Here is a 72,089-nt window from a genome sequence, read left to right on the forward strand (position 1 = left end):
GAGATATTGAGTATGCAATCTAGTATATATTTATTTTTGGCATTGTTTTAAAATATTGATGAATGAATGAACTCTCATTTAAAAAGTCAAAAAAGTATCTAACTAACCATTCTCTCAGCCTACCCCTGGGGGAAATCGGCGTGATTGAAGTAGATAGAGTTAGATAGTACATAGTAGTAGTAGTGTAATGTATATATAGAGTGAGACATATACAGAGTGAGATATTGAGTAGTGAATGATTTGTTTTATTTCATTTATTTTTAAAATGCGAAATATTGGTGTTTTTATTATTCACAGAATTACTTCAATTTCATACTTTTTCCATGAGAAATTGTGGTAGAGTGGGTTCGAACCAAAAACCTCTGAGTCAAAAGTCCGCGACACTAACCACGGGATCACATCCAGACAAGAATTTTATTTTGGTGTTTCACATTTATGTCGGTAGAATATTGACTTGCTTCTTAAGCTTTGGTTCAACTTAGTAGTACTGCGTGATGATGGTTTACAACTTTAATTGATGACTTGTCTAATAGATTCCTTTATTTAAATGTAGGCAATGCTTTTAGAAAATACGTTTACATACGTAATTTAATAATTTACATTAACGCATTCCTATATTAATTTTAAAGCTTTTATGCAATCGAGTATATATTTATTTATGATATTGTATTAAAATATTGATGTATGAATGAACTCTTATTTAAAAAGTCAAATAAGTATCTAACTAACCATCCTCTCAGCCTACCCGGCGTGAATTGAAGTAGTTGGAGTTAATATAATATACATACATACATATATATATATATATATATATATATATATATATATATATATATATATATATATATATATATATATATATATATATATATATATATATATATATATATATATATATATATATATATATATATATATATTTATAAAAAAAAATATATATATATATATATATATATATATATATATATATATATATATATATACATTTATATACGTAAATAAAGAGAGAGACAAAGAAAGAGAGAGAGCGATGGGTGAATTTACAAAAATATTTTTATCAAACTTTGAAACTATCAGACATAAACTAGTCAACACATTTTTTTTATGGAATACGCTTAAAAGCGTCTACTATTGCAGTTACTTGTGATTAGTATGCGACCCTAATTTGTGTACTAATCAAGGTAGGGGTTGATTAAAAAAAACTCTGACAAATATATCTGTTTACGTGGAGTATGAAAAAGTTTTAGAAGAAAAGTAAGAGAATTAATAACATGTTAAGAAAGAAAAAGAGATTAGCTTTATCCAAACAAAGCGAGACAGAGGTGGAAATATGAATACGAACAATACTTCAAATATTTGTTAATGTTTGTATTTTCTGAGCTAAGTACCCATTACTTTGAGCAAATATTCTAACCGGCTGAGCTTCGCATCGACGGTAAACTTTATTTGTATTTGCAAAGCCCCGGCAGGTAGGCAGTGTGTACTTTACTTCACATTTTCTCTGATTTCATTTTTCAATAACCCATAAAATTGTTCTCATAACCTCATAAGACGATAGTGAAAACTGATAAAATGACCAGGTGTCTAAACAAATTATAAGAATTAACTGATTGCCCAGTAGAATTAACTAAGCGAATTGTTATTTCCATCAATTGGTCTGAGAATAAACCTAAAGACAGGCACCGTGGCGTAGTTGGGTAGACGCTGAAATGCGAAACTGGCGTCGCGGGTTCGATTCCTGCCAATTGCAAAATGAATTCAAGAAAGATTAATTTTCAATTGGTCTGGGTGTTTGTGGTGTATTTTTCACATTTACCTTCCCCATCCTTACTATCCTACCTGCAGACAAGCCTCCAAAAGTAGAGGCTTTATGGGTTATTCCTTTAAAATAAAATTTTAAAAAATATATATTAATATGCTTCATTTTATTAGCATTGTTGTAAAAGATAGTTTATTTCATGAATTTATTGTATTTAAAATAAATTATTGTAAAATAAAACATTTGTTTTCAAAACAAGCCATGTTAATATTGATTAACTGAAAAATGATATACCTGTATACGAATGTTTAATTGTTTATTTAAATCATTTATTTAACAAAGTCAATACTAACTCCAATAATTAAAACCGATGATTACATTTTTTAACATCTCAGCAAAGTCAAAGAAGAATATGGAGTTCTGGGCATTTACAGGGCCTGTCATAGGCTGGTTAAATGATCACTTTACATACGTGTAATATTCACTATTCTACCAATGATTGTAAACCACGCTACTCCAATTTTGGAAGTCATACGTAAGTATATAATGAATCTCATGACGTTCTGTGAATAAGTTTACCTAAGTTAAAGTCTTATATTATTATTTTTCATAAAAGAGGTTTATATTGTTAGTCATATGTGATTGAAATTATTAGTAATATGTGATTTATTAATAATTTTATGAGAAAAAAAGTATTGAAGAAAAGAGATTGAAGTAATTTAATACCACAATACTAACAACAACAAAAAAATTATTTTAATAATGTTTTTCCTTTTTTTATTATGTATTTTTTTTAAATCGAGATCCCATCAAGCCTTCTTACGTGTCTTGTCTGTGGAGTTATTTAAACATACGTTTTTTATTTGTTATTTTTATCTATTTCAACAAAACATACACAAAAAAATCACAAATAACAGCTATTACGACATTGCTTAACTAGGGTACTTACATTCTAAGTCAGTTTATATCTGTATTTTATTCATGAACCTTTTCACTTGTAAGAACCTTCAAAAGTTGTTCACCCAAGGTACAAGTCGATGATATAATATTCTAGATTAGACCTACATCAAATTATAATGAATACAAAACATTGAGTTCGGATGGGAGATACATGTATGAAGCTAAGTCTTGTACCACTTTCTCCGATGACGAACTCTGTGTTTTATCAGGCTAATGAAGTGTTAAATAACTGTTCATTTCATCTCAATACTTGAAATTCTTAGCGTATGATAGCTACTTCAAGATTGGTCATTTTTGGTGCTGATACCCATAGGTGTTTATGTATTTAGGTTATGTTCATGCATGCAAATATGATATATACGTATATATGGTATGTTTACATTACCGTGTTAATTTTCCATCGATGTTCATAAATGATTTTTGGAATTTCTAAATTCGATCACATTAACCCATTATTTTACGAACTGCACTGGTTACGCGTTCCCGAAAGGATAGAGTATTAAATCTGTCTACTCATGTATAAAACAATAAATAATATGACTCCAGAGTATCTAAAAGAGCATTCCTAACAAATTGGGTGATAGACGTTTATAAAAACTGCTTATAGTCTTTACCACTTTTGATCATACCAGCTTGCAACTAGGTCACTAAATCTGGCGATCGTGTCTTTACTGTTGCGATATTGATGGCTTTTCTACCCGTAGTTAGAAACAGTGAGAGTGTGATAATTTTAAGAAAAAAACTCAATATAAATTATTTCCACAATCTCTTTTTCCTCAATTGATTCACGGTGAATCGTCCTTAGGGTAGTATTTTACGAAAATAACGCTATATAAATTATCGAACTTATTTGTATCATAACAAGAAACTTTGTTGGTTTCAATTTTATTAATAAAACACAAATTGTTTCGACAATTACAAATATTTTCATTAAATAGTGTAAATATAAAAGAAGTTTATTTTGTATGATTTTACCTGTTAATGAAAACATTTATATTTTCTTGAATGTTTTCGCAGATACTTTGTTGCACATTTTATAAACTTAATAAAATGAAACAACTTTATTCTAACCACTTTTTAGCTCACATGTTGTAATTCGGAGTTGACATATTCGCTACGCAATGCACAATAAAAACATTTAGGAGTTTTTTAAATTAATTTTCATACGGTGTACGGTGTGTGTGGAAGTTTTTGGTAAGGGAAGGGTAATTAACTATGAGTATTTTAATGTTTTAAAATTTAGTACATAAACCCTGATGATGACAAGGTTCTTGTCGAAACCGGTTGGATAAAGTGTACCAACAAAAAGTGGTTAAAACAAAGTTGTTTTATTTTATAAAACATTTCTAATTCTCGAAACTAGTTATGTTTACATTTATAATCTCGAAAAAAGTCTTGTAAAAGTAACATAAGTGTTTACTTTTTATACAATATTTTAATACAATTATCTATTTTCTGATATTTTTATACAATCATTCTTTTGATTATATCAATCAAGAGTAAGTAATTCAATGTTGTAATTTAGTAAAACTAAAATTATTAGCGCTATTCTATATTTGCTGATTTACTGCATAAGTATTACATCAATTTGTTTTTTTATGCATCTTCAAGTGGAATGAAAAGTAAAATGACCGCATAGCAATGAAAAAAAACCACTTAAAACGTTTTTAAGAGTAAATAATTTTTAAATTGTTGTCTCATGACATGTGTTTTTCTTCCTTCCATTAACACTTTCTCCTGTTTAAAGATCGGATGTTTCTTCTTAATATTTTACCATGAATTTTCCTGTTTGAGTGTTCCATATAAATCGAACTAAATATAAGCATCAATATTTTTTTAATCGATATAAGTATCTCGAAAATATTAAGAAACATATAAAAGTCTGGGGATTTACAGAGCTTAAAATCTGTCAAAGGATGGTTTAAGTGATGGTATAACTTCGCACGCAAATTGTATATATATTTTTATTTTATTTATTAAAAAAATATATATAAATATGCGATCTCTTAGACGAATGTGCGGCAAAATTATATATTGTAGGTGTTTAAATGAAGAATGATGAAAGAATGCGAGGCTGAGGTAAGGGATACGAATGGGTAAAGTAAAATAAATAAGAGGCGAGTTATGTTGGAAATAGGGCCAGAAGAAAACGATGAAAACTTGGCATGATCGAAGTAGTTGTAAGTGATCAAGTCAGAAGTTGGAGTAATCCGTGGATATATACGAAGAGATGTATAAATAAGGAAGAGGCGAAGGATGATAGCAAAGACAGATCGATATCGAGTTTTATTCTCTCTGTTACTACAAAAACATACAAATTGATTTTTTATAGTGTTTCAACATAAATGAGAAGAAATAAGAATGATGTATGAATATTCATGACTTTAAACAGTTGCTAAAATTGTTGTCAAATAACACAAAAGTACCACAGAGCGTAGGTGTTAATTCGTTTGTCAACAATGTAAAAACTTTTCATTAGGTTTTCATATATTTATTTATATTTCAATATCTAGAAAAGGAAAAAAAAACATTCTTTAGTTTCTTCCGCCGACTCCTAGCTTCAATCCATGCTTCAGAGTTGGTACCAGGACTCCATTGGGTACTACTGGCTTAGCTTTTACTGTTGGCATATATTTTCTTTAACCGATTACAGTGTAACGTCAGATTTTTTTTATTCTTATATTTATTTAAAATTTCCCTAGATTGATACCTGAATTGGAGAGCTGATCACCTTTCCTTCGTGTTTTAATGATAATGATAACACTGCGTTTATATCAGGAGCGGATGAGGGCTTTAAGATTTCAGTATACCAATCACTATCCTATCAATATCTTGTTCAATTTTTATCATTACATAAAAATTATTTTGTATTTTTTTTATAATCAGATCGAAAGAGCAGTATTCAATTGAGTAACGTGAACCCGATATGACATTTGAGTTCTGAAGTCAAATCCTTACTGACAGTCGACAGCAACTCAAGATAAGAATTAAAGTCCTCTTTTGCTCATATTTCTTCTACAGATCTCTTTTCAGTCTTTATCCTGTACCTAGATACTTAAAGTGATCGCCATACTCCATGTTTCCACTTCTCATTCTCAATTTCTCAGTATCTTAATACTTTCCACATTAAACAATGACTAAAAAGCTTCCTTTCTTACAATTTTTCTGTAATATATATGGATAAGAGCTTTTTTACTTCTGTTTTATCTTACCAGATTTTGTCATAATCTACGTCAAATAAAAAATAAGCTATTTAATTTATTCTTAATTTTTATTAAATAATATTCCAAAAAATATATATATACAAAGAAAAAAGAGTAATTTGATTTTATTTTGCAAATGCTAAATCCATATTGTATCATATAACCTATTTCTCGTTATAAAAGATTATTATGATAAAAAAAAAGTTTATCAGAAAAAAATTAACAACGATCTCTTTATATTTTTTTTGCACTCTTATCCGTATCTAGCATACGGTAGTACATAGTTATGAAGTAGCATTATCTTTTTTGTTAATAACATGATGGTAAAATGATTAGTCCTGTGCTTCAGGTATCAATAAGAAAGGCTTTCAAATAAATATTACATCAAAAATTCACTAATAATGATTTCGACTTCTTTGGGAAACGAATCCAGGACCAGTACAACAGCCAAGCCAATTGCTCTAATCACTATACTAAGGAGACGAAAATATATTTCACTTTTACATTAAATCTTGTATTGTTTCGTTGAGCTTTCGCAATATATGAAGATCTTTTGACTTCTCAGTAATCTATGATATTTATTGCATTCTTATTATAATGGGCAGAGACGCGTTTGTGAGATTTCGGTGTACACGTTTCGGATTTCGGATGTACCGTTTATGACATGATTCCGACTTGTAAATGGATAACTTTCATTGCCTGTCAGAGTGTAGTCTTCAGGAATGTAAAAAGATTCGCAAAGCGTACGGGAGGCTGCAGAATGGGAACACTTCCTGTGCCATGCATAGCCTTCGGGCGCTTTTAGTTTGTTATTTTACAAAGAAGTAAGATCGGCGCTAGGCATGAAACATAATTATATACTGGCAACTACTGTGTATTAAGCCTAAGTAATTTTCGCTTTGGTTAAAGTTATACTTAAACATCTTCCAAATAATACATCGTGGGTATACTGGCAAAAAACGTTAACTCTATGATCCCTGTTATTTAAAGCTTTTAGCCTCAATAAAATAGCCGCAATTAAACTTAAATGTAGAATTTACTTTTAAAACCACATATATCGCTCACTCCTTTCAAGAACGTTATAAATCAAAAATCGTCAATTTTCAGTTGTACATGTTTTCAGAATGACCACAAAATTTACTATATCCCAGCAAAAGAGGCATGTTTTTAACTTAATATTTACCCGCTACAGGTCAGAAAGTGTTGTTTTTGCATTTTGAAGAAAATGTATTGTTTAATTATTTTTTCAAATTTACTAAATATTTTTCAAATGGAGAAAAAACCTTCAGGTTTTACCTAAAAAGATCTGCTGCACAGCAAAAAGTTCAGTAAGTTGCTTGATATTTATTTTTAATACATTGTATTATATTTTTAAACTTTAAAAACGTTCTCCTGAAAAATCAATTTTTTTGATTTATGACGTTCTTGAAAGGAGTGAGCGATATATGATATTTCAAACAACTTATTGTATTTTGCCAGTTTATAGAACGTTGAAAACTTTATAATATGCATCTTTAGGTCAAAATTGCATATTTTCAGGTTTACTTTTTTTGCCAGTAGATCCACGATATTCAAAGTATAATTCAAAGTCGAAAATAAAAATATATGAGTTGATCGTGTTACAAAAACAGGCGAAAAATTTAACAACAATAAAACGATCGAAAAATGAGATGTTTTATTTAAACTATTTGAAAATTATACAAGTTGAAAATTACACATATCCACACCACACACACATTTTTATGTACTTATATTTATATTTTAATCAGGGACATAAATATATGTGTCTTCAACTACGTATAAAAATCACTCGCTTATCAATCACGGGTCCCCAATTTATGAGATTCCTTATTAATATTTTTCCTTCATTATTTTATTCACATATCAGTAACGCCTGTTTTCGTTTATTACAATATATATTTCACTCATATATATGTACATGAATTTGAAGTGCAGGTCAGACCACCTTGTTGACAATTTATAATCAAGTGAATACCGCATGGATGCTACTCAATGCCTTATTGTATAACTGAATAGAGATAGGGATCAGAAAAATATAATTATAAAAAGGAAATTTTCTTTTTCAACATATAAACAAATTTTGCTTTAAATCCTTGCGGTAAAACTTATCCCGCCGTAGTGGATTTTATTAAATTACATTTTTTTGTAAATATGTGTGTGTGTGTCTGTGTGAGATAGAGAGTATATAGTTTGAGAGTGTGTGTGATCAAGAAGAGAAAGAGGTTCCCGCATTTTTAAGGATAATATTAGGTATCATATAAATATCAATTCTTATAAAACTTGTTCTAAAGCTCATTAAATAGATATTCCCATAAGATTTAAGCATCGTGTTTATGTGTGTTATGTGGTTACATTTCCAGTTATAAGCTCGCCCTAAAAGCTCGTATACAGAACCTTTTCCTTTGGTTCAACTCGTGTTCCGGATATATAGCTCAAGGTCGATCCTACACGGGTTAAGTACGTCCAAACACGTGACCACGTAGGCCCACGACACAATAAGAAATAGTGAAGGAATCTTATCTCTGAATAAATTACCTAGCCAAGAGAATGCATCGCTAGACGATAATAATATACTATGTATTACGACATACACGTAACTGTGATGTCGATTTTATTGACTGTAACTAGTAAGTTATGATGCTCAAACACTTTAAAATATACATAAATAAGCTTTTGTTTAATATTATTTGTTATCTTTGAAGAATAATTGTTCACTCCAGTCACTAAAAAGGTCTCAAAGGTGCCTTTTACATATAACCTTAATTAATGTTTTGACAGATTATTTTTTTTAATGTGGTTTATACTGGAATAAAATTAGTATTTATATATTTTTACTTATGGTTTATACTCGTTTATCGATTAAATATTTTTCAATCGATTTTTTGTTCTTCTGGAACTATGATGATCTTTGCCGCACATTAAGTTGTCTATTCAGTTATTTTATAATGTTTTATTATATTTTAAATATTTTTTTCAAGTAAAAATTTTACTACACTAATTTTCATGTAATACTAGTACATTTTTACAAATATTTCTTAAAAACTAATGTGACACATTCCGCATTATTTTCAAACACCGTATGATGATGTGAAATGCATGAAAACACGTGTCACGTTAGATTTTAATAAATAGCTGTATTTATTATGTAATATTAAAATTGAAAATTGATTAATATCACCACAAAGTTAGTAACGAATCGATTAATGAAATTTTTAATATCCGTATCGAAGGATCTTATATTGATGATTAAGTTACCTCAATAAATTTTCTGTATTATTTACAAAGAAAAAAATATATACATCAACTATCCTGTTTAATTTTAAAGATTTAATAATAGGTGATTGTCTTAATTTTTAGAGAAAAGTTCTACAAAAATACATTATTAAACGTATAATTATAAACGAGGATAATATACTCGTATATTATACTCGTTAATATTATAATAAATATATTAAAACATTTTATTATTTCAAATTGACCATTGATATGTATGATATATTATGTGTATGTTAATTATTAACAGTTCTTATTTGCCGTATTTAAGTATGAAATTTTTTTTTTATTTATTGCGTAAACTTCCATAAAAATAGTATTCAACTGTTGAAAAAAAGTATTCAACGCAATTTTGGTGTATTCATTACAAGTAAAATGACAGTAATTTTTTTAACGAAAAAATTGTATGAAATATTTTTTGTATTACATAAAACACTAGTTATTTTTATTAATAATGTAATCTGATCAAAATGTATCAACGCCAAAAAAGTGCAATGTAATGAAGGTTTTGGTTAAAAAAATATCAAAACACTGTTAACAAATTTAGAATTTATTCAATCACAACTAAAGGTTACATTAAATTCACATGTACAAAATTCACTAAAAATCACAAAAATAACCAAAACATTATTACTTATAACTGTTAATAAACTTGTATAATTTAAAAGTTAAATGTTGCATTATAATATTTTCAGCTGCAGACTTGAACACTTGCAGCCACCGCGAGAATCCGGCGGCAAATATTACCGATTCAGAACTTTCTGCACTTCCGTTTTGGTGAATATTTAGGATGTAGAACTAAGGCGTGACACCTCGTCTTTAGTTCCTGTTGGCGGTACTCTGTTGCGCCGTTTGCTTTGTGACTTACGCGTGTGTGATTGAGAAACCGGCAGAATGTTACTACAGGGCGACAAGAAACTGTCGAAGAAAATTTTGTTTTACATTTACGTAACTTTAAAAAAAATTGCTTTGCAAGAGAAGGTCTGTGAGGAAGCCTAGATGCTTCTGTATCAGATCTGGAAATGCGGTGAGACAGCTTTCGATGAACTTAACTTATGTTTACAACTTTAATTAACTTATGTTTGATCCGTAGTGTAGTGGTCAGCGCGTTTGGCTACCATGCTGGAGGTCCCGGGTTCGATTCCCAGGGGGATCAAAATAAATATGGGTAATTTTCACTCTCATATTAATTTAGTTCAGCCGTACCCTGGACTGGTACTACACGAAGCGCACGGCTGGTCACCTTGCCTTCATGCAATTAACGATCAAGATAACACGGCATTGCTACGATGCAGTGCCTTATACACCATCGGGTGCAGATACGGGTTACAAAAAATGTTTGATCAAAGGTACTGCATCGTAAGGGCGTTTGTGCACTACACGGAATTTTAATGTCCGACAGCAGCGCACAAGCGCTCTTGGGGTGTTATCATAGTGTAAGGTACTGAATGTGTTGTTGCTGTTTTTCTGTGTCGTTGTAAGGACTTTGTGATAGGTGGTGAGCAGTGTCTTGCACAGAGAATTGATTAGGGTAAGCAGTAGGAGTAGGTTGTATGGTAAGCTTGGTACCACTTACTAGGGTAGGCAGTAGAGGTAGATAGTGAGGTTATCTAGGTATTAGTTACTAGAGAAGGCAGTAGAGGTAGGTAGTAAGGTAATCTTGGTACTACTTAGTAAGGTAAGGTAGGTACTGGTTGCATTTTTATACGTCACGCAGGTAAGTTATGATAGACACTGCTTCTTTGCTCATATGGAGTGCATGCCAATGGTTCTGGTTATCTTTTTTTCTGTCCATCGTTTGTTAGGATTATAAAAGGTAAGTGTCAAGAAAAAAATCCTTATTTGTTAAAGAGGTCCATAATAGAGTGTCGATGAATAATGATTGATTGGGAAATGCGCATGACTGATGGTTTTCCGTTAATATCTTTGCACTCATCCGTGACTGTCTGCTGTGCTGGTCGGGGTTGTGAAGACGTCTGTGTATTGACCAACGTCGGATTGGAATCGGATCTAGCTGACTAACTGAAATAACTAATCAATTATTTATTTGTTAAACCATATCCGCTCCCTATGTGGAGCAAATGAAGGCCACTAATCATCTCCATGCTTTTATATGAATGTTAAGACATTTTTTTCCCCGTCAAAAATATCTGCTTGTATCTCTTAAGGTATCAATAAAAAATCTATCAAGCAACTTTGTGTCTGCTTACTTCTCTATTTTAGTTTGTTTATAATTATTAAAAATATACAAAATACAATACCAAATGAAATAATAAGCACTCGTTTACGAAAAAAATGCAAACAAACTTACATACCATATAAGTTCGTTAGTGTGTATTTTCTATGAGAACATCAAACATTAAACATTAAATTAAGCCATCTTATTATTTAAATCATATTTTATCAAACAAGCAATAAATATAAATAATTTATATTTGAAATTTAAATAGGGTTCATATAAAATAATTTACTTACAGAATAATTAAATGCGAATAATCAAAGATTTACTAAAAAAACCAAAGTGATTTCGGAAAATGTAAAAAATAAAAATAAAATATTTTAAAGAAAGTGTTATAAGCTTTCGAGTAATCCTGTGAATAAATATTTAAAAAGCTTTCTTCAGTAATTCCAGTGATAATTTGATACCCATTCAGTAAGCATGTTTTATGTATTGAGGTACACCCCTCCACTGTGTCGATACCGTGATGTGTTCATCCGTGTATTCCTTACACCACTATCGTATTCACCTACTCATCCTTTGGTTGACTGTACGGTCAAGATATATGGTAGAAAAGTAACTAAGAATGCGAATAAATTAATATTTACGTCTCCAATAAATAATTGAGTTGAAATATTTGAATGCCTACGTGCTATCTAATGACAATTTTTTTTATTATATATACGTAACTAAAAAAAACAATAAAATAGGATAGATCTATGTATTTTATTTTTTAATGTATTTGATGTATTTTTAAATAACCTATTTTATCTTTTAAAATTTTTCTGTTTACTTCTTCCAAATTTCAATGTTGAATTAACTTTGTGGAATTACAAATAGATTTTTTTCAAATAATCAACATGTTATTTACACTATCAACCTCCACATATACCGATATATTATTTTCTCATTAATTCTACTTTTCACTTGAAGATGAAAACATCTATAGTTTTCGAAACTAGTTATGTGTAATGAAATGAGGCTCATGAAGTGGTATTATACAAGTGTTAAATGATTTTTTTTAAATAATTATCAGTATCTTTTATACACCCAAATATATGATCAGTTGTTTTTATCTGTTATCCAATCAAATAGTAAAATATTTAACATTTTGGAATTTTAATCAAATGATTTTTGAATTTGTTTGCACACAGGCAAAAATATTTTTTTGCATATAATTGTTGCATATCTATTAATGTAACAAATCTGAAATTGTAACAAATAGTATTTTTTTCATATATGTTCACACTTTATAACAAGGATCTATTTTTAAACCAAAGAATGATAAAATAAAAATCTAAATGTTTTTAATATACAAAGTTCGTGACAGTAAAAATAAATTTAACTATAATGGAGGTTAATAAATAATAATAATAAAACCCTAATCCTCACCCCAATGGTGCGTAGGGCACTGCGTCATATAAACGCAGTGTAATCTTGATCGTTTACACATGAAGGAAAGGTGATCAGCCCTCCGCTTCAAGTACCAGTCCAGGGTAATATTGAATAAATATTACAGTGAAAAAATCACTCGTATTTATTCTTACCCCTCTGGGAATCAAACCCGGGTCCTCCAGAACGCTAGCCGAGCGTGCTGACCATTACACTACGGAGGCGGACAATGGAGGTTAAAATAATAAAATGATCATTAAATGTTGTTTTTTACAATAATGATTATTTTTAAAATATCCAAAATTATATATTTTATTATTTAATTAGTTAAATTTTCATAACTTTAGCCACAAAGCAAATGTTTGTAAAACGTTTAAGTTTATAAAACTCAAAGCTTAAAATTTGAAAAATCCATCTTAAAAAAATCCTTAGTAAATATTATTATCTTATTTGAAGAAATGTATCATTATAAAGATTCATTAAAAAAAACATAGCCCTTTTCAGAAATAACTTCAATTGTTTTCTCAAAATATTCTCTAAATAATTGAAATTAAAATATAATGAGGTGAATTTCTTTTATTTACAATGCATATTTTAATGTTCCATTGTCTTAGGTCTTTGAAATAATAAAAGTAAGATGTTTTAAAATGATGAGTGATTTTAACACCTTGAGAAATTTTACAATAATTTCTTTTAGTTTTTAAATAAATATTAATTTTTATCATGAAAACTAGCTTTGAGAACACCGTAATTGGTGTTTTAACTGCATGACATATTTTAGAAAATTATAATTTAAAATTTCATAAATGAAATAATAGTTTCTTGTCAGTCAAATAAAAAAATATATTGATTTCTTGTTGAATTTACTGTATTGAAAATTCAACATCTTTTCTTTATTCTTAAGGATTCTTTAAAATAATTTACGGGTACAAAAATAAGTAAATCAATCTTTGCAAACCAAATAAAAAAATTAAAATAGGAGTCCCGCACTTTTTTTTAATTAATATTAATTTTACATAGTTAATACCTTTTTTATTATTAAAACGTAAATTTGTTTAAAAATCACTATTATTTAAAGTGATTTTAAAACAAAGTAACATTTTTATTATAAAAACGGAAAATCACAAAGTTAGTGCTTCAAATATAAATTATAAAACTTTTTTTAAATCCACGTGACACGTGTTTCAACGTATTCCACACCATTATTAAACACATTCCATAAAAGGTTATAAGAAATAGTGGTATTTAATAAATAAAATTTAAACTAAAAATGCATACATGACGTTTTGATTTTTTTAAATTTCCTCATAATCATTTTTCGTATTATAGAACATGATAATAATAATAATAATTGAGTAAGGGGTGGGCACAATACTAAATCAGCTGTATTTTGTCTGTAAAATGTAGTATTTTAAGTAGGTACCATAAAAATACATGACGAAAAGAAATAAAAGAGCAATAAATGGAAAAAACAAACCGTAGGAAGTTAATACATAGAAAAATAAAATAAAATAAAAACCTCAATAATTTTAAAATGAGGAAAACATTAATTAATTAAGAATACCCGGCAGTAAATAAATATAAAGAAAAAATAAATATATTTTTTTAATATAATAAATACACCTCATTATATTTTTACTCAATGATTTTTGTATTGCTCGCGTTTGTATGAACACACGTCGAAAGAGAATTTCAAACATCCAAAGTCACGCACAAATGTGTGAATAAATTTATCATTAACCTCATAGTGTACATTTTAAATTCACTTTGACCTTATTGGCTGAAATTTGAGGTTCACCTAGCAACGGGTTGCATCTTCCGCCTCCGGTTCTCCGAAGCTCGGTGGGCTCCACCGGAAGGGTGAAGGAAGGGGGGCGGGGTCAAACGAAGCCCCCACCCCGGAGCTTTCGAATGAGCATAAAACCGTGTCGCATGGTTGGAATAATCACAGTTCGCTGATTGACTCCAACACAAGCAGTTTCAAGGGATTACTGTCGAGTTATCGAGATATTATCACGATGAGGTGCCTTGCGTTAGCTTTCTTGCTCGTGGCGGCGGCTTCGGCCATGCCGACTGATAACAGTGACGGAGTTATGGCTTCGGCTTTCAAGTTTGTGAAGGAGTGCGGCGAAAGTGATCTTTCCCTGTGCTTTAAGGTATTATTCTCACATGGACCATACTACAACCCTAAAAAAACAATAGATTTTCCCTTTTAACGTTTCATTTTGAGTCACAATAAAAATATTCCCGTTAACGTATAAAAAACAAAATAATTAAAAAAAAAACTTATCGTATTAGTAAACGCATATAACTAGATGAAAAACTTAATTTAAAATTTATATATGTAACACATTTAAAAAAATCCAAAACATTTGATTCCAAAATTTCAAATGATAAAAAAATAACCACTTCATAGTTTTTTTTCCACATAAAGATGTTATTTCTTTATATAAAATGCAGTTCCACCAAGATATTTCAGTAAAAAAAAGTTGTATCTGATTTTTTTTTAAAAACATAAAAAACCATTATCAATGTAAGAAAAAAGCTTAGCATTTGCGTATAAATTTTAGAAACATCTTTAAACGCTTTTTTCTGAAATAACTTCAGATTTGGACCTCGAAAATATATTTAATAATCATTAATTATCCTATCATTGTGTTTTTTTCAACTTGTCAAGTTGTAAAATATTATTTTAATGCCACTAATCAAATCGATGCCTCTTTTTTGTCACAGGAAAGGGCTCTCAGGTTCGTAGATAACCTGAATGGCGATGTCGAAGTATCCGAAGGCATCTCCCTTGTGGCCTCTCCCGAAAGCTCCAGGCAGCAAGGCGCAAGGTCCCTCGAGGAGCCTCTCTCCGAAGACGTTGCTGTCAGAGAAAACCAAGTCGAGGGCCGTCTGGTCGACAGGGTAGCCAGATTTCTGGAAGGACACACCCTCCAGTTCAAGGTTCCCAAGGACTCCATCGATGAGATGAAGAGGTCCATGGAAGAAGGTAATAAAAAAAACTTATAATCAATCATTCACTAATTTTGATCACTCGTTTTTCAACTGGACAAAAATGCATTTCAATTCAGACTGAAAAATATTACTCAAATAGTTTGTGCATACAAGCAAAAAATACTGATTTCTTTAAAATGTGATAATCATTACATTTTTGGGAAAACCTTATTTTCTTATATTTTTTTTATAACATGTATTTGAATACATGATTTGAACGTATTTTTTTTATCCTTACTACATTTTTTACCTGCATTTAAATCTCTGAAATAGAAACTTTACGAATAATTATTTTTAACTCAGTTATGATAATAAACCATAAAAATAAGTATCACGTAAAGTTAAGTCATTATATAAAAAAAATAAACCTAGATCGTTTGTTGGGATGCATTTCTTATTATATCTAACAAAAAAGCCTTATTTTTTCCACATAATAGAGACTAAGTGGACATTTTTTGGACAAAATTACTAAATGAATCCGGTATATAATAAAGTCGGTATAAATATAAGAATATGATAAAATCATAAGCTTTAATAATTTATTTCAATCAGTTTCTTTCATAATAAATAAAAGAGAGCCTAGTTTCTCAGCTGAAGCAAGAAATTTTAAGACTTTAAAATATTACCTTTATCTCCGTAAGATATTATATCATCTCAAATACACCTTAATACAACTTATTACAGTCCAGTGAATCACTTTCTTTGGTGTTTGGTTCTTCCTTTTTTCATTACGTGCTTAAATCCATTACGCGAATAGCACCATAAAAAAACCTCATTCGCGGCTTCATCTCGCGATTCATTCAATTCTACAAAACGTAAAATAAAAGTAATACCACGCTGTTTCTGTACTAGACAAAATAAAAGCACGGAGAATGGCTCAGACTGAACGTAACAGGGGTCATTGTCACGAACACGTTATAGGATCAGTTGTATCACTTTCTCTAGCTTATTCGGCTTTAAATGATTTTGTTTTAATTTGCTTACATAATGTTATTTCACTGAGCTTGCTCATACATACACCTGCAAAGACGTGAATATGACAATTTATGTATGGAAATATTTCCTTCAAAATTTTACTTATAATTTTTTTAACAAAATATATTCATGAGACATGGGACTAGGGAAAGACTTTTAGTAAAACATTATTTTTTGAAGAAAGTTTCATGAGATTAACTTTATTTATAAAATCATTATGAACAGTTTAAAAAGTACATATTGATTAAACAAACTTTTCTATTAAAAAGCAGATTTTTTCTTGGTCAAGATGAACGATGACATAGGTGCATACGTCATTATTACGAGAAACTCATTTTCTACTTCACTTTATCAGGTCACAAATACCGAGTTTATAACTAACCTACTTGTGTGTAAAATAAATGTCTTTCTTTTTCGAAAATGTCGTTTGTTGGGGATAACTGAAGAGCGTCTAGCTTGAAAAACACAATTGGAAATTGTCACCATATGCACTTTCTAAACGACTTGGCGACGCGAGTCCAAACTATACATGGGTGTAATGAGATGTCTCTCCCATAATGCCTTTTCAATAGTTTACAAAGGTATAAAAAAGATTAGTATAAAACGTGAGACGAGTAAGATTTTAGATTTAAATAAATGAGAAAATAAAACGGTTTCTGTCAAGTTAAATATCAGTATAATAATGGTAGGATCTTCAATTTAAATTGATATCGGAGGCATCTTTGTAAACCGACGTAATTCGTTACAGGCCGTTATCGAAAATAATACCACCCGGAATGAATTAACGGTCAAAGACGCCCGAGGTACATGATACGTATTGTGAACACGAATAAATTTGATCCTCGGAATGAGTGACCCACAAAAATAATGCCCACGCATGCGTCCATTACCGAGAAATTCAACTTTCTCCTAAAGACTGTATCGAAAATACTTTGTTCATCCGCCTGATTACCATACGACGATGAGTCGAATTAAAAATCGACATCTTACGTATGGCTCGTTTCCACGTATCTAAAAAAAATGTCGATTCGGGTTTCGTTCGAAAGCCCCGCGCGTTGATGTCTCTCCGGTAATGTTGTAGGCTGTGTGGCGCGCAGGCCACCGGTTTCCGGATGCGGAAGTAGGTCAGGAGAAAGTGTATCTCCCGCTCGGCAGATGGCATCCAATGCACCTTGGGCGAGTCTCGGGGTTTCGGCTTTCGGGGATAAGTGTTCACGAACGATTACGTTCCTCGTCCGCTCCCAAGGAACCGGTTCTGGGAGGACGCGTAAGGCATTTCATCGCCTTGAAAAAGACGATTACATTTCACCTACTTTTTTGAGGATGCGCCGAGATCGAACTCATTTGAATAATTTATTCAAATTTATTCAGACAGCGAGCGTTTCCGTGATTTCTTATTATTAAGCATTTAGTGCGGACACTTGTTCCAATACAAAGGGAACGTGACTCAATTACCGGTTATAGATCAATCGTGACTGAAGCGAACAATGGCAACAATCAAATTTTACTCCACTCTAATGTTATATCTTCAAAAGTCGCACAATACTTTTGAACCAATTAACCATTGATATTTGTATAATTCAACCCCATTCACATACTGATAATATTCACATTAATAAAATAAATTGACTGCAATAAACGCAACAAAAAGGGGAGTTCTCACAATGCGAGACTAATGCCAAGTTCACACAATAAAACCATCATTCTAGGCGCTGTATTCTCGATCTTGAATTCAGTCAAGGTTTTATTTAATAGCCAATGTCGTATTCACAATATCGGCTGACCTACTGAATGCGTGTCGTCTCTTATTTATGGATATTTACTGGCATAGTTTTAAGGCACCCACTATGCGCACCCATTGAATACTTCTCAAATTGATTACTCATTTTACATTGCAGTGATGATGTTTCGGTTTTGCGTATCCTACATACGTTATTATACGTAATTGCCAACTTTCTTTATTTTTACCGTTATTTACGGCAAAACTGATACGCAGTTTAAAGATAATTCGTTTAAGAAATATGCAAATTTGTTAATAAAAAAAAAACCATTAGGCACACATATTATCGTTATTCTGCATGGTATACTAATCGCTTCACAATTTAATGAATGATAAACTATCTGAGGAGAATTTCTAGAAATACGTTTTAGGTTGTTAGAGTGTGATAAGGAAAATCGCATTAATTAAAAAGAAACACGGATTTTTAATTTATCTTTAACTAGGTAAATGCCACTTTTTATTAAAATATGTTGTAACACATGTTTTGATGCATTTGACATTATTATCGAAGGCATTGTTTTTGCAACAGGCTCGAGAGAATCTAGTTTATTTTAAGCTTAGTAATAACGTGGAATGCATCAAAACACGTGTCACAATAGATTTCAATAAAAAGTGCTACTTATTACTCCAAAGCTACGTTCAAATAATGTTTGTTTTTTTTTATAGTTAATATTTTTAACATTTAAAGCATTTACCTTGTAGTAAGTCATTATTACATTTATATAAAAAAAGTTACTTTTTACATGTCAAATATTTGTATTGTTAGTAAATTACCACTCAACGAGATTTTTGTCGACCGGTCTCGAAATGTACGCATCTCTTCGTCAGGATAATTACTATATCAGTATGCAAAAATATTACACGTCACTACAATTTGCTATGTTTAATTGTTCAGGTCGCAAGAAGAAGAAGAACAAGATGCTCATGCCCCTCCTGCTTCTGCTGAAGTTGAAGGCTGCTGCCCTCATTCCTCTGGTTCTCGGCTTCATCGCCCTGATCGCCTTCAAGGCCCTGATCATCGGCAAGCTGGCCCTCCTCATCTCCGGAGTCATCGGCGTCAAGAAACTGCTCGACTCCAAGGGTGGCCATGAGGTCCATGACGTGCACCCCCACTACGCTGAAGAGCACCACGCCCCAGTCCATGGTTGGGGAAGAAACTCACAGGACCTGGCCTACAACGCCTACAAACCTGAATAAATCAAAAATTTTCTCCACCCTAACTAACAGGCCGCTGTTCTTTGTAACGGACTCGAGTTAATCTAGTTCATTTTAAGCTTAACACGTCGAAACGTGATGTTACATTAAGGTGTACCACCACCCTTTCGACGGGATGTTCATGTCCCGAGTGAATTTTCGAAACCATAATAGTCATACTTGATCCAATCCGTTATTTAAGGTGCTAGCACCCTCGAACACATTATTTATTAATTAATTTATTCTAATTTATTAAACTGTTATTAAATTAAATAATACGTTAGTTTGATTGTTTGTTTTTTTGACTTTCCACGTGCTTGACGGAACATTAGACTATTCATTTCTTTCGTTGTATTAGAGAGACTTATTATACAAGAATGACATTTACTTCACGCGACTTTCTGAATTATATCAAAGACTTATTTTAATGTAATTATTATTTAATTTTATGATTTTTCTTTAAAAAAACTTTGTAAATACTTTCCTTCGCTCAAAACTACTTTTTATACTCTATTTTAACTTTTCTTTTTTTTTAATATACATGACAATACTCGATCAATACTTAGAAATAATTGATTTATGATACTCAATTGACTTTATACGAATCATGTCTATTTTAATTTTATTGTTTTATTATTTTTGTTTATTTTTAGTTAATTTTAACATCGATGTACATTTCTTTTAATATACTTAGTTAGTACTCTTAATACTTGCTATATTAATGTGCCTACATACATACCTGTCAATATTATAATTTTATTATTTGATTACCAATCGTACCTTATTGTACATATATACGATCTTAGTTAATTTTCGTTTTTAATATTATTTTGTTTGTTTAAGTTTCGTTCTACTTGTTTATATTTTGTGTTTTTTTGTTTGTTTTTGTTTTACCGACTTTACAGTACAATTTATTAATGTTCGTGTCGTCAGCGTAATTGTAATTAAGTTTACTGTTATATTAAATGCAATCGATCGAAAGAATAAATAATAATAAAAAACGTTTATAAAATAAAAATGACTTTCAATTTATTTATTAATTTTTACATTTTACAACTTAACAGAAAATGTTTTAAATATATACATATTGTATATTGAATCGAACTTGGGAACACTACCACGGTAGCCAAGCGCGGTTATCAATACCAAACAAATTTATAACATAAAAATACTGGTTCAGTATTAAGTTATAATAATTTCAAAGAAACATTTTTATATATTTTTTTAAAAGTTAAATTAAAAAAATGAAAATTTCTTTGAATCATGAATGAGAAAAATATATCGTCATACTTAACGCGCATACAGAAAACATAATTTTTTTTTCCAAATAAACTTCATCTCTCCATATGGTTTTCCATAAACTCCTCTTCAGAGATAAATGACAAAAAAACTGAAGGGTAGAAAAGTTATGTTCAAATCATTTTGTTAAAAAAGTTTTAAAGACGATTCATTGAAAAGGGTTTATTAATATGTACGAATAGCCAATATAAATAATCGGACATAAATGTTCACAACGTTTTCTGTGTGTCCAAATCATTGTTCGAAAATCTAAGTTTTTCTACTTATGAGTTATTTTTACATTTTGACATCTCAACATAGATGAAGAAGAATATGGGTCTGGGTATTTACAGGGCTTGTGTTAAAGGCTGGAAAAATCACTCAACATACGTGTAACATCCACCATAATTGACAACCACACTACTCAAATTTTCGGACAACAACAATTCATAAATATAATAATAATATTATATTCACAATTAACAATATGAGAATTACAAAAACCTACTCCTATTGTTCATATTCTCGGTGTTAAGAAATGAGGATCAAACATCTCTCCAAATTTTTCAACGTTCCAAGGACTCAACTCTAAAATTTAGACTAATTTTCACAAATCACGTTTCATAATTTACTGATTTCATCGAAACACGTGTCACAAATTCATATTGTAAATAAAGTGATTATATATTTATACCGTCCGCCTCCGTAGTGTAATGGTCAGCACGCTCGGCTACCGTTCTGGAGGTCCCGGGTTCGATTCCCAAGGGGGGTAAAATAAATAAAAGTGATTTTTTCACTGTAATATTTGTTCAATATTACCCTGGACTGGTACCTGAAGCGGAGGGCTGATCACCCTTCCTTCATGTGTAAATGATAAAGATAACACTGCGTTTATATGACACAGTGCCCTATGCACCATTGGGGTGCGGATAAGGGTTTTATTATTATTATTATTATATATTTATAACTCAACACGCATTTTCGTGAATTTTTTGTATCTTTGCACGCATTTTCATGTTCCTCCTGATAAAAAATAAGAAACATATCGTAGTCGCAGAGGAGAAAGTGACCAACTAACAAAACGTAAAATGTTCAGTCACTTAAGTCATTTTTGCTTAGCAAGAAAATAAAAGTCAATGCAATTAGTCATTTTTAACAAGTCAATATATTATCCTTCCAAGTTTAAAATCCCTTTGGCATTTTTTCAGGGCAATATTCAGTTAGTAAGATACCAAATACTCAATGATCACGTTTTTGTAAAAAAAATGCACTTGGTCACTTTCTCCTGTAGGACTACGATATACTCTTTCTTAACCTTTAACGTCCCAAATACTCAACTCTTTTATTTAGGTTTAAATTCATTGTGTTCATATCTTCCTTTTCTTCTTAAAGTATCGAGTTGGGTTCCCCAGACGTTGACTATCATTGTGAGAAAATGTTCTTATTTTGGGCAGTCCAAAATAGCTCCTCGACGTTCCGTACTCTTGTCCATTCGTGTACATTATAGAGCCACAAGATCCGCCTTCTTCCGACACCTCTTCGACTCTTGTTCTCATCCTTGATGATCAGTTTCAGTAGCTTAATATCTATCCACATTATAAAATAAAACAACTTTGTTTTCACCACATTTTTTATTAATACAATTTAACCTACCGGTGTCGACAAAAACCTTGTCATCATCAGGGTTTATTTTTATTTTAAAACATTAAAATACTCTCACCAAAAACTACCACACACTCCGTAAAAATCTTAAATGTTAAATGTTATATATTAAAAATGAATATTTAGGATTTTTACGGAGTATGTGAAAGTTTTTGGTGGGAGTATTTTAATGTTTTCAATGTTTTAAAATTAAAATAAACCCTGATGATGAAAGGGTTCTTGTCGAAACCGGTAGCTTAAATTTTATTAATAAAAAAAGAATCTCCGGAAAACATAATATGTATTCATTTTTATTTAGAGGTATTTTCCATGTTTAATTTTTAATGCATGAAATTTTGGAAATCTGTGTAATGTTGAGTTACGGAAAATATATTATTTTATAAGCCTTTCCTAATTTGGAAGCGCTTGATAGTGTGCGGAATACTCTTTCATGTCTTCTTACTCTTATCCGCAACCATTGGTGCATAGGGCACTGCATCATATTGACGCAGTGTTATTTTAATTGTTACTTACATGAAGGCGAGGTGATCACTCCAGCACTTCAGGGATCAGTCCAGGGTAAAATCAAATAAATATAATCACTCATATATATATATATATATATAAATATATATATATATATATATATATATATATATATATATATATATATATATATATATATATATATATATATATATATATATATATATATATATATATATATATATATATATATATATATATATATATATATATATATATATACATATATATATATATATATATATATATATATATATATATATATATATATATATATATATATATATATATATATATATATATATATATATATATATATATATATATATATATATATATATATATATATATATATATATATATTTATATAAATATATTTATATATATATTTATATATATATATATATATATATATATATATATATATATATATATATATATATATATATATATATATATATATATATATATATATATATATATATATATATATATATATATATATATATATATATATATATATATATATATATAAATATATATATATATATAAATATATATATATATATATATATATATATATATATATATATATATATATATATATATATATATATATATATATATATATATATATATATATATATATATATATTTATATATATATAGATATATATATATATATATATATATATATATATATATATATATATATATATATATATATATATATATATATATATATATATATACACCCCTGGACAAAAAAATTTACGAGTCCTCAAAAAAACTAAAATTGACACATAATGAATTATTCTTGATATTTAATTAGTTTTTTTTGTATTGTTTAACATATGTGATGACTACTCGTTACTTCAAGGTTAAAATGAAAGATCTTACTCATGAATTGTACTTAGAAATTGCCATTATATACCAGGTATCAGATTATCCGAACCTAAGAGACCCATAACGGTTCATTTATGGTCGAGTGTTTGTGATGGAGTAATAAAAGACATGTAATTTTTTTATTCATATTTAAGAAGAAGGTTCTAATCGCTTTATTTTAAATTAAGGTATTTTACATTTAAACATATTTATAACATTTAAAAATGTTTAATACTTAGTGAATTCACCTTTATTTTTTATAACATGTAAAATTCTATTATTTAACGAAGCGTAAAGCGAATCTTAAATTTCTGATGTTATTTCTTCTTCCTAAACTTGAATCAAGTTTTTTTTTAATTCCTCAATGTTTTTTTATTTTTTTTTCCCAACTTTTTTTTTCATAATCGCCCATAAATTTTCTATCGGGTTCAAATCAGGACTATTCCCGGGCCACGTCAACGATTTTAAGCCAATTTTATCTTTGTATTCAATGATCTGTAAGAAAAAAAATAAATTATTTATCAAGTGGTCTACAAAGTGCATTAAAAAATAAATATTTGTACTCACAGTGCGGGCTCTATGGCACGGCGCCAAATCGTCCTGAAAAATCGGGTCCGCGGTATACTGCGTAATGTCCTCGATTGTTGGAATAAGATGGTTTTTCAGCACTTTTTTGTACTGGATGGCATTCATCGTACCCTGTATAAAATTTAAAGGTCCCAAACCGTACGCTGTCATGCACCCCCAAATCATGACGTAGGGTGAATGTTTAACGGTTCGAGGGACGCACGACGGATGGTATTTTTCCCCAAGTTTTCGTCGAACTATCTTTATGCCGTCTGGACCAAAAAGGTTGAATTTTAATTCATCGGAGAAAATAACATTTTGCCAATCCTCCAAGGTCCAATTCTGGTGCTCCTTCGCCCAATCCAGTCTAGCCTTCTGCATTTTGTTCGTCAGTAATGGTTTCTTTGCGGGACTTCGTGCTTGGAAACCATGCTCCAACTGCCGCCTGAACACTGTTTTTACTGAAAATGTTGATTAGCTAGTAGACTGCACCTCTGCGTGTATTTTAAGTGCCGTTAAAAATCGATCGCGCATAACAATTTTTTTTATTAATCGATCATCTCGGGCAGATGTCGCGCGCCCCCATCCGCTTCCTTTTTTCCGTTCTATGGAGTCAGTTTGTTGGAATTTTTTAAATAAAAACCTCACTGCACCTTCTGAATACCCAACTCGACGAGATATTTTACAATTAGATATGTTTTGTTGCGACAGTGTGATTATTTTGGATTTTATCGCTATCGACATTTGCTTTGCACTTTCCATGATTGTTGTGTTATGTTCCCTCAAACGCGGGTAAAACAAAATTGTTGAGACATTTTAAAATGTAAATATTGTAGAAAGGTGACACAAAGTGTCTTCAATTTATTGAACAAAAGAAAGAGGTATCAATAAAGGATTTCTTAGAAAAAGAGTTCAGTAAAGTCAAGGCGTGCGGTAGCAAGTAAACTCGTAAATTTTTTTGTCCTGCGGTGTATATATATATATATATATATATATATATATATATATATATATATATATATATATATATATATATATATATATATATATATATATATATATATATATATATATATATATATATATATATATATATAAATATATATATACATATATATATATATATATATATATATACATATATTTATATTTATATATATATATATATATATATATATATATATATATATATATATATATATATATATATATATATATATATATATATATATATATATATATATATATATTATATATATATATATATATATATATATATATATATATATATTTATATATATATATTTATATATATATATTTATATATATATATTTATATATATATATTTATATATATGTGTATTTTCACCCCCCTTGGACCTCCAGCATGGTAGCTAAACACACGAACCATTACAAAATGGAGGCAAACATATAATGTCACACCAAATAAATATTGTACTGTTAAGTCAAGGCGTGCGGTAGCAAGTAAACTCGTAAATTTTTTTGTCCTGCGGTGTATATATATATTTATATATATATATATATATATATATATATATATATATATATATATATATATATATATATATATATATATATATATATATATATATATATATATATATATATATATAAATATATATATACATATATATATATATATATATATATATACATATATTTATATTATATATATATATATATATATATATATATATATATATATATATATATATATATATATATATATATATATATATATATATATATATATATATATATATATATATATATATATATATATATATATATATATATATATATATATATATATATATATATATATATTTATATATATATATTTATATATATATATTTATATATATATATTTATATATATGTGTATTTTCACCCCCCTTGGACCTCCAGCATGGTAGCTAAACACACGAACCATTACAAAATGGAGGCAAACATATGATGTCACACCAAATAAATATTGTACTGTCAGTTCGATCTCAAAATCTTTAATTTGTACCCAAAATTGTACTACAAATCAAGCTGTGACACCATGAATAGTAATATTTTTTAGATTTATATTTATATGTTTATATTTTGAGTATGTGGGTTAGATACAATATATTAAATCGAATAAATTAGAATTCTTAAAGTTAAGATGTATCACATATGATTTAGATTCCGTTAGTCAAACTGCTTAGCGATTCAGAGGCGTGGAGGTGTATTCTTTATACTAATTTATATGACCGGGTCAAGTGACGCACCCATGCACTATGTAGGTCCAAGTTAGTTCTTTCAAATAGCTAGATAACATTATGGTATTGTTAAAAATAATGTGTCTCGTTTAAACATAACAGCAACAACAAAACAATTGTGACATATCGCTTACTCCTTTCAAGAATCGTCAATTTTCAGTTTTGCATGTTTTCGGAATGCCCAGAAAATGTACTATATCCCAGAAAAAGAGGCATATTTTCAACTTAATATTTACCCGCTACAGGGCAGAAAGTGTTGTATTGGCATTTTGAAGAAAAGGTATCGTTTAATTATTATTTTTTTAAATATACTTAATATTTTTCAAATGGAGAAAAAATCTTCAGGTTTTACCTAAAAAGATCTGTTGCACAGTAAAAAGTTCAGTAAGTGGCTTGATATTAATTTTAAATACATTATATTATATTTTTAAACTTTAAAATCGTTCTTCTGAAAAATCAAGTTTTCTGACTTTTGACGTTCATGAAAGGAGTGAGCGATATTCTTTCCCATGTTAGCTCTTGGCACCGTCTATGGTTGAGTTAATTTTTTTTATTTATTTTTTATTTAGCAGATACCAATATAAAATGTATGTTAGATTCTTCCCGAATCATTTTACATATTCAATTTAATTCAATTCCATTTATTCAATTAAAATTAACACATACATTACAAACTGATTTAAAGCGAACTAAGGTAAGCAAGGCCACTCTTGTTAAAGATGTAGAAAAATCCTACTTCAAAATACCCTCTCAGATCCATAGGACAGACCAATATCCGGATATTAGGATAAACTTTATATTATCAGATGCCGTCGATATATCAGGGGATGCTTAAAAACATGATTTAAAATTTTTCTTAAACTTATATTTGGACCAGTATTTTTTTAACCATAAATTTGATTATTGCGGCTGTTAATCATGGGAAGGAGAGTGAATTCTATACATAAATAAAAAATCACTTAAACTGATGATAGATCGCTAACCCTGTAAATGCCCAAAATTTCAGATTCATTTACACCAATTTGAGTGTGTCTAAATACTTGTTCACAAATATGGGTTATCTCCAATTACAGGAGGTATTTTTCATGTTATTTTTTGACATCTCATCAAAGATGAAGATACGGAAGTCGGGGCATTTACGGGGCTGACGACCGTACACGTGTGTAAGTGATCAATAAAACCAGCCTATTCTTCTTCATCTTTGATGAGATTTCAAAAAATAATATTTCATATTCTCCTTCATACACGTTGAGATAAACTCTATAAGCACTTGATATGTTTTGTGTTTTTTTTAATGTCACGTATGTATTTAAATGACAATAATTATTTTAATTATTTCAGCTAGGGATTAGAACCATCTCATGCTGTTGAAGGTACTGTGACCTGTATATATCTATTGTGCTGGGAAGATGGGTATTTCTTTTAACTCTCAAGGTGTTAAATAAAGTAGTAAAATATCAAGGTGTAAGAATTAATATTTAATTTTGGTGTTAAAATCTAGATGTTTTTTCATCTTCTACTACTACTACCATCACGCCGTTTCCCCGACGGCGTAGGCAGAAAGGATGGAACGCCACAGTCTTCTGTCCTGTCATACACTCCTCGCTTCCTTCACATCCATGCATCTAATAATTAATTTTTTTATTCGGGATTTAATCATACCGATTACGCACACTTTTGACAACAGATTTTAGGTTTTGATTGATCTGGATTCGCCAAGTCTTTTTCGGTCATCTTCGTTCTGCTTCCCCGCTTACATTCGCTACATATATTTTCTTAGTCATTTTCTCGTTATCCGTTCGCTCCATGTATTTTATAGATGTATAAAATTGCAAAAACGTTGATATAACATTTGTATAACGATTTTCTCTATAATCAACGTAGACCCATGTCGATAAGATAAATGTGACAATGGACAATATTTTATAAAGTGACGTATTTTGACGCAGTTTTTAAATACAATAAAAAAAATAAAACTTTCATATTCAAATACTAAAGCATTCATCCTAGCGTCGCCTAACGAGGAAAGCAGTAACAAAACCAGACAAAATGGTTTTGTTTTGTGGAAAGTCTTTCTGTTGGAGCTATTACTTTCCTAATCACTCGTTAGATGGCGAACGTAACAAATTCAATAAAAATATTTGAAAATATTTTAATCTTTAAGAGAAACAATAATTTAAACATTTTGATAAATACCATAAATAAAAATGTATTATTTAAAAACATCCTGGTAATAATAATATTGTATTTTTTATCAAAATGTTTTGTTGATTAATATATGATTTTCATTGAATGTAATTAACAATTGTGCTACACAAATATTTAAAATATGTATGGACATTTGTATCTTAATTAGAATTTTTTTTTTTTTTGATAAATACCATAAATAAAAATGTTTTTTATGATCAAATGTTATGATGTTTAATTTACGTTTAATATTTCATTAAATTCAAGTAACAATTGTACACAGAATTAAAAAACAAAAATCATAAAAAACTATACGTTCGTTCTATATAAAATATAACCCCAATGAAAACGTAAATTTTCTTTATTAAAATAAAACACTTGAATAATTCACTTTATTGAGTTTTATTTTTATTTACGATTAGTTTCGAAAACGACCATTGTTTTCATCTTCTGGTACAAATTAAAACTAAAGAACAAAAATATATTTAGGTGTATATATAGGATAATAAATATGGGTAGGGGGGGTTAAAAATAACATTTTTTGTAAAAGAAATCATTGATAATAATGATGACTTGATTGAATTATTAAGTATATTATAAATTTTCTATTAACTCATAGATATTGCACTAAGCTTCTTGACCTCTCCTAAATATTTTTTTTTAAATCAAAGTGTTTTGTTTTAAACTTTAGTGATTTTTTTAGTGTACACATTATTCTTTACTTTCATGATCATTCCATTCCTTGGGATCGTGACATAAGCGAGACAGACTACGTTCGTAGGGGCAAATCACGCGTTAGAATGGTGAAGAAAATACGTATTCGTGTATTGCCAAAGCATGCGTAAAAATGCTTTGGCGACAAGTCACTTTACATACGTTACAAATTGTAGTTATATCAACTTGGTATAAAACATCTGTCGTACCTCTTTATATGAAAGAAAATGGAAGGTTGAGCACCCCAGGGTTTTCGACCTGGAATTTGTCTGGCCCTAATATCGCAAGTCCTAGGATGCTCAGACTTACATCTTCTTTAATGTAAGGAGGTATGGAAGATACAGGTTTCATATCAAGTCGTGACTATTTATTTACTCGTATTATTAATATTTAAAGCATTTACTTTTAGTTTTGAATATTGAAAGCATTAACTTTGTGGATCAATATTATTTTGAGACATAAAAATACTTTGTTTTTTGTTCCACTTTTTATTAACAACCAACTTGTTTCGGTTGTTGCCGAACAACAGGTTGTTGCCGAAACTAGTTGATTGTCAAAAAAAATGTAAGTGGATCAAATAAAAGTATTTCTATTTTTCAAAATAATACATTTACGTTATAGTTAGTCATTTTTACATTAATATTTTTTCAAAAATGTTGGTAATGTTAGTATATAACCACTCACCGAGATTTTTTTGTCTACCGGTTTCGAGCCGTACCCGTCTCTTCGTCTGGGCAACTACTACATGCTGTGGTAGTGATTGTCCTGTGGTAGTGATTTGCATGCTGTGTGAGTGATTGTCCTGACGTAGAGACGGGTACGTCTCGAAACCGGTAGACATAAAAATCTCGGTGATCGGTTATATACTATGTTACTTACATTTTTTAAAAAAATATAAAAGAACTTATATATTGATATCTCATCCTTAGAGTAAAGTATACAGTGTCTGATATAAAAAAAATATATACTTTAATATTCCGGGTAATACAATCTGTGATGCGTTAGCTATGCATTATAGAATTAAATAAAAGAAATGACTAGGTTTAACCATTTAAATTATTTTTTGGCATATCAACATGGATGAAGAAGAATATGGAAGTCTAAATATTTACGTGGCATACTAAATTATTTTCTCATGTATGTGATTTTAATCCAGGATTCGGACGTCACATACAAATATAAGAGTTTCTACTCAATAAAAAGCTTCTTTGTCTCACCAACAGAAAATTTGTCACTAGTGAAAATTCTAATTAATCTTGTTTAATGATTTTAAATTGGATCATATGTTTAGAACTTCCAAGAATTTGAGTAGTGTGGTTGTCAATGACGGGTAAAATTGTTGAATGTTACACGTATGTAAATTGATCTTTTAAACCAGTTTATGACAGTCGTAAGCCCCGTAAATCCCCAGACTTCCATATTCTTATTCATCATTGTTGAGATGTCAAAAAATGATGAAATAAATAACTCCTATAATTTGAGATAATCCAGATTTGTGAAGAAGTTTTTGGACACACTCAAAATGTTGTTTAAAAAGTTAATTTAAATTAAACTTTTCTACATAGTTTTCTTTTAATGAAACTCGTCTCTCAAAAGCAAACCCCAATTATTGTACTGTGGATACTTTGGCTCTTTAAAATTTAAAAAATATTTTACCATTGAACTTAACTCAAGATATAGTGAAGCGGTCAAAATACCTCCGCCTCCATAATGTAATGGTCAGCACGCTCCGTTACCTTGCTAGAGGTCCCGGGTTTGATTCCCAGGGGGGGTCAGATTAATATAAGTGATTTTTTCACACTTAATATTTATTCAATACTACCCTTGACTGATACCTGAAGCGGAGGGCTGATCACCTTTCCTTCATGTGTTAACGATCAAGATAACACTGCGTTTATATGATGCAGTGCCCTATGCACCATCGGGTGCGGATGAGGGTTAAAAGAAAAAAATGGCATGTGTCTTGTAGACATACCGCGCCAAAGAGAGGGTTAATTTGATCGTGAAAAAATAATTGTCTTTGTAAAAAAATATTACTATTTCGTTCACCTTTCTTTACGCTTGAAGCGTATACTTTCACGACATCCGTTGTGCTCAGAGTAGTTAAGAAGTACGGACCTTGACAATTTAATCATTCAAAGTGAAATTGTATTGTTTGGTTACTTACGACATTTTTAACCGTGAAAAATTTGACATATAATAAGGCAGGAGCGTAATGATACACGTGTCGCATTGACATTGTGACGGTTTATAAACATTGTCAATAGTAAACAGGGCTAATAATTCATTATATTTTTTTTTCAGAGAAACGACACCATTTTAGTTATCAATTACTTTTTGTTGTCGCTGTTTTGAAAGTGGTACTAAAAATAAATTTGAGCACAAGTTTATAGGATTCATATTTTATTTGAACAACTAACGTTTTTTTAACTTAGTACCTACTTAGCTTAATATAATAAATACGCGTTATTGAGTAAGCTTACATTTGATATTTTTAATGAATTATTCATCTTTACTCGGACATTAAAAGTAAAGTCTTGAAATATGATAAAAGGGGTGGAGGTGAACTTTTAATATTTCGTTTGTTGCGGTCTTAAAGTCTCTTTGAGAGCTTATAATAAGCTTGATTAATGATTTATTTAAACGGTGTCTGTCTCTGTAGTAAAGTTCAATTGCATAGGGATCACCACAAAGTTTCTACCGTGTAGGAAGTGAAAAAGGTTAGCAGTGGATTCGTGGTTAAAATATGATACTAAAAATATCGTTATATTGCTTCATAATTTTGTGGACCATTAATAATAACTTTAATAAAGGAATCTATTACCAAGTCTCGCATACAATATATACATGGCTTTTTTTCCATGTAACGTGGAAGAACGACGTTTCGGTACCTTTTTCCACGAATAATTATATTAATTTTTTTTAATTTACAAAATCATTTAATCGAAACAATGTTTGCGCTTACGTAATTACAATATTTATTTGAAAAATTCGTCATTATGATAAAATATGATATGGTTATGAATTAGGTCTTTTATATTCCAAAGCCTACAGACATCTTAGTAAGGAAGTACCATAAAATTCAACTGAAAATAACACCTTTTCCGCGCGTTTAATCGTAAGGTAAAAAAGCGTGCTAAATGGAGAGAGGAAAGGTCTTCCGGACATTGATTGCAGACTTTCACATTATACAGGATTTCCTCAGGTAAATAAAAAAATATTGACCTTTGTGGGGATACATTCTTTGATATTTGTCATTAAAACTATTGCGATGTAATATAACTGTAATATTAAAACCTTTAGCAACATATTATTTTTTTTATTATTACTCATATAACATATAAATATCTTAACGTTATGAATACTTTTTTTTAATGAATGTTTTACTTGGTAAATAAGACATTTTCTTAAAATCTATTGTGTACGTATTTCGAAGCATTCAGCATCATTTTCAAAAACTGTACAAAAATGATTTTAAGAAAAACGTTGTATATGCCAATTAAAACTTAAATTAAAAATAAATAGATATTAACACAAAGTGCCTGCCGAATCGATTGAGAATTTTTTAAACTACAATAAAACCAGCCAAATGACAGGTAGTAAGTCTTGGAATACTCGGTTTTCCATATTTTATACGTATAAAATAAAAGATATTTCGTTTTAGTAGAGGCATCTAGAATTTAAACCAAAGAAATGTAAATTTTACTTTTTTGTAAAAAAAATCCTTATACTATATACTGGCAATTAAATGAAAATTAAACATCAACAAAAAAAAAATGGAAAATGTAATACAGTAAAATTTTATAGGTATCTAATGATGATTGGATTTTTCTCACAGTCGGCTCATGGAACCAACATTTGATAATAAAAATAATTAAGCACACTCCTTTAAAACAATGGAGAGACCATTTCGCGGTACTTAATGTAAATCTTTCGCAAAACTCTGTATCTTAACATCATCTCTTCCTTTACATAATCAAAAATGAGATAATTCTTCTTAGTACATCTGACGTCGCACTAAATTTTCTCTCACTTTCTTCCCAGACAGACAATAGCCTATGTTCAGCAGAACGAGACCAAGGAAATTATATATATGAGACGGAAATTCGCGAAAACTGGTCACTGCTAAAAAAATCACCAAACTGACTTCATGTTTTCCTGGTACTTCTAAAGCAATTAAAACTTAATAATAACTCCTTTGAAAAGTGTTTGATTACAACAAGTGTTTAAATTAATAATAGAAAAATGGGTGCAAACAATAAATATTTATTAAACAAACTAACCCCTATTATAATAACAATATTTTTAGTGTCATATACCAAGGAGGTTCAGCTTATAAATGATTTACCGACGAATACAATATCTAAATCGAGTGAATTGAATGTGTGCTTAAAACCTGACAGGCCTTCGGGTAGTTTGATTTCGTGCTTTGGACAACAAGCTTTGAGAAAGCTTCAAGATTTGGAAGAAAGGGATGAATTCAGCATTGCAGACGGTGTGCAATTGAAAAGGGATGACGCAGGACCGAGGGATATAAGTAACTTTTTGGATAGAGACCCAATGGATTTAAAGTAAGTAAATTGTTTCAAATTGTTTTTTAGTAACAAGAAGTGAAACTTCGTGAAAGATTATTGTGTATTATCTTCTTCTCCGTGTTGGTCCTCATAACTGAGGGTTGTGACCCTTGTCGAAGCTTTGACTCTTCTCCAGTTTTACCTTGACTGAGTTGCACGTGGCGCTCCAACCACCTAGGTGTCCGCTACTGTCTTAAGTACTAGTAATCAACCGCAATATATCATATAAAATAAGATTAATCTTCATATTTTCTAATATTTCTAACCCTTACCCTTCCTAATGCTGAGTAGGTCATTGCAACGCATCGAAGCAATGTTATTTTAATTGTTAAATACTTGAAAGGAAAATGTTAAGTGCGCTGCTAGAGGGTTTGTTTTGATCCCTCGGTGAGTTGAACCTGAAACATTTGGCCCGAAATTCAAGCGAGCTACATCACATAAGGCAACTTCAATTAGGAAGTTGATTTGACTTTTAAGTTAATATTTTTTAATTTGGTATATTCATAAAAATGATAGAAAACATATTATAGCTATCGGCATTGCGTCGTTTATTTTAAGGGAACTTCAAACGTAGAGTAATTTATATATCATGTATATAACTGATGAATGCAACGTCAGTAATGCAAATAAATATTTTCCAAAAATTAATTCAATATGAACGTTCAATAATAGGCAGAGTGATGAATGTTGCACAAGCGTAAAATGCACAGGATCCCAAACATTTTTGTCTGGCGCCCTCTATCAAAATTTCTCATCAATGAGGAAAATAAAATCGCCCAAACGTCCCATCATAGAATGAGGGAAGGAATAAAAATATATATCTTACTTCTTAGCTCTTCTATCTGCCTTTTTGGGCTTCTTGACCCTATAAAAGTCTACTAGAATGCCCATAAGGGGGCGGTTTCGCCCACTTTAAGAAACACTGATATAATGTGACAAATTAAGGTAGCCAAATGGTAGGTCGTAAGCCCTGAAATGCTTAGATATCCATCTTTGTATAAAATTAAAAGATATTATGGTTCAAGTTCGGACAACTTTAATATCAATTTATATATCATCCGTAGAGTAAGCAATCCAATGTCTGAAAGTAAATTGATTCCTTATTAACCCTTAAATATAAGGATGAACACATATTTTACGAGATTTTAGTAAGTTTTATTCTCAAAAATACTTTAATCGAGAATTTTGAAACATTTTTTTCCCTACTTAGGTACATAAGAGCTTTTATATTGTAATGTATAATTACTCAACGATTATTTACATTTCAAAAACATTTTTTTAAACCTAGGTTTATTAATATTATTCGAATAACATTATTGAGATAGATGATGTTATTCGAATGTTTTGAAATTGAATCATATACAAAGAACTTCCAAGACTTTGAGTAGTGTGGTTGTCAATCATGGGTAGAATTGGTGAATTTTACACGTGTGTAAAGTTATCACTTAAACCAGCATATGACGGTCATAATCCCCGTAAATGTCCAGACTTCCATAAACTTTATCTTCTTTATTGAGATGTCAAAAAGAAATATGAAAAATAACTCCCATAATTGGAGATATTTCAAATTTGTGAACAAGTATTTGGACATTCTCAAATTGTATATCGAGATGTTGAGATTGAGATGTTTCATAGTTGAAAATTGCAATAAGAGGAATATTAAAAGCTGTCCCACCGCATGCCCAGATCTGATACAGAAGCATCTAGGCTTCCTGACAGATCTGCTCATGCTAAGCATTTTTTTAAACTAAGTTGCGAAATTTATTGAAAATGTGAATAAAAATAATAATAATAAAACCCTTACCCGCACCCCAATGGTGCATAGGGCACTGTGTCATATAAACGCAGTGTTATCTTGATCGTTTACACACGAAGGAAGGGTGATCAGCCCTCCGCTTCAGGTACCAGTCCATGGTAATTTTGAATAAATATTACAGTGAATAAATCACTTATATTTATTTTACCCCCCTTGGGAATCGAACCCGGGACCTCCAGAACGGTAGCCGAGCGTGCTGACCATTACACTACGGAGGCGGACAATATAAAATTGTATCCCGATTTTACTGCGAATTAACATTTAAAAGCTTTAAATATACCTGTCACTGCCAATGTAAATAAATACAAAATTGTAAGTCCATCACCAAATATTCTAGAAGTACCCCAGTGTGAGAATAAGAGGAAAAAATCGTTATATTTCAGGTCCATCGTTGAAGGTGCCAGTACTCTGATGAGCAGACGAGCAATGCAATGGGATATGAGCTATATCCAGCCTGGTCTGCTGATGAGAATCGGGCCTACCCTGACAGCCAACAGCGTCCTGGAGTTTGTCATCGATCCGAGAATCAGAGACAGGGAGAGTCATGATCACGAACCCAGCACAGGTGATAATATGACTAACCAGTTTTATTAGATTTCAGTTTTGTATTGACATTTATTGGTAGAACTGCATTTTATAGAATAAAATAACAACTGTGTATTTTTTCACGTGAATTTTATTTTACCAGCAACTGTTTTATTTTTTGTTAAAAAAAACTGGTTTTGTCGTAACCGACATCTTCAGACTAGTCTGATGTCGAGATGATGTGTGATGATGAAAAAAATGCATATCAAGTGGAATTTTTTTTAAAATTGTTATTTTATTCCATAACCACTTTTTTACTTTTATCTGAATTTTTGTATGCAATAAGAAAAAATCAGATTTTTTTAAATATCCATAAAATATTAGATTAAAATTTTGACAGCCCTTAAATTATTTCAAAGATTTTTTATTATTTTTTTATAGATTCACTAATTAAGTGTACCAATTACATATTCATTATGTACAAACTCTGATATTAATAGGTTGCATACAATTGGTTATGCGTACGAGTATGTCCATAAAATCGACATATTAAACATTATTTTTCTTCTTCTAACCCTTATGGGCACAAAATGTTGCATAAGGCGCTGCATGGTTTTGAAGCAGTGTTTTCTTGATCGTTACTCACATGAGGTCTAGGGTAAAATTAAATAAATATTACAGTGAAATATTTGTTACACCCCCCCCCCCCCTGGGAATCGAACTCAGGACAACTAGCATACTACGGAGGCGGAAATTTAAAATTTGCCATAGAGTATAAAAGTTGTTGTTTATTTACTATTTTAGAGTCCTTCAGAACGATATAATTCCATATGGTATACTTTAAAATTAATTTCCTCTTTTTCATATTCTATTTTAAGATGTTTACTACTTGCAGTTTTATTTTCTCCATACTAAAATATATAAAATGATGAAAAAAATTTTTGAGCTCCCAGTTGAATTCAACGTTGACTTAAGTTTTTAATTTAAGCTTTATTTACAAAAGACCCTTGGTCAAATGTATGAAGTTTCTTGACCGATTTTTTTAAACATACTGCAAGATGCCTGAAAATATAATTTTATTTTTTAAAATGAATTAATTATGTAAAAAGTGATCATTAACTGGCCTTTATATATAAAGAACAAAGATCTTGTAAATACCCAGAATTCCATAATCTTCTTTATCTTTATAGAGATGTTAGAAAATTAAAATAACTCCTGATTGGATTAATCCAGACTTGCGAAAAAGAGTTAGGACATACCCTGAATATTGTGAATTAATAGTAATATTTACAAGTTCGCATGTTTTGTTTAAAAAACTTTGTGAAACCAATTTGGTAATTTTTTGAGCAAAATCTTGTTAAACTCATCAAATAAGAGAAATTTCTTAATTCACTCTCACTGCTGCATTGTAATCTAATTTATTGTACAATACAATGGAACCGATAGCATCTAATTTTGGTAATCCATACAATAAAACTTGCGAACTCGCCAAATTGGTTTTCCCACCGGATGCCGTAACCAGTATACATTTTCCCACAGGCTTTGTCTATCGTTTCAGAATTTGCGAAGCCTTAACAAACGCGTTTCCGGATAACACCGCCATCTGTTGGCACTTTCCAAAATCTTTCTAGCCTTTCTCTGCCGGATGAAGAAACGGTTGTGAGAGAACAATAGTTTTATGTTTGATCGCATTACATCTCCGAAGCTATAAAGTAAATAATTATTGAAAGAAAATGTCAGTGACGTTTATTTTCAGCGAAAGCGTATTATATGACAACAATTTTTTTTTTGACATCTTAACGAAGATGAAGACAAATATGGAAGTCTGGGCATTTATGGGGCCTACGAACGTGATAGGCTGGTTTAAGTGATCACTTTACATACGTGTAACATTCAAAAATTCTACCCACTCAATAATTTTCATTAATTGATTCGACATAGTCACTTTTTGCTAAAATCTATACAATTTTAATAGAAATTTTAGTTAGTTAAAACCACTATTTCAATTAAACTGTGAACGTGGAAGTTCCTTCATTGGTATGACTATCAGAAAATTCAAAACAAGAATCAGGGAACAAGAATTATGCTTAACAAATTTAACAGCAATAACGTAGAAATCCTTAAAATGATTAACATGAAAATTCGTAAGCTGCAATATTTTGAATCAATAGAAATTCATAAAAATGTAAATAATAATTAGCCTGTTAATAATTATATGTCTATGACTTTAGCCTTCTCCCTATTTTCTACGTTCCTATTGGTAAGAAATTAAAATTTAATAATAACTATAATAATTAATTAATTAATTAAAATAAGAAACAGCTCCTACACCCTCTTTAACCTTCAACATCTCAAGAAACATAAAAGTAAGAATTAGTTTCACATACGGTGTTTAAAAATGATACGAAATGCATCAAAACAGTTGTCATAATAGATTTCAACAGTAGTGGTTAAGTTTTACTCAGTAAATAATTTTAAAAATATTTATAGGGAATATGAAATCTATATTTAAAATGGTCCAACTGCACTATTGAGGCAAAAAATTTAATTAAATATAAGAACTGAATTTTACATAGTAAAATAACGATCATTTAGTTTTATCCACATAAATTTTATTCGACCAGGGCAGTGACTAGTTTTTGTCGTAACTGACATCAGTTGTAGGTCACATCCTCAGGTTGTAGGTTCTTCTGTCATAGGCAACGTCACCTAGGCATGCCTTCGAATCAATTTTTTTTCTGCAGCATTCATGAATTCTCTGATCGTCCTCTAGATATCCTTGAAAGAAGATCCATGGCTATCCAAATATGTACATATATTTACAAAATACCAACATTCATTTTTGTATCTTAAAATAATTTCAATTCATTATTTTCAGCTCGACTTTTCGCAAAAAACCTGCTAGTACCATTCCTTCTGGGCTTCAAATTCCAATTGTCTACACTTCTCCCCATTCTGTTTGGAGTGATTGTCCTGGTCGCCAAGAAGGCTTTGATCTTGTCTAAGATCGCTGTTGTGGCAGCAAGCGTATTTGGGGTTCAATCGCTCAATGGAGGCTCTCACGGAGGATATGGGGGTTATGGCGGTTATGGCGGACAAGGTAAGAAACAATTTTTAATAACTAAATATTTTCATATTATTTTTTGACATCTCATCAAAGATGAAGAAGAATATGGAAGTCTGGGCATTTACGGGGCTTACGACCGTCATAGGCTGGTTTGAGTGATCACTTTACACACGTGTAACATTCACCAATTCTACCCATTATTGACAACCACACTACTTAAATTCTTGGAAGTTCTATATATATGAACCAATTTAGAAACCTTGTTCATGAATCACTAAAACTTCACTAGAGACATCTATTGGTGAGATGTAAAGAAGCTTTTTACTAAGCAGAAACTCTTATATTAGTATGTGAGATTAAAAGCTTAATAATAAAAATGAAAATGGTATTTTCTGGCGTTTCTCATGTGTGTGATTATAATCCGGGATTCGGATCTCACATACTAATAAAAGAGTTTCTGCTTAGTAAAAAGCTTCTTTACATCTCACCAATAGATGTCTCTAGTGAAGTTTTAGTGATTCATGAACAAGGTTTCTAAATTGGTTCATATATATAGAACTTCCAAGAATTTGAGTAGTGTGGTTGTCAATAATGGGTAGAATTGGTGAATGTTACACGTGTGTAAAGTGATCACTCAAACCAGCCTATGACGGTCGTAAGCCCCGTAAATGCCCAGACTTCCATATTCTTCTTCATCTTTGATGAGATTTCAAAAAATAATATGAAAATAACTCCTGTAATTGGAGATAATCCAGATTTTGTGAACAAGTATTTGGACACACTCAAAATGTTGTAACTAAATATTTTATTAAATTAATTGGGCAGTCGCTATTTGGTTATTTATATCCAACTTCAATTCGAGTTTCACTAGTTTTACTTTACTATACTTAGTTAAGACTGGTTATTTTACACTTCTAACAATTGCTAATGGACAAGGTTGTTAGCCCTGTCTATTACCAGACTTTCATTTATTCTTCTCATAAAAAGATGCATTGATCTGTGTTCAGTTATAAAAAAATATTTATATTTTAGTTTAACTTGGTATATACCAGTATTTGTTAAAATCTATTGTGACACGTGTTTAGATACATTCCGCATCATTTTTAAATACCGTAATGATGTTTGATAATGTGTTTTATTTATTGTTTCGGCATTTACTTGGTGGTAAGACATTTTAAAGTTATTATGGAAAACACTTGTTTTTATACCACCTGAGTATACTTAAGTGGTATAAAAACAAGTGGTGAAAAAACAATTGGTATAAAAACATGTGTTCTCTATAATAATTTTGAAAATGTGAATGTCAAAATGAAAAATGAATCGAAAGACGTGTGTGTCATAACAGATTTTGAGAAATATTGGTATAAACCAAGTAAAACAAATACCAAAAACTCATAGATATTACCACAAAGTGATCGCTGAGTCAACTAATGAAATAATTATTTTTTTTTAAATTTAATAATCCCTAGAGCGCAAGTTCTCAGACTTGTGTGAGTGCTCTGCCACAAGCAGCACAATACTTCAAACTACATTTATTTATCTTCTACGAAACCTAAAATTTGATAGTCGGTCAAAAAAAAACTTCATACCACCCATTGGACTTCATTCCCCAAATGGAAAAACATACTTTCGTAAATTATTATTATTTATAATGAGCATTGTTAACTTTGTGGTATGGTAAAATAATACTCCATTCTCCAGTGATCATTCATTATTCACTTTGTGGAATAACACTAAAGAAACATTACTTTAAAGTATTTTTAAAGTAATCGTAGAATTGCACAAAGTCGGGTGACATTTTAATATAATACTTATCTTTACTTGCCTATCTTTTTAACATATGAAGGTGTTTGGATGTCTGAACCTAACCGGCTTTACAACCTGGTATTTGGCTGGGTTAAGTGATAACTTTACCCAACAAAGCATTTTTCACCTCAAGTTGAGGCACTTTTTATACAATTTTATCAATTGATTTTATTACTTTATTGTATGTTGCTGCGGCGATTTGGTGCAGTACCCTATGCTCTATCGGAAAAAAAGTTAGAATAGAGATAAAAATGTGTTAAAAAACAAGTGTATGATGAAGTTATGCAGAGAATCGATTCATGTTGCAACATTTTTTATTTGTTAAAAAATACACACATTTGCGAGTAAACTCTTAAAGTATTCTATCCGGAAAGTATCACTATTAAAGTGTTGATATTTTAAAAATAATGCACAATCGTTTTTCAGGTCTTTCGGTGTATGGTAATCGTTATCAATCTGACTTCTACAAGAACGCTGAGCAACAGAATGCTGAGGATTCCGTAGACCCTTATTATTCCCAGGCTTCCGCATATTCTGGTCAGCCAACCAACCCCGAGGATCTAAGGGATAGACTGGAAAAACTCTTTGTGACCAAAAGGAATCACGACAGGAACGGAGCAAGCATCAGGAATTTCTCATGGGATGATCGACACTGATTAAAAAAAAAATCTGGATTTTGCTCATCAAAAAATGAAAGAGCATTCTTTAGATTGTGAATATAGGCAAAATAATATATTTATTTTGAATTCAAAATATTTTTTAAATTCATGATAATATTTTTTTATTTTAAAAGGGTATTTTTTTGTAAAGATTGTGAAAATTTATAAAACTTCTTTTATCCGAAAAAAATATTACACATATGTGTGGGTGTTATTTATCTTTATTTATTCAATCAATGTTAACTTAATATATTAAAAATAATTTACATTTTTAGTAACAGTTTAATAAAAATAAAAATGAATTCAAAGATTGTACTTTTCTGAATTTTCCTTATTAAAATATTTAGACAGCGTTCTTAAAATTAAATACGTAGGCATTTATAATAATATTAAAAATTTTGCAAAAAATTAGAATTATATTTTATATGATAAATAAAAAAAGTTTAATTTTATAAGGATTGCAAACGTTCATGAAAATCACAATATATATTTATTACTTATAATAATTAAATTTTATCATAGGCTTAATTTATATATTATTTATTAAATTAGAACTGATAACGAAAATTAAGGATTATGAGTGATAATTAAATCATAATTTTAAGAAATTAAAGTGTGGATGAAATTTTATTTTGTTAGTATGTAGATCTGTAATTTATGATTATTAAATATATATTACATAGATATGTTAGTATAAATGCTTGCAAACAACGAATAAAAACGTAGTTTTACGTAACTATTCAAAAATAAATGGATTCAAAATATGTTTAATGATATTTGTTTAAATGTAAATAAAATAATTTTAAAATAATAAATAAAAGTTAATTTTTACGAGCTTTTAAATATCGTATTTTTTTAAAATAAAGTACCCAAAATACAAGTTACATTTTTTCTGGTTTTTTATAATTATTTTAAAAATAATCAAACTAAAATACCGCTTTGTATACTTACTTTTGGTACCTATATGCGAATTTTATTCAAATACTTTTTATTTGAAATTGGACTTTTCACAAAATACGGGATACATTCATATACTCAGACAAATAAGTTTTGTAGAAGGCAATGTTGAAGTTAGGGTATTTTCTGAGCTTAATTTGTAATTAAATGGACTAAAGTGATAGTTTTTATACGATCTGTTATATTCTACATTATTTTCCGACACACATTCATGTTCTTCCGTTTTAAAACATCTGTATCCAGAATTTTATGTGACAAGAAACAAATCACACAAGCTACAACCGCTATCTTTTGAAATGAAATTTTGTTTTTACCTTTAAACATTACGTAAAGTAAATATTTTATCCGTGTTTAAACATGGAATTGTCAAAAAATGTTTCTACTACATTTTTTTATTAAATGTGGTGCACGATCAGGTATATCAAATACTTGAAAGTGTTCAGGTCAGGAGTTGAAATAATCGGCGGGTATGTATGAGGAGGTGCATGAACGTGGTAAAAGCGAAGAATGTTTGCAAAGACAGAGTAGTGTGTCGTTCTATTCTCTCTGCCTACCCCTGCTGGGAAGTGGCGTGATGGTTAGTTACTATGTTAATTAGATGTGAAATAAAATTAATATTAAAAAAATCGGTAACTTACTATCGTCAATACATTTCATGAAGGTTTCTGCTTATTATAAACAAAAACATCCGTAGATGTCGCCGAAGTAGTTTAATTTAAAATTGAAGGATAAATACAACTTCCGAAACGTGAGAAGTGTGGTTGTCAGTTTTGAGTAAATTGGTTATTTATATATTACAAGTATTACATAATAGAATGTTATACTTGCAACATATAAATAGATCACCTAAATTAGCCTATGACAAGTCGAAAACCATATAAATGCCCAGACATTAAAATTCTTTTTCATCTTTATTGAGATATGAATAAAAAAAATTTACATAGATATTGTAATTAATATTTCACCATCACACTTGATAATATAATAATATAACAAACCCTAATTAATAGCTCTGAAACTCAAATATTTACTGACTGTAATTATTTAATAAAAATTAATTAAATTTGATAAGTTAAATGCTAACTGGATAAACGATATAATCTTAGTATGGTGCGTTTTTAACTGTAATGTGAACTAAAAATTATGTATGTGGAACTTTTGCATAACAAGTATGGAACAACCATTTGTAATCTTGTAGTTTATACAATTATAAAGGCTAATACATCACCACTTATAGAAATTTGATGTTTTTACTTTTAAAAAAGTAGAAAGTTGACTTAATCACATATTTTTTCTGCATTTTGGAGTGGTCTTAATAATTTTTGATTCATCGTAATATTATGAGGGCTGTTTTTACATGTTAAGAAATAATAATAAAAAACGTCCATTTTGTTGAAAATTTAAATTAGATACCAACTATTAACACAGCCTCTCAATCCTATCATGAATATTTATTTTTTAAATTCATTAATTTCGCTAAAGTTTTTTCTTCTTCTCTGTTTTCATACTAAATCTATATCTTCTTTAATATATATCATTGCCTTCTGTACGTCAGTGTTGGCACTTACGCTCTATTGTGAACTGAGAACTTGGCTTCTATTGTCATATATTTATTTTCATTCACTTCTTCACTTCACTTCTGAGTACTATTTATTAAATCATTATTTGTTTCAATATTGACATAAATCCACTTTTTTCACATTGAAATGAAAACTGTAAATTTTTTTCTACAGTTATTTTATTTGACAAGTGACCGGGTTTCATCGTTACAGACATTATCACATTAGTTTGATGTTGTCGGTTATAATGAAACCCGATCACTAGTCAAACAAAATAAATGTGGAAAAAAACAAACAGTTATTATTTTATTATATAAAATGCAGTTGCTGCCAAGAAATGCGAGAACAAACATAGGTCAAATTATAAGCTTAATAATAAAAATGAAAATGGTATTTTCTGGCGTTTCTCATGTGTGTGATTATAATCCAGGATTCGGATCTCACATACTAATATAAGAGTTTCTGCTTAATAAAAAGCTTCTTTACATCTCACCAATAGATGTCTCTAGTGAAGTTCTAGTGATTCATGAACAAGGTTTCTAAATTGGTTCATATATATAGAACTTCCAAGAATTTGAGTAGTGTGGTTGTCGATAATGGGTAGAATTGGTGAATGTTACACGTGTGTAAAGTGATCACTTAAACCAGCCTATGACGGTCGTAAGCCCCGTAAATGCCCAGACTTCCATATTCTTCTTCATCTTTGATGAGATGTCAAAAAATAATATAAAAATAAAACACTTTTCCTCTTTAAAAAATATACTTCCCACGTATAAAATCTTTTCAATATTTTCGAACATTTATTATGTTTGTAAATTTTACGATTTTACTATTTTCTGTCTTAAAAAATACCACATGCTGTAACTTAATTTATTGCAAGCTCATTTTGTCAATTGAGTAGAATTTTACTGCAAATTTCTACGAAATCTATATTGCCTATTAATGTCCTATATTAAGAATTCTTTAAAATTATTTTTAAAAAAAAATTAGGTTATTTTTTAATTATAATTGATGCATGAGAAAGCGAAGTTTAAATATATAACAAGGTGCGTAAAGATGGTCATAGATTCTAAAATCACATTTTTTACGCTTCCGTTATCTTACGTGTTTACTTAATGTATACTTCATTATCCCAACTTATACCCAAATAATTGTACTCCGAATTTACTTTGTCACGCTCTGATCTTCACAAAAATGTTGGTATATAAACAAATAGTCAACTAAAAAAACTAGCAGTGTATCATAGGCCATCAAAAAACGCACAAGTTTTAAAATAACTATTTTCAAAAATGACTTTATTTAAGTTATCGATACTTTTGTGTATTTTTTGCATTTCTGCGTCTTACGCAGAAGAGTCTAAACCCTCTTTTAATAATTATTTCGATATGAGCATTATCAAGTCCTTGAGGGATTGTTTTATGCAAAAGGATAAAGTTAGTTGTTTGACCAAAAAAGTGACTGATAAATTGGACGAAGAAATGAAAAGTAACAGAAGTTTTGAAATTGCTGAAGGGTTATATCTCAAAAAGGATCCCAATTGGGATGAAAATAGTGTACTGAGTTCTAAAAGAAGCTTACAAGGTCTAAGTACTTTTGAGGTCCTAACTACGAAATTAAATGATTATCTATCATCCAAAGTACTACAATTTAAACTCAGTGAAGATAACGAGGTTGAATGTGAGTATTTAAAAAATATTTTAAACGATTTCGTAGCACATCGTTCAGTTGTTAAATTACTCCAATCCCTTGAAAACTATTTTCATTTAATCTAGTACAATTTATCATGTTTGTAGATTTTAAAAAAAATGTTTTATTTTAAACTATGCAGCAATAGTGATTTTCTCGATTCATTTTGGATGCACTCGTTTAAAAAGATGATAAACGAGTATATATAATGTTTAGTTAAAAAAAGTCGATTAACATCTAAACAACTAAAGCTACTCTTTTATAATATAAAAAATAAATTTAAGAGTTATAAGAGCATTTATAGCAATATTTCATTCAGAGTTATATGGTCTAAAAAATACGATAACTTAAATAATATTCGAACTATACGAACGAATAAAAAAAAAGATCTGTTTAGTTTCTTTCTGTCTTAAAATTAATTAAGAAGGTAATATTTTCGATGCATCATTGGAATAACTGTAAGATATTAAAAATCTAATAAAAAAGTTTTTTATCACGAAACACTGTAGCTAGATTTAGAATAAAATCACATCTTCACACGTTAAAATATTATTTGTCTTTGACTTATTATATATAAAAAGAAAAACATTTATTTTCTTCAATTTATTACGTATATTTCTGAAATTTTTGAGAAAAATGGGGGAGGGTGTAACTCTTATTTCAAATAAAAAAATGAGAAATTCAAACATTGGTTCATTTATTGATGCACATACACCTGTTTATATTTATAAACCTTTTTACACATCATAATCTTTTATTTTAAATATTTTTTTAGCGAGAAAAAGGAAGCATAAGCATACACAAACCCTATTATATGGAGCAGTCGCCATATTTGGAGTCCTGGCGCAAGTTTTTATTGGCAAATTGGCGATTATATCCGGTGCTGCATTAATGTTCTCCAAAATCGCCCTCGTCCTAGCGCTGCTGGTAAGGTATAGGGTCGAATCGGCCCTAAGAACTCCCCTACCCTTCTATGGACTGCATGACATCTCTGCTAAACCTTATCTCTACTATATTCTACCTCTGCTTTTAAAGTCAAGCGTGAGATATTTTGCCTGCTCTCAAATCTCTGCATTCAACCCTGCTTTCAACCTTTTCTGGTAAGAATAAATAGAAAAAAAACATATCTAGACACTAACACTATCAGTTATTTTTGAAGAAAAAAAAACAGAATGGGATTAATATTGATCGTATAAAAATAATTGATTTTTGTGATGAAACATTTCTTTTCTTTAATGTTTTTCGCAGATACTTTGTAGCACATTTTATAAACTTTAAAAATAAAACAACTTTGGTACGTTTTCATATGGTGTATGGAGTGCGTGGAAGTTTTTGGTATCGTAAGGGAAGTGTAATTAATTATTACCTAACTATGAGTATTTAATGTTTTAGAATAAGTACATAAACTCTGATGATGATAAGGTTCTTGTCGAAACCGGTTGAAATAAAACAAAGTTGTTTTATTTTTATTAAGTCAATATATTTCTACTTATCATTACAAATATCTAACATTTATTGAAATGTTATGAAATTTATTTATCAAATAAAACGTTGTGGTGTTCAATATTAATCCCACTTTATTTATAAGTTTTTTTTTTATTTATATTTCCCTTGGTAGATACAACTTTTTCTAAAAATCTGTTATAACACGTGTCCCGTCGCATTCTGCCCTATGTTCAAACACCGTTTGTTACTGCTAATTCTAAATTGTAGAGTTGTGTCCTTGGAACGTTGATAAACAACACAAATAATACAAAAGGATAATTCATGCCTGAAAAAATAACACAGTAAATATGAATGAACAATTCATTTTTATGACTAAACCTGGATGTTTTCATAATAAAAACATCACCGAAACTAATCAATAATAAAAAAATTGAATAAAACATACTTAGGTAAAATTTACTTTAATTCAAACAATGAGATTAGAGATTGCTCAATATATCTAGGAGTTCCAAAAATTTGAGTAGTGTGGTTGTCGATCATCGATAGAATTAGTGAATGTTACAAGTGTTTAAAAGTATCACTCAGCCAAGCCTATTACAGTTTGTAATCCCTGTAAATGCACAGACTTCCATATTCTTCCTCTTATTTTTGAGGTGTCAAAATTGTATTTACATTTCATTTTTAAGTTTGTCAAAATAACAGAAAAATATTTTTTGTACATATCAAAATTTGGTTTGAGGCAAAAAAAAAATAAAGATTTCATTTAATTGTATTATTTATTGATTCGGCATTAACTTTGTGGAATGACATGTTGATTATTTTTCAAAGTGAAACACTTGAATATACCACTTAAATGAGTTTTATTTATACATACGACTAGTTTTGAAAACTTACAGATGTTTTGAAAACTTACACATCTTCTGGTAAAAATTAAAACTAAATTAAGTTTTTTACCAAAAGATAATAACATCCGTAAGTTTTCTAAACTAGTCGTATGTATAAATAAAACTTATTTAAGTGGTATATTCAATTGTTTTTTTTTTTAATATTTAGTCAATTGCATTATGTTTCATTTAGATATATTTTTGCTAATCAAAAATTCATTAAAAATTAAAAATTTCTATTACAATTTGTCATGTCCAGAAAATAAATGTCAAAATCTTAGTAATTAACTACGCTCTTATTCATTTCTACCATTGTAATAATAAATTTTATTCTTTCAGTCGGGGTTGAAAAAAATCGCAGGTGGCGGAACTAGTGAGAATCACATAGTTTACACCCAAGAGCACGGCGGTGGTCAACACGGAGGCTGGTCCAGGTCGGCAGCAGCTCAAGACATGGCCTTCAGGAGCCAAAGGCCGAGACCTTTGGTGGACATGGGACCTGCCTATGGGTACGCCGTGTACGAGGACTCTATGAAGGGAGAAATGGACGCATCTGGAAAGTAAAGATCCTTGAAAACTTAAATTGTTGAAATACCTTATTTAAAAATGTGTACAAAATATAATATTTATTGAATGATGGAGTAATTTTTGAAAACGGACCAATCCGTTTATGAAAAATTAGAGAATATTTATTTTATTTTAAAGAAGATTCATATTTGTACTTATTTGATAATACACGATATCATCAAAGAATAACTAATTAATAGTTAATTTTTTTCTGGGATTTTTCTGCTTTTAATTTTTGACATTTTTGTGAGACACATAAAAATATTTACTTTTTCTGATTTACATTCATCACGAAAGAAGAATTAAATTAATGTATGAATTTTTCTATGATTTCTCCGTATTACAATTTTTTGCATTTTTTGTTAGACAAATAACAATTAAAATATTTACTTATTTCTGAATTTTTCTGAATCACGATATAAGAACTAAATTCAATTGTTTTTTTCTGTGACAAATAATACAATATTAACTTTTTCTCTTTTACCTGAATCTTACCTTTACCCGAAAATATAAAGGGTTTGAAGTTAATCGACTCAATTTTCACTTAATCAATAATTTTACTATGGTAATGTCATAAATACTGCGCTTCAGGTACAAGTCCAGGATGTTGTTAAATAAATATATTAGTTAAAAATCTCTTATATTTATGTTTAGCCAGCCTGGGAGTTGAATCTTAGGCCTTGAGAGTGGTTGTCAAATGTACTAACCACTTTAATATCAACTTATTAAAATTGATTAGATAATATAATTAAAATAAATAAATCCTAGATATTTTTGATAATTAACTCCTAAAATATAAACAGAAATAAATATTTTTGATAAGGCTAATAAATCGATGTTTAAAGTTAACACATAAGTATATATTTTTTATACAAAATACACAAAAATTAAAACGTTACACTAAACAGAAAATAAAACATGGTTTTTTGAATTTATCTGTTTTACAGTTATTATATTTTAATTAGTTTTTTTGTTAAAATTGCAGGTGTTAGCCTCCTAAGCCAATTTATCAAGCAAAATAATATTTTCTGCGACAACTAAAATGTACACATCTATGTAAAAAAAACATAAAGGATAATTTTGAGTATAATTAAATCTTTTGTATAACGTATTTATGAATGTACAGAAAATTGAATAAAACACTATTTAATATAAGAAAGGCTTTCTTCTTCATAGTGATAAATGATTCAGTTCTTAAAATCAAATATGAATGTATTTATTAAGTGAGTATTCAAAATTATCATGTATTTTAATACGTAATTGTAACTATTTTTCTTTGTTTTATTATTTGAGATTTTAATTGTAATGTAAATATTTCCACAAAAATTTCTTACCTAATATGTCATATGTCATATGTTTTATATTTTCTTCATAAAAGTTAATCACTTTTATCTAACCATTTATGCCTTTCCTTGACTTTTTGACGACAACTAAATAAGTATTATTCTAGTTTTTACTTGGTTAATACCATAATTTTTAAAATTTATTTTAACACATATTTTGATTTATTTACACCGCATAATAAAAATGACGGATAATATATCAAAACAAGTGTCACAATAAAATTTAAGAAAAAAGTGGTATAAACCAAGTAAAATTAAAATTAGAATTAATAGAAATTACCGCAAAGTGACTGCTGAATCAATTAAAGAAATAAACATTATTCTCTTTTATTATAAGTATCATAATAATCGGGTTATTTTAATCAATTACAAATCCCGTTATAAGAATAATTAAGTTGCGTAAATTGTTAATTACTTATCTCAATTTGCTTTTCTGTAATTAGGATTGACCAACGCGTATTGTGACTAACCCAAATACGGATTTACGTTAAGGCATATCGGATCACGGTCCGTTATTTTGCATTTATTTCACGGTCTAGCTGATAATCTCACAGAAGTCGGACATACTTGTTTTGTATACAATTAATAATTCATTCATCTAGATATGTTAAATAATACATTATGTTACGAACTGATAACTTCGGATAAATATGTGTGCTAAGGTTTGGTCAACGCGGATAAGGTGATTTCTGTAACACGCCAATTGAGGCAGATGGTACGCATTTCTCTAGTGCTACACGTGAAAACTTGCACGGTAATTATCAGTAACATTCATATATAATACATGCATTGCAAGGATTATTTCGACGGCCCATACGTAAAGTACTCTATCTGTAAATCTAAGGAGGCGAGGAGTGTATGTCAGGACAGAAGAGTGTGGCGTTCCCTCCTTTCTGCCTACCCCTGCGGGGAAACGGCGTGATGCTAGTACTAGTAGTAGTAGTAATAGTAGCAGTACAGGAGAGAGCTTAGAAGAATTTTTCAACGTATTTTTTTATTAATAAACGGTTTTATCTGAAATTCTAGTATTATACATTAAAAAATACGATAAAATAAAATATTAAATCGTTTTAAAACTTAACGCCTTGTCAAAATTAAGTAGTTAACATTTTAGGAGTTCAGTTCATTTCGAAAATTTGATGTAGATAGCGTCTTATATGCCAGAGAACTAGGCGTAATTTATTTTGAATATTTTTGTTTGTTTGTTTATATTTGTAGATAACGGTCAGTTGATAACATACACCAAATATCTCAAAATTAACAAAAGGTAGTTAGAGTACTTAACGTAAGACACGTCGATTTCAATGGATTTTTGTGCAATATTGGGAATGTAACTTTTTGGTAAGGACCTCCACAACTGTCGTCAAGACAAGACGATTAAGTTGGCTAAACTTAGGATGCCTTTCAACAGCCTATATCAATCTAAATGTCGGTAAGGGTGGTTTCCTAAAGGGGCTGGGGTTTTTTTTGGTCATCCTGGATATACAAACATTGTGGTGGATTGTACACACTAGTAAGTATTAACTCACATGCCTCGCTGACAGTGATTGGGACTTTGCATTAGTAATGACAGGCGTCATGGCGCAGTTGGGTAGACGCTCGACTGCGAAACTGACAGTTGGAATGTAAACTCAAGAATTTATTTTCAATTAGTCTGGATATTTTTCGATGTATTTTTCACGTTTACCTCCTTATATTTACTACCCTATCTTCAGATAAACCTTTATATGACAGAGGCATTAACGGTTATTTCTTTTTTTTTTAATTTATATCCTTGACCACGAAAAACTTTGTATTGATTAAACACCACAACGATATATATATATTTTTTTAATGAATGGATGAGTCCGAATGGATACCAATAGTTTCTCTACTGGACCCAGGAATGTGGCGGATGCATTCAGAGAGCGTTCATCAAGCTTGCCTCTTTTACAAGGCATCAAGTATATATGGCCTTGAATGTTCACTGTATATTTACCAATAACAGATATCTCTTAGGAAGATGCAAAGGAGTTAGAAGCTGATCGTGAGTAAACTCCATATCGCTCACTCCTTTAAGAACGTCATAAATCAAAAAACTTGATTTTTCAGGAGAAAGTTTTTAAACTTTAAAAATATAATACAATGTTTTAAAAATAAATATCATGCCACTTACTAAACTTTTTACTGTGCAACAGATCTTTGTAAGTAAAATTTGAAGGTTTTTTCTCCATTTGAAAAATATTTAGTATATCTAAAAAAATAATTAAACAATACCTTTCCTTCATAATGCAAAAACAACACTTTCTGCCCTGTAGCGGGTAAATATTAAGTTAAAAATATGCCTATTTTACTGGGATATAGCAAATTTTCTGGACATTCCGAAAACATGCACAACTGAAAATTTACGATTTTTTATTTATGACGTTCTTGAAAGGAGTGAGCGATATCTCATTTAATACGATATCGCTCACTCCTTTCAAGAATACAATAGATCAACGAATATATTTTTTTAATGTGCAGCGTCTAATACAACGGTAAGATTCAAGAACAATTAAAGGTATGGAAAGTTAACAATAGGTTAAAGTGAGATCAGATTGTTATTGAGAAGTCTTACTGCAATGCCTCTCATCAATTTGAATCATAATTAATGTCTATTATTGAAAACCGTTTTGCCGCAAGTGAAAACTGTTGCAAAAACATTGTAATCACCGCAAACTTTTACCAAGATAGAAACATACTTTCTCGAGCAATAAAAGGCAACATGCATGTCAAATTCATATGTACTTTATTAAACATATTATAATGATGGGATATCAGAAATGGAAATATAGTGCACGCAATTCAAGAGCATGTGATTCAAGCTTCAACGACTGCATCGGTCTGTTTACTGCTAGAAAATATTACATATCAACACAAATCGACATACATAAAGTATAAACAATGTGGCATCTCCGTGCGACAACAATAAATTACTGTGCGGCATTTTCTTGCCTAGGTACTTATGTAACAGACGCGTCATACCTTCAACAAACCAAATAAATGGTCGAAAAAGTATGAAGTTAAATATACATTATTCTATAATTACTACAAAAATTTTATGTACTTTTTTATTGATTTATTTATGGTTTTATTTGTGTATTTTTAAACTAATAAATAAAAATCTGTGATCAGTTATCAATAAATTTAATAGCTACATGAATGTTTGTAAGTAGGTACCTTTATACAACTTAAATTTAAAAAAAAAATACAATATTGCACATAATGTAACCCATGTCACAACTAATATTAATATAAATAGATTTTCAAACATAATCCTATTCAATAAAAATATTAACTTGTCTACAATAATTTATTTAAATAACAATAAATATTTTTGATAATAAATTATCGCCTCCCAAAATAAATAATGCTTGATTCAGAAGTTGTTAAAGTTGTCATTTTAAAGATATGATAGTAAATATCATAAATTATATACAGTCGTAATGGTATTCGTTATTATATCTTTAAAACACATGCCAATTTCCATTTTTCACTTTTTTTTCTTGTGTGAAGGTCGGATTTTATGTAGCGATTCGATGTTTAACTCCTGGGGACGTGAGCCCTGTATGCGCGATCCTGCGGCTGCTCATCATTGAGGCTTCTGTAGTGACCTCCTGGACCAGAAGCCTCATACTCTCCACCACCTCCGTAGTGAGAAGAAGAATAGGAATGGCTTTGAGATACTTGAGGGTGCTTCACAATTTCGTACGTGGTCTTTTCGTGGGCTTCGTCTCCTGATACCAGTTTCTTCAGGCCAATGATGGCACTCAAAACAAGGGCGATCTTGCCGATCAGAAGAGCCTTACCAGAGATCATGGCGATGGCTTGGAAAGCCATGGCGATGAAACCTCCCTTGATAGCGATAGCGGTAAGGATGGGCCCAATATACTTCTTCAGTTTACCTCTTCCTTCTTCGATCATCTCGTTGACGTTTCCATTAGAACGGCCGAAGAAATTTCCCAAGTTCAATGAGACCTGATGCGAGTCGAAGAACCTGGATGTCTTGTCAGCCAAAACGTTGTCCAACTGATCTCCGGACATGCTCCTGGCTTCTTCTTCCGACGTTTCGTGGACATTGAAGGCCCTGGCGCCCTCTGCATCCTTCCTCTTCACGACTGCGAGTCCTTCGAATACCGTGACGTTGTCAACCTTCAGGGCTCTGTCGGCAATCCTGACGGCCTGGACCTTCAGGCACTTGACGACTTCTTCGGACTTCTCGCAGTTGTCGTAGATCCTCCTCAGCATTCTCAGTCCAGACGTCAGAGGGCCCTGCTCCTGTAATGCGTACGAGGAAGCGAGGCACCACACCGCCAGAACTACGAGGCACTTTTGGAAATACATGGCGTCAGAGTTCGATATATCCTCGAATTAAGGATATAGATCACCGGAATGAAGTCAGTCGGAGTGAGAGATGTGCACCGATATGTTGTTAGCGACGTAATGTGGTAGTTGAGATGTATTCACGGCCATTTATCCATTTTCTCTCCGAAGTACTGATGCAGAAATTCTACAGAGCGTGCGGTAGGTACATTAAGAATACGAGCGCGTGAGTGAGTATTAGCGATTGATTGGTGCAAAATACTGAAAAAAATAAACACATTACATACCTTAGAACCAAATGCACTCTTAATTTACATATTTGGCAATGAAAATTTTACCTTAATTATTCGATCGTGCGCGAGTTGAAACAATTTTAAACAAACGAAAGTGATTTAGAATAAATTAGTCAGTTTTGTTACGTTCTCTGTCCACTGTGCATTCATTTGGATGTTATTACGAAATTCTTACCATAACATCGTTATATTATACCGTGGTTTGGTGCCATAAAATTATCGCATCAGTTACCATAATAAATATTGGTAGTGACACGTACGATATAAATAAGTTTTTATTTTAACTCAAAGATATTAATGGAAAAGTTGAAGGTACCTACCCTACAGAGTAAGTTTTTTTTAAGAAATTTTAATTTTATAACTAATATTTAGATTGAGTTTCAACTTTCAAAACACATGCATAAATTTAAAGCGTTATTTATTTTTATTTTCGTTTTAAAAATACTGTGAAGAAAGGTTTTAACGATAAAATATATTGATGACATTGTATTGTAATAATTCAATGGAAACCGTGACTTCTAGTAGTATTTATTTAAGATTTTTTTCATTAATTGATTCAGCAGTCACTTTGTGGTAAAATCTATATATTTTTAATTATTGTTTTACTTAGTAAATACCATTTTTAATTAATGTTTTACTTAGTAATGGTATTTACTTATTAAACATTAATTTAAAATGGATTTATTAAAGCAGTTAAAAAATATAAATTACAGATTTTTTAAAACTGAGACATAAATAATACATTTTAAGTCTATCGTTTTGTTTGTTGTTTTATTTAAATTATTTATATATTTATATTTAAATTTATATATTTTGAATTAATAATAATGAAATATTAATTTTTTATTACATGTATATAAATTTTAATAAACCTCACCTACGTCATATTGTATAAGACTAAATACTTTTATATTCTTTAGTATAAATACATAATATTTAAATTACCCTTCTTAGATTTTTGTGTTAAACTTCATTTGTTGATTAAAAATCAATTTATTTTTTTATGTATAAGCTCACAGTTATTCATAAAATTATTCATATTATGCCTCATCACATACATTTTAACTGCCTCATCTAAGATTTCTTTTAAATGTGTATAAAATTCTACATTAAAAAATTACCTAATTTTTATTTATACGTTTCATGCAAAATATTTATTTGTGTTATCTAGGGCTATAAATATAGTGAAAAATATAATTGATATCGATAAAAAATACTTATAATTGTTTCCCAAAAAAAATATTGATCATATATTACGTACATTACAAACCAAAGACTGGTTGCCTCAATACAGAATATCTTGACCAGGTAATCAAAAATTAAAATACAACTTCTTTTAATGAGTTGTCATCATGAACGATTGAGGCACATTTATTGATTTAGAAATCCTAAGTAAAGTATTTATCACATAATATTGACACGCTTAGGAAAACAAGAAGGTTTTTTTGTTATAGTTGATAATTATGTGAAGTACGTTGATATAGCCGCTTTCGTTGAAATAATGGCCACATTTAATTTTTTTTTGCAAAAAGAAATATTATCACATCGAGAAGAGAGAAAGAATTCGTGCTCGTTTTTATGCTTAAATATGTTTTTTTTTAATCCACCTTATGAACGATGATTCAACCTAAAAAAAATACTATGTTTACTCAACTTATACCCTCATTTCATCAATTTTTCTAATTAAATATTATAAAGATGGTAGATGGATGACATATGGGATGCGGAATTAATAGTTAAATAGAATTTTGGAAATGGAATATTGGTATAAGAAAAATGTATATTTTTGAGAGAACCTACATAATAAAAACTTTTTCATAAAGGTTTCGGCTAAATAAAAATCTTACATAACTCAACCATAAATACTGCCAGGAGCTCACATGTGAAGTATCAATTATATGATGTATTTAGAAAATTTTAGTGTGATTGTCCACATGAGTAGAACGGTGAATGAAACAAATGTTAAGTGATTACCAGCCCAGGATAGGGAGTAAACCGTGTAAATATCGACTTATATAAAAATAGACTTTTATATTCTTATTCATTTATGTTGAGATTTCAAAATAACTCATGTGGAGAAACACAGATTCATTGACAAGAATTTAGACACACCCACAAAAAAATTGTGTTCATTATATGACCAGTAATATGATACTTAATGAAGAAAAAAACAACACCAATTATTACTCCAAACTTACTTAAACGTATGTTTTTCAACCAATTTGGAAATAAGCCAGTTTCCAGATCACTTGTTTTTCTTACCTTTTACAGTAAATATTCCATTTGACATTTCAAAATATCTATTTATGTGCATATTTATAATGATAGTGAAATACATGAATGAGAAAAAAAATCGCACCAAAATAATCACACAATTAATTATGGAGAGCTAAGTCAACATACTTTTAACAGCAGAACTTTTACAATCTCACTTCATGAAAATTCGTGGCGTGGAATATATTTTTTCTACTTCTTCAAACCCTTACCCTCACCCGATGGTGCGTAGGACACTGCTGATGCAGTGTCTAAAAGCAGTGTTATTTTTATCGTTAACACATGAACGAAAGGTGATCAGCCCTCTGCTTCAGGTATCAAATCCAGGGTAATATTGAAGTGAAAAAATCACTTATATTTATTTGACCCCCCTATTATAATACCCCACTTTTAATTTCAATGTAATTTTAATTATTTGACTAAATTCAAACACTGATTTAACTCTCTGAGGACGATATGTGTATGTATTGATGCCATGTTGACCTTATCGTAAATGATACTTGAGTGAATTTTATTTAGAGAGATACAGATAATGTGAGTGAAGGACTTCTACCTGGGTGATAATATTTCTTTGTGGCAAAGGAAAAAGAAAGAAAACAGGTGGTAGGAAAAGGAAAATGCCAGCAGTGGCTACGATGCTTGGAGGTGCATACTTGTATTCGAAGTATTGAAAACTGTTCAATTTTGAAAAAAACTTGTTAAATTCGATAGTTAAGACTTATCAACCAACAATATAATTTTATTATTCACGAAGCAGGATTTATTGAAAATGTTTTCAAAATAAATATTTAAAATCAATAATTATTATTTTTAAAATATTATAATGTTGACCAGTTTCAAAGCAAACTGTTTTTTTTTTCAAGAAAAATAAAAAGAAGTTATTTACATCAAAATCAGCCTTTACAATTATACGTTAAAATAATATTATTTTCTATGTTTTCCAACTTTTATTCATAGTCAAATAAACTGATCTGAAAATGATATGATTTTCCTGCCATCTTTGGGCAGTCAGTCAAATTGGCAATCATCTAAGATTCAAACCAAAGTCTATTTTTAAAATCTTGAGCTTTTTCACAACGTACAATATTTTCACAAGTTCATTGATTTAATGCTAGCTCTTTTGTCATGGATAAAATATCTAATTGTCAATTTTAATGAATTTAACTATTGTTTAAAACACTGTGTACCATAAAATTGACAACAGTTTAAATTAATTCTAAACACATGAACATTGTATGTCTTGTAATGAACATTCTTACTTTTATGATTCTATGCAATAAACGTATGGTAATTCGAATAGCTTTAGTTACATTTTATTCCGGAAGATGTACACCTAAATAAAATGAAAGATATGTGTCGCTTACAAAATCCGCCAGATCCAATTTTCTAAGATTTTTTTATAAATACTCTATCGGAATGCCAATTGTGGGTTGTATTTTTTAAAATACTTATATGCTTTTATAAAAACCCTACTAAAAATACTTGAAAATAGCTATGTATTTCAAATTCCTCTATATTCATGGAACTCGCCTTTTGACCCATATCGGCCAATCAGAGAGCGGTGATAGGTGAAACATTAAGATGACGTCATTATCGGTTTGTGTATCGTGTTTTTATGAAATACTGAAAAAAGTTCTAAAAAAATGGGAAAATTCTCTATTTCATTATATTTTATTTATCTAAAGAAAGAAAAATCTTTGAAACATAAATGTTACCCGGAGAATTTTGTAAAATCGATTTACATTGATCTGGCGGATTTTGTATTATTATTTTAAATATTTTAAATTTGAAAAGGGTACATGTTATATATTGTTTAAAGTATCTATAGTTATGAATTTTAAAAAATATATATATTTCAGTTGAAATTGGGAGGAATCGAACCCGTGACGCTAGTTTCGCAGTCCAGTGTCTACCCAACTACGCCATGAATTCTCTTGTATTATTTACTGACTTATTCAAGCAAATTATATTTGTAGGTCTTCTTGATCTTTTTGAAAACATCAAGTAAAATATAAAAAAAGTAAATATTACGTAACTTAATTTTATCTCTTTAACATTCAATATGGGGAGTATTTGAAGGAAATCATAAGATTTGACAAGAAATTTAATAGATTAATAGTTTTGTGAATTAATAAGAATTAAGAAATAAATCAAAATAAATAATTTTCCATCAACATTAATGAAATTCTTTGCGAAAAAAATGTTGAAATGAAAATCTATAAACAGTTAAACAATTCTACTACTACTACTACCATTTCATCGTTTCTCCGCAGGGGTAGGCAGAGAGGATAGAACGCCACACTCTTCTGTCCTGATATACACTCGTCACTTCCATCACATCCATACATGCCCTCCGATTACGCAGACTTTTGATACCACCAGATTTTAGATCACCAGATCTGATCGTGCCAAGTCTCACATTCACCACATATATTTTCTTAGTCATTCTCTCGCTATCCATTCGCTCCACATGTCCATAGCACCTTGAAGAACTCTTCTCAATCTTTTCAATTATACCTTGTTTAGCCTTGCATTCCTTTATTATATCTTCGTTTTTAATTTTGTCATACAATATTTTCCAAACATTCATTTGAGGGAGCGCATTTCAACAGCGTTCACTCTGCTTTCATCCTTTCTTTGCCAGGCAGTTAAAACAATCCTGTTATTAAAATAGCCGAATTTAGTATATTTTTTAAAATAATTTTAATTAATCCTAAAAAATATTTACACTGCTGAAAACAAAGTTCATTACCATAAAGCTTCCAAATTTTAAATAATATTCACATTATTTGCCACAAATCCTATCAGAAACAAAAAGAGACAACGTCAAATATTTTGCATTTTCTTGAAGGTGTATGAAAAGGATAGAGCTATGTAAATAGGATTATCATCTCGCTCTGAATACACAAAAGAAGTACCTACCTACATACTACGCACGTACATTACAGTACATTGGTCATGAAACCGTGCATGAATGAAAGTGCAACCATAGTGTACAAAATAGTTACAGCGGAATATATTGTGGGTATACTGGCAAAAAACGTTAACTCTGAAATCCCTGATTGAATTATCCTTGTTGTTTAAAGCTTTTAACCTCAATAAAATACCTGATATTGAAATCAAACTAAAATTTACTTTTAAAGCCACACAAATATGACATTTCAAACTACTTCATATATTTTGCCAGTATATATAACGTTGAAAACTTTATAATGCTGCATCATCAAGTCAAAATTACATGTTTTGGAATTAACGTTTTTTAATAGTGCACCCACGATATGTTAATGTATTTTTTTCGCACTTATATGATAAAAAGAACTAATGGCTTTGAGATATTCTGTGAATAAAGTATTTAAAACCTCAATACCAAAAAAAAACAATTATCAAAGTTACTTCGGTATTAATTTTCGTTTATAAATAAGGTTTGTTGAAGTTATATTTTTACATAATGCGCGATGCATTGGGACCTCTTCCGTACAAGGTAAAGTACTTATGTGTTGTCGAAATATGTAAACAAAATGAGTGATTTATTTCCTTCACCTTACTAGTTACAGACGCTAAAGCTTAGGTTAGGTTAGTTGTTGTAAGGTTAAATTAGGTTACTTGTTTGTTGGAGATATAAAATAGTAAGAAATGCATTGTTTCATCCTCCGTAGTAGGTAAATACTCAAAGAGTTAAGGTTGGTTAGTTTTTGTTAAGTTAGATTAGGTCACATGTATGTTGGTAATATATTTTAACATATTGAACAATGCATTTTTTCCTCCACCGCACTTTGTATTAACGGAAGAAAATTCAGTTAATATCGCTCAAATACTTATTCAAAATTCTGTATTAACTCCAATTAGAAGTTATTTTTTTTTACATTATTTGTTTTAACCAAGCCTATGACGGTCGTACGCCCTGTAAAGCCCCAGACATACATATTCTTCTTCGTCTATTAAGGTTTAAAAGAACCATAGTTTTTTATTGTTCTTCTTATAGTGCCTCTCCACGTTAAAGTTTTTTAATGAAGTTTCATTCGCTAAATACTATTTTTGAAAATAGTGATATTTACCATGTAAAACTTTAACTAAAAATGGACAGATTACTGCAAAGTGACCTCTTAATCAATTTTATTATTTATTTTTTATTGTTGTTTCGAAACATTGGCTTAGTGCCACAGTGGAACCATTTCTTAAGTTTTTAACCAAGAATATACGTCTTTTTTCTGTGTCGCATTTACCTTCCATATTACTATGTAATATATTGCATTTAACTTTCTTTCCTCATAAAACTAATAAATAAATATAATGTCATAACAATAATACTATACGCTGTAACTACACTGTTGTTTGAAGAGAAATCAACAGTTTAACTACAGTACTGAGTTCCCATGATTGTACGATCTGAGCCCATAAATAAGAAGCAAAACTACGGATCTCATCATTTGAACTCATGTTCTTTACAAGTAACGAGGTCTTTATGTTTCATAAGTAAACCTCGTGGCATGAAAAACATGATAATGGTGGATTGTCTCGATGAACATTTTGCAGGGTGAAATTTGGCAAGTATCTTCATCCTGACTTCATCGTAATGTATCGTCTTTGTAGACTATTGGAATCAGCCCTCTTCGTCATCAGGTTGTAGGTCTTTCTATAATATATAACGTTACCTTAACCATGCCTTCGAATCATGTTATCTTTCTATAGCATCCATGAATTTTTTGGTCTTCTTCTAGATATCTTTCGAGGGTGATTGCCTAGTTTACAATATATTCTGGTTCTCTACGTCCTATTTGCCCATACTTTCTCAATTATATTTCCTCTACATTACTTTTATTATCAGTTACACTTTGGCATCCACGAATGCGTGAACTCTTTATTTTGTCTCTAAGAAATACTCCAGCTGAACATCTAAGCATTCGCATTTCAGCAATTTCTAGGTGTAATACGTCGTTCAGCATTCGGAGCCCACAATAAGGTGTGGACGAAAAGGAAAGACATGGTCATATAAATAAATGATATATTATAATGTCAACAGTCTATTTAATTGGATATTTATAACTACATACTCGTAGATGTATGCAAGTATAAGAATTAAGGACTAACGTGAAGTGTCTTATTATATGGTTGCTCAATAGTTTAAAATGTTAATGCATATTAAAAGAGAGAGATCCTTTATAAGTCATGTCCCCTTTTACATATCTTCTTCTTCTTCTTCTTACCCTTATCCGCACCCAATGGTACATAGGGCACTGCATCATATAAACGCAGTGTTATCTTGATCGTTAACACATAAAGATACGGTGATCAGCCCTCCGCTTCAGGTATCAGTTCAGGGTAATATTGAATAAATATTAGAGTGAAAAAATCACTTAAATTTATTTGACCCCTTTCCTGGGAATCGAACCCGGGACTTCCAGAACGGTAGCCGAGCGTGCTGACCATTACACTATGGAGGCGAACAATCTCTATATCACCTTCATCATTAAAAACGCTCTTTTCGAAATTTATTTATTTTTCATCACACACATATTTACAATTTGCAACTACATGTACACCATACGTCCATTGGGTTTTCTCTAGTGATGGCATTATTTCACAATATTATAATTTAACAATTCTTTAATAAGTCCGTGGGTATGACATGGCTAAGTGATAGCTATCTTTCTAATCTACCCACCGCCATTATTCAAAATAGAATCGCCCTTTTATACAAAGTAGGTATCGTTATTTAATGACTTTATGGAAAATATGCAGAAGAAAGTTTAAAACGTGATTTTCAGTTATGCCTTCTATAATTCCCCATAATGTTTCTATTTTTTTTAATGTGTTTACCTATATTTTATTGTTTGTATTTAATCTTATATTTATATTCAATCGTGAAATATTGTAAAGTTTTCAAAAATAATTTAAATGGGTTTGTCACGTTATAATTATCAGCAGTTAATTACAATATTTATTACGGTAAGATAAAAAACATATTTACGATTCAAAGAAATTAATCACTGTTAATTAATATTTCCATTTCTCTACAGGTAGAAAAAAAGTAAACCTGCTCATTCATTTCAAAATTAGTAATTATAGGATATGGTCAAATCTAAATAAAAAATTGATATACGGATTACGTATTTTTTTCGATTGACTCTTAATGTGAAATGCATTTTTATTTAAATAAATTAATATCAGCATACAACCTTACTTTTTAAATTTTTATTTTAAAACATTAACATCCATTTTAAAAATAATATTACTTTACATGTATATAGCACTATTTAAAACAGTTAAGTATTTTTTGTTTTTTTTTTTTTTGTTTTGTATAATTAAATAAAAATATATCTAAAGTTGGTATATTTTTTATTTCATTATTTTTAAACATCAAAAGCTTAAAGAGTATTCCTTATCATATATCTTTAAATAAAAACATTTAGTAAAATCTACTAATAACAAATAATATTGAAAATGATAGAATTTTCACAATCTTAAAAAATATTTTATGCTATGTACGCATTAATTTGAATATTTTTGTCATGTACAAGAACATTTAAATAAATATTTAAAAAAAAAAAAAACAAAAAACAATACGACATAGTATTATTTTAATGGCTAGTGTATTCGAGTTTGAATTAATTTAATATACAGAACTATTTTTCGTTTCTATAATCATTTCAATTAAATTAGTCTCAATTCTTAGAATACGTATAAACGTGGATTATTTATAAGATATAAATGAAATATCAAAATGAATAAAAATACTTTATTTATTGTTTCGGCATTAACTTTGTGGTAAGACATGTTACAATGATTAAAGAAAACACTTCGTTTTTTACCACTTGAGTTTTATTATAGACTACATGTTTCAGAAGTTAAACATCCATCATTCAGGTCTGTATAATAACTACATTATTATAATACAGACCTGAATGATGGAAGTTTAACTTCTGAAACATGTAGTCTATAATAAAACTCAAGTGGTAAAAAACGAAGTGTTTTCTTTAATCATTGAATAAAAATACAATTTAGAAAACCTTAGCAATAAAAACACAAGTGTGTAAAAAAAATCGTCAATTTTTTTATTCCTTGCGCTGTATATGCACTAAATGTGATTTACTTTTTAAACAATGCACTATATAAGATATTTTTTTGAATTTTATATATTATTTTGACAGATTTATAGAAAAATGTGTAAAAAATAAGGTCCCTTGTTGCGAAAAATAATCTATGCTTTATTTTATGCAATTAAAGGTTTTAGAACAATATGTTATTATTTATGAGGTGGATGTTGCTGATAATAGAAGCAAAGGAAAACTTGTCGTGATCAACTTTTTCAAATACTTGAAAGTGATCATGTCAGGAGTTGGAATAATCGGGGGGTATGTATGACAAAATGCATGCATGTGTAAAAAGCGAAGGTTGTTTGCAGTGACAAATTGGTGTAGCGTTATGAATTCTCTGCCTACTTTTTTGGGAAAGCGGTATGATGGTTGATTAGTTATTTAATTATTTAGAAGGAAAAAACAGTATTTTTATTATATGTGTTTCTTTCTGTCCCAAGATCTTCTTACTGGCTTATTTTTTTAAGTAAGAATGAGGGTGTGACGAATGAATACCTCAAATGATAATCATCTAAAGAAATTTGGGTATTTTTACACAAATGGTCAAAATTTTGCGTTGATAATTGTTGTAAGATACATAGTAAGTTTGTGACCTGTTTATCCAAAATAGATTCTAGCACGCCCGTCCTACAAGCTTTATTACCAATACCAAATCCAACTCACGAATCCACACACATGGTGGAGAGTGGAGATAGCTTACTATGAAAGTCACGACACTCATACGTGGAAGGCCACCAAAAAAACAACAACAAAAAAACTTTTTTTTTTAATAAATCAAGGAACCTTTTTTCACATTGTATAAGCATGGAAATGTAACCCATAATTCCCAAGTCATTACTTGTACTCACTATTTTTGTCATCTAATAAGTAGTACCTCCGATTTATTATCCATTTTCTTTCTCCAAACAAGAGTAACCATTCTTAACCATTAGTTTCTTCACTTTTGTCATCTGTACCCCTTTGAATATACTTTATGCTGATCTATATTCAGGGAACAAGAGTAGACGAGCAGTACCGTCATATATTTTATGTTATCTCCGTCTATGTGATGCGCTTCCTAAAGCACTATAGAGTATAGGTAAAAAAAATCACTCTGAAAATGCTATCCAAATAAGTGAAAGCACTTATAGAACAAAGAAACTGATGATAAAAATCTTGTGAAATAATGAACCCATTCTAAAAGGTAATAATACTGCGTTATATTGACAATTGTACCCAATTACTCATACATTGTTAATATGTTGCAAATTTGTTTCATCCTCAAAAAAAATTTTTTTTATTATTTTTTCACCATTAACTTAACAACAATCAACTTAGTTGGTATTGGCATGTATTCGGTTTTAGATTCACACTACCAATTTTAAGAGATTATTCCTTACATCCACCAGAAATCCAAAATTTGTGATTGCCTTAACCAACTCAACTTTTATTTTTTAACCCACATTTTTAACTAAAAAGAAATGTTTGAAAGATAAATCTTTTTCGTTTGAACGTGAAGAGCAAAGTAAGGGTTAAATATTGAAGGAATAGGGGAGTTGAGTATGTTCTAGAACAGCAAAATGTGTCAGGCAATAAAGGAGAACATCACCACAAGCGGAGAATGTATGTAGATTGCATACGGAAGAAAGATGTTACGGCTGCCTTCCGTTGTTCTTATAAATAAAGATAAAACTACAATACATAATAAAAAATTGTAAATAAGATCATATTTATTTATTTAATCAAATAAATCTTTTTTTCTTGTTGAAATAATGTACCTTTACTGAGTTTTCCCGTGTAGAGGGTACATTTTACACGATTTATTTAAAAATGCATGCAATCAATTATCACATGTCAAAATGATGCGATCTATTTCATCTGTTTACTTCCGTTCTGAACTTTTGAATTCAAGTATAAATTTATGAATGTATATCAAAGCTATTTAAAAAAAAATATATGTAGCTATAATGTTTTGCTTAATGTAAACTACTAAAATTCAATAAGCAGGCAAAAATAGTATTCTTCTTTAAATTTCATATGCTCACCCTTTAATCGTGGACGTTTTCACGAATAAGTACATTTACATGCTGTCGTCATGGGAATTTTAATTTCTGTGTTTGTTGTGCACGATTGATTATATTAGGTATTTAGTGGTTAGAATCCAACCTACATTTCAGCGAAAATATTTTTCTAAGCCTTCAACAGTGCCTGGCGTTTATTTTAATCACCTGCGTGGCATTTGAAAAAATACCTGACCGTTTATGTACTCCTGTTCTCTCGTGATTTTTCTAATCTCTTATTCAGCATCATTAGATAGCCCCCAATATCAGAAGATAATTTTTTTATAATACATCTTGATACTACTTTCAGTCTCTCAAATGAACTGATACATTAGTTCTTCTTTTTTCCTCTTAACTCTTCAACTATGCATTTTATAACAATTCTCTCTTGACTCTAATTCAAATACTTTTTTTTATTTTCTCTCGACCAATAGATTTTGGTTGAGTAGGTACTCTTTGATGCGAAAGATTTCAGTTAAATTTTCATAAATCTGTTCAAATATCAATATTAAGATAGTACTTACTAACTTAACATCACGTCGTTTCTCTGAAAGGGTAGGCAGAGCGAATAAAATGCCACACCAATCTGTCTTTGTACACATTCATACATCTTCTCATACACGTCGATGATTCAGACTCCTAACCTGACCACTTTCAAGTATTTGAAATATTTGAGAATACCAAGTTTTCCTCGGTCTTCCTGTGCCTCTATTACCAACCGCATTTGTCTCATAAGCTTGTTTAACTAGCCCTTTCCTTAATCATTCGATCCAAAACATCCCAAAACACCTTTCTTAAGTTTATCGATAATGCCTATCTCAGCCTTGCATTCATTCCTTATATCACCATTCAAACATCTATCATGAAACTTTTTCTAAAAATTCGTCTGAGAAAACGTATTTTGACTGCATGTCGTCTGCTTTTCCCCATTTTTGCTAACTCCATGATTCAATTCCATGTATGAGGATTGGAACCAGGACTCCATTGTGTACTGCCAAAAATATCAATACGAATTCATTAATTAATCATAAAAATAATAACAATAATAATTAATTTGGAAAATTTATATAGCGCCATTTTCTTAAAATACTACCTCAAGGTTCATAGATGGTAGTCCTGAAGTTATTTTTAACTAAAACCTTACTTTTGGTTTGACTTTACGTTAGAAAACAAAACTAGTATTAAGATTTATTAGTTCCGTTATATTTTCACAAATTTCTCTTAAATTATGATTTTTAAGTTAAAAAATAACTTAATTCCTTTCAAGAAATTTTCTCAAGGCACAGTTTTGCTAAAGTAATTGTATTGTTTCTGATACGCTTCGCACTCACTACTCAAACTGGTGCGACTATGGATTAGCTAGTCTGGTCACGTTTTTCAATCAAATTTTAATAATTTATAAAATTGACTATTTAAAAACAAAACTTATTAAAATTATTTGGCATAACAGATAATTTAACTTAAGGTTTACAAGTAATGGTAATTATTTAATTTATTTTATCTTGTATTAAAAAAAAATACTTCAGTCTCAGTCGAAAATTTTAAATATTGTTGTTCTAATAATGGGTTGCGTCTCCACCTCCGTATCGTAATGGCCAGCACGCTTAGCTACCGTGCAAGAGGTCCCAAGTTCAAAGTATAGTGTAAATAAATATAAGAGATTTTTCACTCTTTTATTACTCAATATTACCCTGGACTGGAGTCTGAAGTAGAGGGCTGATCATCTTTCATCCATGTGTTAACGATCAAGATAACCCAGCGCATATATGATGCAGTGCCCTATGCACCATTGGGTGCGGATAAGGGTTTTGATAAGATAAATATAATAAATTATTCAAAAAAAATATCAATATCAGTGTCAGTTTAAACTTCAAAATTTGTTTGCTCTAATGATTGCATATTTTTTTTTAAATAAAAAAAACCTTCATTAAAATTATCATTTGATGATATCTTCATCAGAAAATTTCTTAAATCATTCCTGATTTTTTTTAAAAAATCTGGATATTGCACATTCAAACGTAAAATTTAAAAGGATGTAAGTAAGTATTAGTTCAAGTCAAATAAAATTTAAAAATGATATTTTCTCTGTCTCCTAGTATGAAAAATTATTCGCGATGTATCTAACATATCTACATTTCATAAAGTCTCTTCTAGTAAAAAAAAATAACTTAATTCATTCATAGAAAGTGCCGAAGAATTAGCATGCAATATATTTTTTTTAATTTAAGCCTGATATTAATTTTTTTTCAATCATGGGTAGAATGCTGATTTCAACATATAGCAATTGTATAAAGTGATAACATAAACCACCCCAAAATAGGTCGTAAGCCTTGTAAATTCTTGTTGACATTTGTTGAGGTATCAATAAAAATAACTCTTTATAATAATAATTTGGACAAACATTTGTTAATAAAAGTTTGAACACACACAAATTTTTGTATAAAGCATGTAATTTTACTTGGTCGTCCTATTGAAAATGCTTTTATGGAAGTATCAAATATTCGTATAAAATTACATGACCTTTCCTCAGTCATCTTTTGTAAAGCCAATATTCTTGTCGTTATTAATTGGGTATTATTATTTATGATAGAGATGGATACACGATTAATTTATGGATGCAAACTTACACTCATTATAGGAGAGGAACGGTCAGTAGGCGTTGGATGAAAAAATACCGGTACAGTATTGTCCATTAGTTTCTACGTATAGATATATGTATTCCCTCAGGGTCAGTATATAGTCGTACATACACACGGATGTAACAAGGTATTGGTTTCCTTTAGAAAGTGGTGAAGGTTAATAGTTCATCCTAGGCGTCAATCAGGTTGTTTTGTTGGCATTGGAGAAGAGAGAATGCAACATTTAATATTATTTAAGTACCTACGTAACTTGTGGTCAAAGCAATTTTTAAATAAACAGTTTGTTTTAAAATAACATTTAAGATTTGAACCTTTAAACTAGCTTAAACAAAACTAGTGTAACATTAATATTATACAAAAAGTAGTATCCGATATTCTGAATGTATTTTTAAATACACTTGCAGAACAAATATCCTTTATTTATGTATATTTATTTATTTATATTTAGTAGTTGGAAATTTTGTATGATGAATAATATTTTTGACATCTCAACATAGATGAAGAAGAATATGGAAGTCTGTATATTTACAACACTAGTGACCTGTCAGCATGCTCGGCTACCTTTCTGGAGGTCCCAGGTTTGATTCCTAGGAAGAGTCAAATATGGTAAATATGATTTTTCCACTCTTATATTTATTCAATATTACCCTGGACTGGATCTGTGTTGACGATCCAGAAAACACTGATGTTTATATTATGCAGTGTCCTATGCACCATTGGGGTGTGGAAAAGGGTTTGAAGAAGTGACCTGTCATAGGCTAACAACCACACTACTCAAGATTTCGGAATTTCCATACATGTCATATCATTAATCTCATGACACTGTATATGTGAGTTCACTGGAGCCATCTATAGTTGAATGTCATGAGTCGGTTAATAAACTCATTAATTTACGTAATTATTATATTGGTTTCATCAAATGTAATTTTGAAGTAATATAATAAAAATTTCTTCCGAAGTTGCGTTTAGTATAAACGAATATTTTTATTCGATTTAAAAATATTTATGTACCGTTTGAACGAACAGATCAATCTAAAGAAAATATGACAGTCAAATACTTAACATATAAAGGTTGTTCATTTATTCCGCATTTCTAATTTTTTGTTGACATTGAGGGTGATGTCATCATTTTAATTTTCAATTCATAAATTCAACCTTTTGACATAATTTATTATTAGATTAAAACCAATATTTTTAGCTTTTCCACTTTTTTATTTGACCAGCGACCGGGTTTCGTCGTTACCGACATCATCAGACATCAGACTTTTGACATAAATATTCCATTTCATAAACAAACATAATACATTTGAAAAAAATTACGAATACATTGACATTTTTTTGAGAACCTACATTTTAGCAATTGAATAGAATTCCTGAATTATCAAATATGCGAATACAGACAAAAGTCATTTTGTTAAATAAAAAAAAAAAAAAACAATTTGAGGTAAAACATAATTACCCATATTTGAAGCTCTAACTTTGTGATTTTCCATTTTCTAATTAAAATGGAACTTTGTTTTAAAATTACTATAATTATTTTAACTAACTAACTAACTAACTAACCATCATGCCGCTTCTCCGCAGAGGTAGGCAGAGAGAATCGAACGCCACATCACTCTGTCTTTGCAAACATTCTTTGCCTCTTCTACATTCATGCTTCTCCTCATACATGCCCGACGATTATTACGACTCCTGACCCGGCCGATTTCAAGTATTTGACATACCTGATTGTGCCATGTAATACGTATATAATAAAATAATTATTTTATTATATACTTATTAATCAGTCTTGATAAAGAAACGGTTACCTTCAAAACCGGTTGACATTATAATTAAGTTATAATAAAATATTTATGGTGATTTTAAAACAAAGTTACATTTTAAAATACAAAATTTATAACTTTACATGTTAGATTACTCAGAGTGAGTTGCTCAGAGTAAGGTACGAATAATCATTTAAAACATTTTTCAATTAATTTCAACTTTTGTATTTTTAGAGGAAGTATATATTGCTTTGTATATACATTAATCTCGCTTAAGTGATCTCTTTTTACACTTGCATAACATTCACCGTTTTGCTCATAATTGAACATACAGATTGCAAAAAAAATAATGTTTTATATATGCACTGTTGTAAAAATCAATCAATTTGAGAAATATTACTTTTTAAGGTATTTTGTACACTTTAAAACTAACTGGCTAACTAACCATCACGCCGCTTCCTCGCAGGGGTGGTCAGAGAGAATAGAACGCCACGCCACTCTGTCTTTGCAAACATTCTTCGCCTCTACCACGTTCATGCACCTCCTCATACATACCCGCATTATTTCAACTCCTGACCTGACCACTTTCAAGTATTTGACAAACCTGGTCGTGCCAAGTTTTTCTCGGTCTTCCTCTGCTCCTTTTTTCAACTACATTTGCCTCATAAATTTGTTTCATCGTTCTTTCCTCACTCATTCGTTCTCACACATGTCCAAACTATCTCAACTCACTTTTCTTAATTTTATCGATAATGCTTATCTCAGCTTTGCATCCCTTCCTTATTTCTCTATTCGAACATCTTTTATCCATCGTTTTGTTGCACATTATTCTGAGAGATCGTTATTCGACTGCATTCAGTCTGTTTTCATCCTTCTTTTGCCAACTCCATGCTT

The 72,089-nt window shown here is 29.9% G+C and overlaps 4 protein-coding genes across 4 annotated transcripts; 3 read left to right on the forward strand and 1 right to left on the reverse strand.

The window, feature by feature from the left end:
• Positions 1-14,779: 14,779 nt before the first annotated feature.
• On the forward strand, positions 14,780-20,793 carry Osi9 (DUF1676 domain-containing protein Osi9). Its single transcript, XM_088258700.1, has 3 exons — positions 14,780-14,982; positions 15,560-15,821; positions 19,477-20,793. Exons 1-3 carry the CDS (start codon positions 14,845-14,847, stop codon positions 19,776-19,778), a joined length of 702 nt encoding a protein of 233 aa, XP_088114826.1. The 5' UTR covers positions 14,780-14,844; the 3' UTR covers positions 19,779-20,793.
• Positions 20,794-33,003: 12,210 nt separating this feature from the next.
• Positions 33,004-42,307, forward strand: Osi10a (Osiris 10a). The gene is made up of 5 exons (XM_088258719.1): positions 33,004-33,068; positions 34,267-34,434; positions 36,637-36,818; positions 39,657-39,878; positions 42,078-42,307. Exons 1-5 carry the CDS (start codon positions 33,004-33,006, stop codon positions 42,305-42,307), a joined length of 867 nt encoding a protein of 288 aa, XP_088114845.1.
• Positions 42,308-46,190: 3,883 nt separating this feature from the next.
• LOC148310296 (uncharacterized) lies at positions 46,191-50,476 on the forward strand. Its single transcript, XM_088258673.1, has 4 exons — positions 46,191-46,503; positions 47,288-47,439; positions 49,182-49,402; positions 50,395-50,476. Exons 1-4 carry the CDS (start codon positions 46,212-46,214, stop codon positions 50,399-50,401), a joined length of 672 nt encoding a protein of 223 aa, XP_088114799.1. The 5' UTR covers positions 46,191-46,211; the 3' UTR covers positions 50,402-50,476.
• Positions 50,477-54,149: 3,673 nt separating this feature from the next.
• On the reverse strand, positions 54,150-55,114 carry Osi11 (Osiris 11). The gene has a single exon (XM_088258720.1). The coding sequence runs from the start codon at positions 55,112-55,114 to the stop codon at positions 54,314-54,316; it is 801 nt and encodes a 266-aa protein (XP_088114846.1). The 3' UTR covers positions 54,150-54,313.
• Between the last annotated feature and the right edge of the window lie 16,975 nt (positions 55,115-72,089).

This window comes from Brachycentrus maculatus, unplaced genomic scaffold (assembly GCF_059751285.1).
Source record: "Brachycentrus maculatus isolate JH-2025_06_01 unplaced genomic scaffold, ASM5975128v1 h1tg000102l, whole genome shotgun sequence".
In the NCBI taxonomy this organism is placed as follows: domain Eukaryota; kingdom Metazoa; phylum Arthropoda; class Insecta; order Trichoptera; family Brachycentridae; genus Brachycentrus; species Brachycentrus maculatus.

Bases quoted from the DNA above. Each gene is read 5' to 3' on its own strand.
- Osi9 (XM_088258700.1), top strand. From the start codon at position 14,845: ATGAGGTGCCTTGCGTTAGCTTTCTTGCTCGTGGCGGCGGCTTCGGCC. The intron at 14,983-15,559 runs GTATTATTCTCA...TTTTTGTCACAG, and splicing joins ATCTTTCCCTGTGCTTTAAG to GAAAGGGCTCTCAGGTTCGT. The intron at 15,822-19,476 runs GTAATAAAAAAA...TTAATTGTTCAG, and splicing joins GAAGAGGTCCATGGAAGAAG to GTCGCAAGAAGAAGAAGAAC.
- Osi10a (XM_088258719.1), top strand. From the start codon at position 33,004: ATGGAGAGAGGAAAGGTCTTCCGGACATTGATTGCAGACTTTCACATT. The intron at 34,435-36,636 runs GTAAGTAAATTG...GTTATATTTCAG, and splicing joins AGAGACCCAATGGATTTAAA to GTCCATCGTTGAAGGTGCCA. The intron at 39,879-42,077 runs GTAAGAAACAAT...ATCGTTTTTCAG, and splicing joins TGGCGGTTATGGCGGACAAG to GTCTTTCGGTGTATGGTAAT.
- LOC148310296 (XM_088258673.1), top strand. From the start codon at position 46,212: ATGAGCATTATCAAGTCCTTGAGGGATTGTTTTATGCAAAAGGATAAA. The intron at 46,504-47,287 runs GTGAGTATTTAA...ATATTTTTTTAG, and splicing joins TGAAGATAACGAGGTTGAAT to CGAGAAAAAGGAAGCATAAG. The intron at 47,440-49,181 runs GTAAGGTATAGG...TTATTCTTTCAG, and splicing joins CCCTCGTCCTAGCGCTGCTG to TCGGGGTTGAAAAAAATCGC.
- Osi11 (XM_088258720.1), bottom strand. From the start codon at position 55,114: ATGTATTTCCAAAAGTGCCTCGTAGTTCTGGCGGTGTGGTGCCTCGCT.